The sequence below is a fragment of the Schistocerca nitens genome, chromosome 5 (genome assembly GCF_023898315.1).
Source record: "Schistocerca nitens isolate TAMUIC-IGC-003100 chromosome 5, iqSchNite1.1, whole genome shotgun sequence".
Classification (NCBI taxonomy): Eukaryota; Metazoa; Arthropoda; class Insecta; order Orthoptera; family Acrididae; genus Schistocerca; species Schistocerca nitens.
Genome location: NC_064618.1, coordinates 403,191,269 through 403,263,357, shown reverse-complemented (window position 1 = coordinate 403,263,357; position 72,089 = coordinate 403,191,269).

The window sequence follows — 72,089 nt, the reverse complement described above, 5'->3', positions numbered from 1 at the left end:
TTTTCGTTATTATGTCCCACTGCCATTCCTTTTCGCCTCACCGCCTCCTCGAGAAGTGAAAAGATTTATATTATTTCAAAAGTAATCGCCATAATCGTTAGTAACGTTTATCTTACTGTGAAACAAGACGGCCAACGCTTTCATGGAAAGTTCACAAATGGTCAAATGGTCCAAATGGCTCTGAGCGTTATGGGACTTAACATCTGAGGTCATCTGTCCCATAGAACTTAGAATAACTTAACTAACCTAAGAACATGACACACATCCATGCCCGAGGCACGATTCGAACCTGCGACCGTAGCGGTCGCTCGGTTCCAGACTGAAGCGCCTAGAACCGCTCGGCCACACCGACCGGCTCATGGGAAGTGTTTGTGGTAGTCTATGGAACCATGATTGTACCCAGGCGTGGGTCTTTTCTTCCAAAGCAAATCGACCACCACGAATCTCTTTCCTCAGGACTGTAAAAATATGTAAAATGCACGGGGAGATGTCGGGGCTATGTGGAGGTTGTGTAACGGCTTTCCAACGGAAAGTTTGCAACAAAATGACGCCGTCCGTCAATATTCCTGAGCATGTGGACTTGATGGTGAGCTTCCATTTATTCAGTGTGTCCACGTATCGTTGTGCCTTAACTGTGGCGTCTTGTTCCGGAAAGCCAGTGATAAGCGGGTTGACGGACTCTTCATTCTGTTGGAGGATAACGCCCGCCCCTGTGTTGCCAAGTTTGTTTACACTATGCTGCAGGCGTTTCGCTGCGAAGGCTGTACTCATCCTCCATGAAGTCCCGATCTCTCCACAGATTTCCATTTGTTTGGAGCCTTGGAGAAAGACATTGATGACATTGATTTCCTTCGGAAGAAGAGGTGATCGCCTGGGTACCACCATGGTTCCGTAGGCAGCCACAAACAATTAATTTTCCATGAATGCGCTGACTGCCTTGTCTCAGAGAAGATTAAATGTATTCACAATTATGGCGATTACTTTCGAAATATTAAGTAGTTTACTTACTTTTTTCCATCTGCTTCGTTTTCATTTGACTACCGCGTATAATATTGAGTGCAAACAGGCGAAGACATCTATTACTGTTCGATACCGTTGTTATTGATATTTTACGCTGTACTTTGTTAAGTACTGCTAGTTTCGTGCGTGGCTTATTCTCAAGTGCGCCTACAGCAAATGTCGTTACTTCATCCTCATCAAAAGAAGAAATCAAGTATTATGCGTAGTTGTGCATAGCACGATCATCAAAATGCATGGTTCGTTGCGCGTAGCTTCAAGGCACACATACACACAGCTATTTACAGTACCGTCTGATGCATACTATTACACTGGTCAAGAAACAAATCAATCTTTCTGCATTTACGAGGTCAACGTTTCTCGATGGTAATTCGTACCTAAATCTAGATACAATTTCAAAATGTTCTTACTGGCCTCAGTTTCGCTGTCGTAATAGTATCTGTAAATCTGTACGTATTCACTATTATACTTATGTTTCAAAGTGACCCAATCTTGCAACAAAACTTCTAAATGTAAACATTAAAAACGGTTGTCAGTACATATAGGAATCGAAGGAACGGGTAACATAAGGTTAAAGAAGAGACAAGAATCGAACATATATTCCTTCCCAATTTCATTTCGTTTGCCTAAGGCACGTCAACTCGTGGACCCGTAGTAGTTGGACATTACAGCCGCACTCTATTTACCTTGACGATGATTTTCCGTTTGAAAAAGTTTCTAACCGAACAACTCTCCATATTCATCACCAACGGTGTAAAGGACACCGGGGATGAAGTCCAAATGATCATTGTAGATACGTAGTTCCGCGATTTGTTAGATACCGTAAGCTGATATGATCTCAGTCGGTCTTGTAATATACTTATATAGTTCCTTGCCCCAAGGCTGTGTAAAAACATCTTGCATACACATGCGAAAGATGGCTTTGTTATTATTTCAATAAATCAAGGAAATGTTCGTCAGACATTAATTTCCTATTTTGCAGTCCTACAGTTATTCCTTTCTTTATTTTCCCATCACTGGTCGTTTGAAATTTCTCTTTCAATTTCATGAATCAACGTTTTGTCCACGACTTTCACAATGTTTTTGACTACGTCCATGTTGTCATACATTTTTGGGGTCAACGACAGTGGTGTTCACTAAATTCTTCTGTTTACTGCAAGCAGGATTTTTTTTCCCATAGTAGTGTTTTTTTCTGCTCCTATCGTCACATTCGCATAGAAAGCATGTATCCGAGCCCAATGTGAGAAAGAACTCTAATTACCTTGAGATCTCCAGATTGACACCATTTGTAGTTGTCATAGTGGGTAACTGAGCAGCAATTTGTTTTCATATGTTTCCTTCTGATTAACTGCATGATCAGTCGAAAGAGAAGGAAATTTACAGCCATTATGGAGAAGTTTCACTTTCACAATAACTTTCTGCAATCTATCAAGAAGTGTCACCCTTTTACACTGTAATTATGGCCAGAGTTTCCGTAACGGATTCTGTATCATTACGGAAAACCATCTCAGATTCTCTATATAATTACTCAGGAAAACAGCATAGAGGTCAGGATGAACAATCATTACTTTATTGCGAGAAAGAACATTACTTTCGTTTAGTCGTGAAGTTCAAAGGTCACTATGTTTTCTCGACAAATGTAAGTTATGAACAACATATAAGAGGTAACCTTGAAACAGAAAGTGTAGGGTCATTAGATTAACAGCAGCCTTGAAATCCTGAGTCGGCATGCATATTTCCCTCGCTGTTCTCTAAGGCTTCGTCACTATATTACTCTCCATTGCATGGGGGCTCAATTAAATTTTAATGAAAATAATTTTAATTTTTGCTTTAGTAGCTGTCTGTTCGGTTACGAAGTCTCGTAACGGTTGGCCCTGACTAGTATTATTACGCTATCTGACTGCATAGAACAATAACAAAGAATGAAATGGAAATTTTCATTAACACAATTAATTAATTAAGTCCCCAGCAACTATAAAACCTACGAAACCAAAGCACAAGTGTAACTGTTCTGTGTGTGGAAGTATGACTCAACGTACGCATCTGGCACGGTTCTTCTTCAACAACACAAGAAATTTTAAATATCATTTATACTGAATTAATTAAAGAAAATAGAAATACCATAATTACTCAAGAAAACCAGAATTGCACTCTAATCCAAGAACACAAGCCAGATGCTTTGTTGACTGAACCTGTAATGACGCATTATTTAAAACATGGAAATAATGAAAAATAAATCAAGTTTCGTACCTTCATATATTGACCAAAATCACTCTCATAATTACAATGTATCTCCACACCGACTCGCTATTACCACATCTCAACAAGAACTTTTCAGTATCACATCTCAGCAAGCACTCCCTACTAGCACATCTCAACACGAACTGACTACTACCAGTCCTCGACAAGCACTGACCACTACGACATCTCAATAATCACTGCCAGTGGAGGCGGGCGGAACAATGCTCTCTAGCGATCTCTGGCGCTGTGGCTCAGTGTAGCCACCTTTCATATGCCCTTCCTCCACGGCTAGAATGTGATGGTATTTTTGCCAGCATTGGTGGTGAAAATACCACCAAATTCGTCAAAAAAAAATACAGACAAAAATGAAAGATAATATTAATACGTAAATATCATATAACTAGATAAAATTTTGGCTTTGCACTGACCTTTCAATAACCTAATATATAAAATACAGTAAGCAATACAAATTCTTTCATACATGTGACTTTACATAACAGTTTACACAAGTATTATGTGGTTAAACAGTTCAATCAATAGCGTCAGCAATGACGAATATGTGCAGGTAACAGTCTCATAACTATCCACAAACAGTAATACACAAAAAATCAGTTTATACAAATATTCACATAAACGCTTTCCAAAGCTCAAGAATAAGCAGTTGATAGTTCCAGCAGTAGCACCCAGCAATGGTCAACAGGTGCAAAAACCAATAAGTAACATTTTTTCAATAGAAGCAGTCCATCAGTGGCACCCGCAATGTTGATCAGGTGCACACAGCAACAGGTGACTTCATTTCAGTAGAAGCAATCCATCAGTGGCACCCAGCAATGTTGAGTAGGTGCAGACACCAACAAGTAACACCATTTCAGTAGAAGCAGTCCATCAGTGGCACCCAGCAATGTTGAGTAGGTGCAGACACCAACAAGTAACACCATTTCAGTAGAAGCAGTCCATTAGTGGCACCAGCAATGTTGATCAGGTGCACACAGCAACAGGTGACTCCATTTCAGTAGAAGCAATCCATCAGTGGCACCCAGCAATGTTGAGCAGGTGCAGACATCAACAGGTGACATCTTTTCAGTAGAAGCAGTCCATCAGTGGCACCCAGCAATGTTGAGTAGGTGCAGACACCAACAAGTAACACCATTTCAGTAGAAGCAGTCCATTAGTGGCACCAGCAATGTTGAGTAGGTACACACAGCAACAAGTCACATTTCTCAGCAGAAGCAGTTCCATAAAATCTAGTATCACTGATCACACTGTTCATCAGAGTTTATAAGCAGAAATTAAACATGTCCTAGTGGCACCAATCATGTAGAGAGGGTACAAGTAACAGTCCATAATTTTTTTACAATCACTGATCACACAGTTCATCAGCAGAAATTAAACATGCCTAAATGTCACACATCATGTTGAAAAGTGCAGCACCATCACTAACCAGACAGTTCAGGCATGAACAATAGTTTGAATACACATACAATGCTTTTACACTAAACATACAAATCATAACAAACACACAAATGATATCAGATAATTGTCCTATTAACTATTACAATACACAAATACAGTTAACCTATAATATTTATGGGTGTCAGTGCAAGCCACAACAAACAAGTGAAATAATATTTAGGAGACAGGTTGGGATCGCTTCTCTGGGATTATAAAAGGAAAACACACAAAACACACTCACTCATCTTTCATCCACATTAGTGCTACTGTGTAATTGAATAGTGTTAACTGTGTAAATGCAATTCTGTCAAAATTTTATGTTCATCCTGTGTATCAAGTAGTAGTGGCAGCAATGTGTAACAGTCAATAATAGTTAAGTCAACGTCATAGTCATCATGTCAAGACCAATGTTTGCCAAGCCAGATCAAAATGTACGGTTGCTGAACAACTGTCAGTGTACCAAGATATGCAAATGCTTCCTCTCTCAAAAAAAAAAAGTATATACTGCTTAGTGATTTAACAAAGTGTGTGTATAGACAATCTTCCTTCCACTTTAGTGTTCTAGTCTGCCATCTTCATCCTCCTTGTTCCATATGGACCAACAAAAAAAATATACTCCTCATTTACTTTACCTGTTATCCACCAAAACTCCCATAAACCTCAGCATCACATAATCTCAATACTTCACTAATACCTCTTCAATACGTCGATCATCAATATCATTTACCTTACCTCTTGTCCACGAAAACTCCAATAATCATCTACTTCACATACTCTCAATACCTCCATAATACGTTGATACATATAAACCTCAGCACCAATATCATTTCACTTCCATAACAACTCTTTCCTCTAGTCAGTCTCCTCGAACAAGTACTCATAAAATCCTAATGCAACTTCAATTCATCATCCCATACAATCCGAAGACACAGTGTCCACACACAACCTCTGTGTAATCCATCTGACCCAAATTTTCTACTCATTATAAATTATAAGATACATTTTGGTTCCTTGTCCATCATTAAATAAAAGAAATGCATACATGACCTCTAACAGACTTTAGTTCGAATAACTCTCAGTAATTAAGTACGATTACGGAGTGTGAATGATCATAATATTTCACAGTGTGTACACCACTTCAAGAATCATAGCAGAAGCAAACATGTGGAGTATTTTTTGTGTCAAGTGTCACTTCCTATTTCAATTGCTCACGAAGAAGGCAGTGTAATAACTGTCAATGGTCTAAACCTAGTTTTGGTACGTCATGTCATTAGCTTCCTTCCTATTAGCATAAATTTATACAGCTTCCATAAAACCTCCAGCTCATGTGACTTCTATGAAGTTTCTCGTATTAATGTCGTTCGTCGAATTATAGCAGTTCATTTTCTTATCTTAAAAATATAAGGCACTGAGCGTAAGTAAAACATGCAATAGCGAGTAAATATACCAGTAGAGAACAGAAAGTCAACAAGTGGATGCAGCACAATTCCTACAACGAGGCTCTGCCAAGCGAACAATCTATAATTAATACCACAGTGTAACCTAAACTCTATGTTCGTACACTGTACATCAGCATTGCTATATACTAAATTGAAGAGTAGTTATGACAACAAAACAGAAATGTGTAAATATGCAATCCATACGCACAGCAGCAAACATGCCTTACACAATAAACAGGTCATTAGCATCACATCGACATAAGCAAATAAATGTTCATATGTAATCTTAATAAGTACACATGAAGGCGCAAGCAGATAAATCACAAAGTATAACTTACATATCTAACCACATCAGCACAATTAATCAGGTGACAATTATAATTTAAATAAATAAGCACAGCAGGCACATAATCAAAAAATATGACATCAGTGAAAAAGCATAGCAGCCAAGCGATGCATAATATACACAAGTAATAACACTGTTCATTAATCAATAATTGTCAAAATCAGCAAATGTACACAAGCACGTCGCTTCACTAGTAAATTCATAGAACATGAAATTAGCACAAAGTATGAATCACGTAATCGCAAGCAGCAAATTACGTCTGAAGTACGTACCTAAGTGGAATTATGTTACCTGAAAAATAAACTCAATTAACCGTTACCTTTTTTTGTTTATTACTTTCTTCTTCGAAATGACCTTCTTCCTGAAAATTTTCTCCAAAGCAAGTCGTCTTAACGTCGGACACGCACAGAATTTACCTGAAGGTCTTAAATACTTTATACAACCGTATCCTGAAAAATACTGAATGTTAATAACATAATTTATGAAGTCCTTATAGCTTTATACAGAATTTATTCGGAGAAATTAAACTGTGTATTTATTTACGTCTGTCAGTGCATTCGCACTGAGCGCTCGATCAGCTGTAGGCGCGTGACGTAGGAAGTGATTGTTTGCGGTCAACGACTGCCTCGTGCGGCGCGCAGACTGACTGTTGCTTTGAGTACGCGCCGCCGCCGGAACACGGCGCGGTATCCTTGTATTCTCCGCATGTTTACATGTAGCTGTTAGTTTCTCTAAAGTATGTCATTCCACAAAAATTTTTACGTTCGATATATGATGTATTCCTTTAGAGCGTCGTGATTTAAGAGTTTCTACTTCAACAGTGTTATCATGAATAATTTTGCGAACTCTATATGGACCGTTATAAAGCAGAAAAATTTGCGACACAAGCCTTTTCCTTTATGAGACAAACGGTGGGACTTAATTAACACCTTCTGGCCAACTGACAAAGTTTTTAAACGACCAGGACGCTTAGCTGATTTCTCTCTTCTAGCAGCTGCAGATGCAATATTTTGCAGAGCCAGGTTCACAACTTCAGAATGCCGCAGTTTCCGTGAAGGCGGAAAAGGAACGATTTCAGAAATGCGATTTGTTGGTACTTTATTTTTTAATATCAATAGAGGCGGTAAAGAAGTTGAGTCATTAGGAAGTTCATTCAGAATGTTTTGAAAAATATGAAGATACTGATCCCAAGTTCTGTGATTCTGATGACAATAAAGACGGCACAATTTATTGATTTCCTTCATCCATCTCTCTGAAGCATTAGACTGAGGGTGAAAAAGTGAAATGAAGATTGGTTTAATTTTCCGACGCCGTAGAGTACGAAGCCAAATTTTAGAGCAAAACTGTGATCCATTATCTGATATAACCTTATCAACATGACCAACTTCTTTAAGAAAATGTTTGATGAAAGCATTAGATACTGAACGAGCTGTTGCCTTGCGTAAAGGTGTAAAACACACATATTTTGATGTCAATTCCACTGCTACGAAAATGTACGCAAAACCATTAGTAGAACGAACCACTGGACCGAACAAATCGACTGCAGCCATCTCCTTTAATTTCGCTGGAATGATAGGAAACAACGGTGCTCTGTGAGAAACTGTTGGCGGCTTAGCCTGCTGACATAATTTGCATTTGGCAAGAACAGATCGAATACGATTTTCCATATTATTGAAGTAGCAATTTTCCCGTAATTTATGAAAGCATTTTCTGGGACCAAAGTGCGCATAACTGAAATGTGTGTACCAAATCAATTTATTGACCCACTCATCAGGAATACAAACTAACCAAACAGAGTTTTCGACCGATTTTCGTTTAAAAAGAATATCATTGCGAACTAAATAATGCTGTCTAATCGCTACGCTTTCCTTTCTCCTCCACTTCTCCTTAATGTCCTTCCAGATTGGATCCTTGTTTTGCTCCTTAGCGATGTCCTGGAGCGAAGACGAAATAAAGTTCTCAAACGCAACACCTTGAATATACATCAAACAATAATGGTTTCCTTTGCAGTCCTCTTCAGCTCTTTGTTTCAAACCCATAGGTGCACGTGATAAAGCATCAGCAACAATATTTGAAGATCCCTGTATGTAAACAATGCTAAAATCAAATTCCTGTAGATACAACGCCCATCGTGACAATCTGCCGTGAGTTAATTTTGTTGACATAAGAAATTCCAGAGCTCGATGATCGGTGTAAACCTTAGTATGTCTGCCAAACAAAAATGTGCGAAATTTTGTGAAAGCCCATACAACAGCCAAAGCTTCAAGTTCCGTAATCGAATAATTCTTTTCGGATTTAGAGAGAACACGACTTCCAAATGCAATAGTCTTCTGTACTACAACGCCGTTTTCTTCTATCTCTTGAAATAAATGTGCACCTAGGCCTTTGTATGATGAGTCCGTCGCCAAACAAAAATCTTTAGATAAATCCGGATGTGAAAGAAGTGGAGCAGCAACTAAAGCATCACAAAGTTGTTCAAATTCTGACTGAGCTTCCTCATCCCAACACCAATTAGAATTTTTTCCAGATAGTTCACATAAACGAGGTGTGGCCAAATTGTCCAATCTAACAAAGCGTCTAAGAAAATTACAGACACCCAGGAAACTACGAACATCACGTTTTGTGGTAGGAACAGCATAATTACGAATAGCATCTAGTTCCTCTGGATCGGGAAGAATACCTTCTGTAGAAATAATGTGACCGAGAAATTTCACCTGAGAACGACCAAATTCTGATTTTTCCAAGTTCACTGTCATGCCAACTCGTGCAAAAATACGTAATAATGAATCCAAAATTTTGTTGTGCTCACTCCAAGAACGTTTAGCAATAAGAATGTCGTCAACATAAGAAGTAATATTGTCACGAAGACAAACAGGTAAAATTTCATTTAAGCTACGAATGAATGCTGCTGAAGATACAGTAAGTCCAAACGGTAATTTCCGAAACTGGTAACAGTTACCAAAGGCTAAAAAAGCAGTATATTTTCTACAATCAGGGTGGAGTTCTATTTGCCAAAAACTTGCGCGCATATCAATCGTGGATAAAACTTTAATTCCATGGAAATGTTGAAGAAGTTCATCTAAATTTTGTGGACGGTCAGTTTCAGGAATAATAATATTATTTATCTGTCTGGAATCCAGAACCAAACGAATTGACCCATCCTTTTTAAGAACAACGTGTAATGGGCTGGTATAAGGGCTGACTGCTGGCTCAATAATGCCCTGATCTAACATGTATTGAAGTTCATTCTTAACCTTGTCTCTGTAAGCCAAAGGAATAGCGTACGTTTTCCCGCGAAATGGTGTGTGTTCTTTTACTTTAAATAAATATTGTAAGCCTTGTATAGTTCCTGTGTGATGACTAAAGACTGTAGCATGTGAAGTCAAAATATGGTGCAGCTCTTCTTTTGCAACGTCATCTGGCACTTCAGCTTTCTTAACCTTTTCTTTAATTAATTCTTCGCTACTAATTATATCCTCCATCGCGTCTCTGTATCTATTGTCATTGTCATGAATAAACACACTGTCGTCATAATGCTCAACGAAAGCATCAGAAGTAAGAAACATTAAACATTTTGTATCTGATTCAGATCTTGCTAAACACTCGAAAAATTTCAAACATTTCGGCATTCCGGCAACAGTCAAATTCACACTTCCGTCTTTAAAGTTCAAAATTGCCTTATATGTGTTAAGAAACTCCATACCTAATATAATCTGTGTACTGAGTAATGGAACAATAATAAAATTAGCAGACAATTCGTATCCTTGACAAATGAAATTTAGGTTGGTCTGTTGTTTAACTTCCACACCTTTTCCAGAAATCGCTCCTCGAATTGTAGTTTTAGAAATAGGTAACACAGGACAGGCAATAGTTCTTTCACATATACGAAAAACTGATTCACTAACGACGTTCAATGGGCTCCCAGAATCTAAAACTGCAGTGAACTTATTCTTACCCACACATACTTCAATAACAGGATGTAAAAATGCGTCTACATTATTTTCCTTTTCATCTAGCAAAATGTCTCTCATGTCTTCCAGGCGTACGTAGTGTAAAGTCGTAGTGTCATTATTTTCTGAACCGTCTATATTGCTGCCAGAAGCCGAAGCTGCTAGTCATTGTCGATTGTTTGCGACACGTCTTTGATTATTCCCGACATTTCGCGGATCAATTTCTACTATTTCCACTTGTCTCTCTGAATTTCTGTCACGCGGAGGATGCCAATTAGGTCCTTCCTGTCTGTTAGATGCAAATTCTTGGTTGTGTCTGTTATTAAAATTTATGTTTTCCTGTCTGTCTGCATAACTACTTCTTGTATAATTTCGACTGTCACTTCTGAAATTATTGTTGTATCTACTACCCTGGTTATTTCTGTAGTAAGAATTTCTATTACTGTATGAACCATTTCTGTCTTGACGATACCGATTACTGTTTCCGTATGATTGATCATTCCGGTAAGAATTACCGTTATTATAATTGTCTGTGTAATTTCTGTTAGAACGTCTGTTATTGTCATAAGGCTGGTATCTATTGTCTTGTCTGTTACGTCTGTCATTCTCAAAATTACCCATATAACGCCCGTTCCGATCACCATCCCTTTTCTCTGAAAATCTATCGTAATTACTGTTACTGAAAAAGTTACAAGAAGTCCCGTCGTCGTTGTCATACTCAAGTTCTTGCAATAAAGTCTTAAAAGTCTCGATGTCGTCTTTACATCTTCCAGCTAAAGCAATTTGTCTTATGGATTGTGGCAGCTTAGTTAAACAAATGCGAATTAATTCAGTCGGGCTATAAGGGTTGGAAAGGAACTGATTCTTTCGAATCATGTCTTCAAAATATTCCGCTGGCGTGCGGAACTCAGACTGTTTGAAATTACGCTGCATAATAAGGCTGTGTTTGACTCTGTCTTGCGTGTTTTCGGACCACTATGCCGATAGAAATGCATGATAAAAATCATTCAGATTATTACAATCTCTAATGAGTGCGCGCATCCGCGTCGCCGGTTCGTTTTCTAAATATCCACACATAAATTCCAGTTTGTGACTTAGTGGCCAATTTGGTGGGAGAGCATACATAAATTGATCTAACCATGCACATGGATGTATGTCATTCTTAGAATTGCGGAAGATCTTAAATTTCCGAACAGTCAAAAAGTGTTTATAGTCAAAGTTTTCGCCTCGTGGCGACAAAGACCTACCGCGTCTGTCCCAGTCCCAATGTCGATTATTGTCAAGTTCGCGCGCCTGGCGCTCTCTTGTTGCATCCCGTAAATGAAACAAATTACTTTCTTCAAACCCCTCTGCTACCTGCGATTCCAAATTTCTTTTGCTGTCTTTTCCTACGATTTCGCCTTCAATTTGTTTGACTTGCTTTCGTAATGCCTCAACTTCCCTTTTAACGCGTTCATTACATTTTCCCTGATTTTCAACATGCTTATTTATGTTCTGATACTCTTCGGTTTCTGCAAATGGTAATGGCGGTGTATCATCCGAATCTCTGTCCCCATGTAAACTAAGACTTGTCAATTTATCTGAAATCTCTTCAACTCTTTCCGATAAGTCACCTATTTTTTCTTTCTGTTTACCTACGTCTTCCGTAAGTGTCGCGACTCGGGTTTCAGTGTTGACACATTTGGTAGTTAACTGTTCATATTGTTGTGTTAGGTTATTTAATCTGTCATTTGGTACGTATTCCTCGATTTTCTCAAATATTTCTTCCTTATCGTGTGCACGTTGTAAATTTAACTCTGAAAATTTTTGTACTATCACGCGATCTCTTTCTTCCTGTTCTCTATCCTGTTCCTTTTGCCTAATCTCTACTGCAATTAATCTATTATTGTGAGAATTCAAAATCGGTTGTACTTCTTCTCTGATTTCTTTCTTTAACTCATCTTTCATATTTTTGAAACATGTCCCTATTCGTGAATCTAACCGTGTTTCCATTGTTCCCATCTCTGTTTTAATTGTTCCTATTTCTGTTTTCAATTCAGATCCTTGTGAGTCTAACCGTGTTGCCAAAGTTCCTATTTGTGATCCCAAATTTAATATTGCACTCATCAACTGCTCCGTATTAAATGGTTCAAAATTCTTTTCGCCCCTAACATTTCCCGCGAAACCAACTTCTTTCGTCATAGCTGTAAAGCTATCTGTGTTCGATACTATTTCAGAATCTTCTATCGTTAATCTCGTATTCTGTGAATTTTCTGATTGAGAAAAATTTTGAAATGGTTCCGGACTATTTTCCCGACTTATTAAATTGTTTTCCACTTCATTATTCAACATACTGTTCTCTTGTGTTGGCGAGTTCGCCATGTCAACAATTTCGTCATTCTGACTATCCATCATTTTTGCCTTTTTCATTGATCGCGTAATCATTTACAAAATATACAAAACTCGTCACTATATGAAAATTGCACACAATGACACTTTATCTCCAACAATACCATTCACTCGAAATGTTTCCCTCAAACACGATTAACGAACAATTGAAATAATTGCACTAAATCGTCAAACGCGTATACAAGGCAATAAAAATTAAATTTTGATAAATACCATTAGAAGAATGCTAATTACCAAATCTACACATGCAATATAGACTACAATTACTAAACTACCAATTACTACAACAATACTACTGTCTACACAATCAGAAGAATTCCAAGGGACGATCCGAAGCAACGGTCGCCACGTGCATGGGGGCTCAATTAAATTTTAATGAAAATAATTTTAATTTTTGCTTTAGTAGCTGTCTGTTCGGTTACGAAGTCTCGTAACGGTTGGCCCTGACTAGTATTATTACGCTATCTGACTGCATAGAACAATAACAAAGAATGAAATGGAAATTTTCATTAACACAATTAATTAATTAAGTCCCCAGCAACTATAAAACCTACGAAACCAAAGCACAAGTGTAACTGTTCTGTGTGTGGAAGTATGACTCAACGTACGCATCTGGCACGGTTCTTCTTCAACAACACAAGAAATTTTAAATATCATTTATACTGAATTAATTAAAGAAAATAGAAATACCATAATTACTCAAGAAAACCAGAATTGCACTCTAATCCAAGAACACAAGCCAGATGCTTTGTTGACTGAACCTGTAATGACGCATTATTTAAAACATGGAAATAATGAAAAATAAATCAAGTTTCGTACCTTCATATATTGACCAAAATCACTCTCATAATTACAATGTATCTCCACACCGACTCGCTATTACCACATCTCAACAAGAACTTTTCAGTATCACATCTCAGCAAGCACTCCCTACTAGCACATCTCAACACGAACTGACTACTACCAGTCCTCGACAAGCACTGACCACTACGACATCTCAATAATCACTGCCAGTGGAGGCGGGCGGAACAATGCTCTCTAGCGATCTCTGGCGCTGTGGCTCAGTGTAGCCACCTTTCACCATTCACTGTTACATTCTTAGGAAACACTAGTATCGGCAATTAGTTCTTCGGAGTCACATACAGACTTTACAGCACATACTACATTAGTATATTGCAGAGTTTTCCTTCTTTTCGACGTGATTCCATGTGTTTTTGTCACACAAAAACGATTCTCCGTTGTTTGGTCCCATGGTTCTGGGAGCAGCAATGAACCTGTGACGTGGTACGTTTGAGCAGCCTGTCAGGACTGTAGTACAGAATGTGTCAGGGATGCAATTTAAGTCGTGGTTGCCGAAACCGAAATGAAGTTCGGGACCCTTTTCCACGAGAGGATTTTCTAATAGTTTCTTCTCTTACTATTTCAAAGTTAACTTTCGACAGGTATAACGAAAAGAGTTTGCCTTATATACACATGCACGAGGAACGTCTTCTGAATTTATACAAAATACAAGCCGCAAACGTTCAAGAACTTACGAGGGGATCTTAAAAACGCTCTGCTCCTCGCTCTTCTTCGCAGTTCAAGCTCGGTGCCCGAACATTAATTTCCTAATGCAGAACGACGCAAAAAGACATCGAAACATTGCATTTGTACATTAGAAGTTTCCAGAGCGAAGTTAATTATGAAACAATTAGAATCCATTGACATAACATTCGGTATCTACATCTACATCTACATGACTACTCTGGAATTCACATTTAAGTGCTTGACAGAGGGTTCATCGAACCACAATCATACTATCTCTCTACCATTCCACTCCCGAACAGCGCGCGGGAAAAACGAACACCTAAACCTTTCTGTTCGAGCTCTGATTTCTCATATTTTATTTAGATGATCATTCCTACCTATGTAGGTTGGGCTCAACAAAATATTTTCGCATTCGGAAGAGAAAGTTGGTGACTGAAATTTCGTAAATAGATCTCGCCGCGACGAAAAACGTCTTTGCTGTAATGACTTCCATCCCAATTCGCGTATCATATCTGCCACACTCTCTCCCCTACTACGTGATAATACAAAACGTGCTGCCCTTTTTTGCACCCGTTCGATGTCCTCCGTCAATCCCACCTGGTAAGGATCCCACATCGCGCAGCAATATTCTAACAGAGGACGAACGAGTGTAGTGTAAGCTGTCTCTTTAGTGGACTTGTTGCATCTTCTAAGTGTCCTGCCAATGAAACGCAACCTTTGGCTCGCCTTCCCCACAATATTATCTATGTGGTCTTTCCAACTGAAGTTGTTCGTAATTTTAACACCCAGGTACTTAGTTGAATTGACAGCCTTGAGAATTGTACTATTTATCGAGTAATCGAATTCCAACGGATTTCTTTTGGAACTCATGTGAATCACCTCACACTTTTCGTTATTTAGCGTCAACTGCCACCTGCCACACCATACAGCAATCTTTTCTAAATCGCTTTGCAACTGATACTGGTCTTCGGATGATCTTACTAGACGGTAAATTACAGCATCATCTGCGAACAACCTAAGAGAACTGCTCTGATAGCGTAGCGTGGAAGTTGGGTAATTGTGAAGCTCCTAGTTCGAATCTCACTTGTAGTTACACTTTTATTTCATGTCTATATTTATTTACAGCAGAAATGATAACTGAATCTGCGATAAATAGCATATTTTACATTTAATTACTGTTGTGTGGTATGAAATATTCAGAAAAATTTGGTACGATAATGAAATACTTTTTAGTTTTGGAGACTGAATGTTCCTGGAATTAGATTTCTAAGATGAAGGTCATGTGTGATAATTCCTTGTACATATTTATATTATTATATTTCAACATTTAAATCTTAAAAATATTAAGTTAATCCACAGAAGAATAAGCAATTTGCAGAGTTTTCAAGGATTACGACAGCTGGTACTGTGTGACAGGAGTACTGAGACTGATAGCCAAAAACTGATTTCTTTTTCGAATTCAACACACATAATTTAGGAAAGGACAGTGTTCTCAGTCTTTGTAGAGTAAATGCTTTTGGACGGTGTTATTGGAAACAATAACAAGAGTAATATACGAAGAAGTAACAGTAAGATGCCAGATTGAGATTACTTAAAACAATCGTAAGGAAATCTAAATCACTCACGAGAGAAGTTGGTAACAAAACACTCCTTTCACCAATTTCTGAGTCCTGCTCATCAGTCCAGTCAATAGATTCAACGAAGAGCTACACATTTCTTTCGTTTAGTATCCAAGAGGTCATTACGGAGAAGCCTCACGAACTACAGTGACAGACTCTTCAAGAGAGGCAAATGCATTACAGAGAGGTTTACTGATGAAATTCCTAGACCGTGCGTTCCAAGAAGCATAGGGCAACGTATTAGCGTCTCCCACATACATCTTGCGCAAACACCCCAACGAGACAATCAGTGAAATTCCGCCTCGTACAGCGGCTTACCGGCAGTACGTCTTCTCGCACACTACCCTGGAATGAAAGAGGATGAAAATAATACTAGTACACCAAAAGTAACCTCCGTCACACACCGTCAAGTAATTTGCGAAGTATGTAAATTTAGATGTAAATTCTCTTTCATAATTAATTTATTTAGTTAGTTACGATTTTCTTTTGCGATTTCCAGGAAAATTAGTGGAAGTCACTTAAAGTGTCCATCACGCTTCCATATACGTAGTTGGACCTAAATGATTGCCAATGTTAGGAACGGCATTTTATTAGGGCTATCATAAATTGCAGCTCTTTTTTCATTTTTAGCTTTTCAAGTTCTGGGTGGAGCAAACCGTTTATGTCATGATCCACATAGAATCTCTGACAAATAAGAGGCGAGCTGGTGGTTACAAAGCGGGAACTACAACTAAAATCTTCTTTTTCGGGTGTTAGGCGTTCGCCTGTTACGTCCTCTTGTTCTGTGGCCTATGGTCAGTTACTATTTGGTCTCTCCATTTCTTTCTTGGTCTACCTATTGATATTCTCTCTATTAGTCGATATTTAAATACTATTTCAGTAACTATTTTCTTCATTCGTTCTTGTGACATGATCCCTCTATTTATTTCTGTACCCACTGACTTTTAGATTCATGCATTTAAGTCGAGTTCCTGTCTGAACGGTGTTCTTCTAAAATTTGGGAGGGGGTTTTCCTTTCAACTAAGGGAAAGCCCTGAAAAATTTGGACAGTATCGCATTAATGGGACTACTGCTGTTCACTTCTCGGTCAAGATGTACTACACAATGACTATGAAGGGCTAGTGTACCCAATCAGTTCAAAATGTTTCGAGACTGTATTAATAAAAATAGAAGCATACAACTCACAGAACGTTGATATAACCATGTTAGAAAAGTTCTTCTTTGGGGTCTTGTTCAACTCTCGTGTCACATTAGTTTGAATGTGGGTTATCTCAACAAAGCGATGACGCTTCATGAGAACTTCCGCACTTCGTCGTTTTGTGGTAGGCTCGTTTTGATAACACCATGTCACGTCACCAGTCATGATTTTTTCCAGAAAAGACTTGCCGGCCGCTGGTGGCCGAGCGGTTCTGGCGCTACAGTCTGGAACCGCGCGACCGCTACGGTCGCAGGTTCGAATCCTGCCTCGGGCATGGATGTGTCTGTTGTCCTTAGGTTAGTTAGGTTTAAGTAGTTCTAAGTTCTAGGGGACTTATGATCTCAGCAGTTGAGTCCCATAGTGCTCAGAGCCATTTGAACCATTTGAACCAGAAAAGACTTGTCCGCATTTTTCTGTTCGATAAAGGTGTCCAAGCGCAGTTGTTTTTATTTGAGAGTCAAGGTGTGTGGTACGAACTCTGAATAACCTTTCCTGTTCTTCGAAACGTCGTGGAGAATGTCATAAACACTTGATTTAGAGACGTTGCTCCATTATGTTTCGTACCACACGACTATCGCACGTCCACTACTTAGCACTGCCTGTACTACCTACCTAGGTTGGATCGTGTGAGTGTTAGCAAGTTCTTAACAAAATACTTTTCTTTCTCTAACACTTAAAATAGAGTGGACTATTCGACTAATTACCCAGAGTAAAGTCAAGGCTTTTCAGCCGAATACCAAACGAGCTATTAGTGGGGGGAAAGAAAGTCCAAATTTGATGTACTTTCACAAAGTGGGAAAAAAGGCCACTTTGCCCGCAGCCACTCAGTTTTGAATTTGTAATTGAGGTATGAATAACTGTTTTATCAAAGAATTAAATATTTTTTATTGTAAAACAAGATTCGAAATCAATTATTTACACTTTTCACAAATAAAACTCGAAGTGCTTTCCTGAACTCACGTACAGGGGCGGTGCGGTCAGTGTTAGCACCACTGCCACTAATTCTACTGCTCTTTTGGCTGCTCTTTAAGTTCTTCTTTTTACTGCCTTTCTTCTCTTCCGCTGCTCTCCGGTTCTCCACAGTAAATACACAAACTAACCACTTAGATAACGTCAGTATAACTAAAATCCAAAACACTGTTATAATTCTGAGTAGCGGGACAGCAAACAGGCTAGACTTCATGGAGTGACGGTGCTCTCCGGGGAGAATACGTTAAGCCATTTCCCGCGCCATGCCAGCCAGTACCTCATAGCCCTCAGGACACCAACAGCTACGAGAGTTGCCCAGAAAGTAAAGCACTGCGTTTTTTCTTCAGCAATTCTTTATTGAACATTATGAGAATTACACACAAGAAAGGATGGCGTCTTATCTACACACAATTTTTTTACATAATCTACAGCCCGTTCTAAGGCCATCTTCCAGCACGAAACAAGGGCGTGTATGCCCTGTCGGTACCAATCCTCGTCTTAGTGGCAAAGAAAGTGCTTCACTGTGTGAATAACCTCCTCGTCGTCCTCAAAAAGTCTTAAAAAATCCTTTAATGGCCCAAACAAATGGAAGGCCGAGGGGTCTAGGCCAGGTGTGACAGCGGTGGATGGTCTCCCCGACCGCTGCAAATCGTGGAGCTCAGCTGAACCGTCTTCTGATGACCTCACCCTCCGTGTCCAGCGGCTAACTGTACTTCTGCCGACAGCAGATGACGGCACGTTGCTTGTAACGTACATCACCTACAGACGAAATTTTGAAACTGTCCTGCAGCTACGCTATCTGTCGGAAGTGACGGAAATTTGGAGCGCTCGCTCGGTAGACTTCAAATAATGCCTACGTACTTTTCGCATTCGTAGCGTTGTTTTCGGCTGAGAAAAAAAGATGCGGTGCATTACTTTCTGGACAACTTTCGTACTTCGCCCACCGAGCCACATTACCCGGCTCTCCCCTACATATGCCGCTCTGTGGTTGTTTATTTATTTATCTGAACTATTCATTTCCTACCGCAAGGAGCACAGGCGGCTGTTTGAGATGCGGCCCTTAACGAGTCGTGGCACTTCCCATCCAAATGTCCCAGCAACCTTGCAGTGGGGCAGAAGGAAGCCCTACTGAGAATATTTGCGAGGGGCCTTGCAGTTCCGGCATTCGCCTAATAGCCAGGGGAAGCCTCCTGAAAACCTTAGCCGAAACCGGAGCGTTGGGTCAATTTCAATATTTTTATTAGGGAAACGTAATTACCTGTACCAGAAATGAGACGTCTGTGAGCTGTTGCCAGGTTTCGGCTCCGAACCTTACTTGTACGTAACAGAGACCGAGAGCAGTACGAGAGGGACGCGTACGGCGAGACACGCATGGGAAGCCGCAGAAGCTGACCGTGTACGCACTTTCACGTCCGTAACCGCCGCTGGCGTCGTCTCGGAATGTGTCGAGACGCTCGGGAGTGGCAATCAAGTCGCCGACTGGCGAGCATACGTGATGAGCAGGCGGTTCTTTGCCTGTCCGTCTCTTCACTTCTCTCCCATGCGTCGCAGCGGGCAGCGAAGCTGATTACGGGCAGCGACACATTTTTTCCCTCTCTTATTACATTACGAGAATGTTCAGCAAGTAACGCAACACATTTTATTCTTGGACGATTCTGGTTGAAAAAATGTGGAAGATTTTGCGGGACGTCGTGGAGTATGCACGCTTCAGCCCCAGTAGTTTCATGAAGCTCGGATAGGTGGCAGCGCTATACACAGCATTCAGTATGGCGTCTGTAACAGAGGTGCTTTCCACGTACAGAGCTATCAGTTAGAGTTTTTTTTTCTTTGGACGGAAAACCAGAGCAATATATATATATATGCTTCCAGAATGTCTACGCAGACCTGTCACTCAACAAAAGCACGGTGCGCATTTGGGCAAGGCGTCTGTCATCATTGCAACAAAATCGCAAAAAGATGTGCGATCGCCCGGGTGTTGGCCAGCCGCACACAGAGGTGACTCCTACAACGTTGGAACGTGCGAGCACCCTCATCCTTCGTGATCGACAATATCGTGATCGTCGCCACAAAAGTGCAAATGAACTTCTCCTTCTCCATGACAGCACAAGTCCCCACACAAATCTGTGCAACCAAGAGAGGTTCACAGAACTTCATTGGACTGTTCTTACTCATCCACATTGCAGCCCAGATCTCGCACCTCCAGACTACTGTCTGTTAGGCCCAATGAACGACGCTCTTTGCAGCAAGCAGTATGTGGATGATTTGGGGGTTACTGATGCAGCAAGACGTTGGCTCCGACGTCGACAAGTGAAGTTGTACCATACGGGCATACCGGCCCTCCCAGTAACGAGGCGCAAGGCCGTCGCCTTGAACAGAGATAATACTGAAAAATGGAGTTTTGTAGTGGAGAATAAAGTGGTGTATTGGCATCCTAAATTAAAACAACTTGCTTTCAGAAAAAAATATTGCATTACTTACTGAATGCCCACCATAATTCACGGACAGAAGTGGAAGCTGTTTTACCATGAACAACTGGGCCGAACGTCACCAAAATGATACTCCAGTGTGTCAACGCCTGTCGGATTTGTCGAGTAAAATTTTACGATAATGGGTGCTTATTTTCAGACAGAAAAAGACCCTTTCCTGCAGATGAGGAATGGTGTGATTACATGACGGCTACTAGGTGCTTGTAACGTTACTGGAACTTTTCAAGTGGAGATTGCTACACAGTATACCCCAAAGAAGTGCATGGGCAGCTTATTGCCGTCATTTCTTATTGTGTTACCAGCAATATTCCTATAGCATACTATCTGTGAGTATGCTTTGTTACATTTTCGTCTTGATTACTCGTTTCAATTTACTGTGAATGTACAGTTTGTTTTACATCGGAATGCGTCCTTTATGTCTATTTAATTCCGCACCAGGAACGACGTAAACTAATGCATGCTCTGAACTGTCAAAGCAAACTGTTATATAAGATTTCCAGTGTTGAGATGGCTGTATGGGACGTACAGACACTCAAGAAATTAAAACAAATGTCATACCACATCTGCTGTTTGAATACGTTATCATCTCTTACTGCCGGCCGAAGTGGCCGTGCGGTTAAAGGCGCTGCAGTCTTGAACCGCAGGACCGCTACGGTCGCAGGTTCGAATCCTGCCTCGGGCATGGATGTTTGTGATGTCCTTAGGTTAGTTAGGTTTAACTAGTTCTAAGTCCTAGGGGACTAATGACCTCAGAAGTTGAGTCCCATAGTGCTCAGAGCCATTTGAACCATTTGAACCATCATCTCTTACTGAATAGTCACGGCTAATCTACATACAGATAACGTAAAATGTTTAGTGGCGCTCATCCCATATTAGCATATGTAACATTGTGGCAATTAATTATTGTTGCCTGGACTACTTTCCAGTTAGCTTTCTGACGCTCAGCGTTTTTTTTTTTTTTTTTTTTTTTTTTTGACGTTATTGTACTGCTATGTAGCTCTTCATGTTAAACCAAGATGTAAGATGTAAGGAGTGCTTCTATCTTTGCTACATTTTGAATTGTACTGTTTCCACACCATAGTCTTGTACGCTGTTTGTCCATGAAGTTCCGAGAATGATTTTATTCCTGACGTGTAAGCAACGTCAGTACACTAACTAGGGTGGCAGTTTGAACTAACAACTGTAAACAAGGGATAATCATTCGACTAGTCCGTTGTGAGCACGATGTGTTAAGTAGTGGATGTGCAGCAATAGTGTCCCCATATGGATGAACATATTAAATAGCCTAAAACGTTAAACGCATCACAGACATGGACGTTAAGTGCTACATTTGATTGTTATTTTTAATTCGTGTTACGATGAAAAAGCGATTAACTATGTTTATGTGAGTATAATTCTAGAAGAATTTAGTTATCAAGGCAAAGAATAAACAATGTGCCACAATATCTGTGAGTAGTATATTGTGTCATAATCTCTGAGGTTTTCTTCGTGGAATGATGAACAAGGTGGTACGGTAAAGAACTTCTTCTCTGGATGTAGCCGAAAGTAGACCTTATTACTTATGCTGTTGTATACACGTCTGTAGTGTGAGAGAATAATGTATGTGTTAAGCACCATTTTTGTGGGCATTTGTGTAGTAATGGTACATTCCATGTCAAATATTTAAGCATTTTCAGATTTTATTTAAGACTGCAGCTTAGAAAAATAACATCGTTGGCGAGCAACAATTCGCCGCCAATATGCGGCAGATCCCAATTTCGTTGAATTGTGCCGTAGGCGCAAAGTTCGATGTAAAGTAAATTATGTATTCTGATTTGTAGCTTATTAATGGAAGAGAGTAACGTAATTTAATGTCAGTTTTCAGTTTCTTACTGAGTTTTTTCGCAATAGACTGTGACCTGCACTTATTTAATAATACAAATATTTTCACTAAGAATTTTAGCCATTAAACTTATTTGGGGCTCTAAAGCTTTAAACATAAGATAGCCACAATTTAAATTAGGAGATAGTGTTCTCAGTTAACAGAAGGGATAATTAAATAATTTTTCCATTTTTTGCTACTGTGTATACTTTTTTCTCACATGTACGTGCACGTATGTAACGAAAATTGATTTATTTTAAAAAGTGAAAAGAGATAAATATTTAATAGTAGAGGGACAGTACACGTTGTAGTGTCACAAATCACAATGAAGAAACATCTCGAGATCAAGTGTTCAAGGCATTCTCTAGAATATTCTGAAGAAGAAAGTGTGTGGAATGTTTTTCCTGACACCCTGATCCCTAAAAAAGCGCAACGATTCGAGGACGCCTGCCGCGACTTGACTGAAATGCAAAATGCGGACCATTCTTTTCTGGAAAAATCGTCAGGGTTGACGAGATGGATGTTACCAATACGAGCCTACCATAAAACGACACCAGAAATTCATGAGATTTTTTTAAAAATTTATTCGGCATATGTATATTTTTTGCTTAAACGGTTAAAGCACAATAATTATACTCCGTTCATCATAAGAATAAACCTGATGTAAACATTACGCCATGTATTCTTCCGCGTTTGCTTGAATTTCATTGGATTTCACTTCACGTGGAGCGCAAGACAAGCTGTGACCAGCACAGTCAAGTACGATCATAAGGATACGTTTCGTGCTGTGTTACACGACCATAGATTGAGTGATAACGCGGGATAACAGCTTTGCCGGCTCTTTAAACTTTGATAGCACTGGCCAGCCAGCGGTCCAAATAACCTGCAATGATGTGAGCAGTTGCAGTTCAGACGTAAAAAGAGGCGAGAAAAGAAACAATGTAGCTTCGAATGTCATTTAATTTTTAAAGAGAAACTTCATCACTACCGCGCTCTTCTTAGGTGACCAGAATGAAAGCATAAAATGCACTCGTTCTCTCCTGACATAGTATTCTAATTACAAACGAGAGTGATGAAAATTTCTCACTTAAACATCGGGTAGTTTTTCTGAGCGCGCTGTGTAATTCAAAAGCATACTGTAGGGATTTCACCGTACTGTTGAATACTGAAGCCGTTGAAGGTATTAATTACAGTCAGTCGTCTGGTAATTTCTTAGCTCCTTCCTTATCCGAATCCGAGAAATACATTCCTGTTCTGGAAGTGTCACCTGCTACATTGATAACTAGCCTATCAACAACAGAATCGACGAAGCCGACCAGGCGCCGCATTTTCTCAGCACTTTTATGACGAGCCGTTCTATATCCCACCAGCGTTCGGCAGTGACGTATGAAAAAGCTGCGTGCGTTAGTTCCAGTACGTCTGGCAGCTTAACAGTCTTGTTACTTTTCGGGATAAATACCGCAACTTGTCTACATATCAGTTCCGTTGGGCTCATATTGTAATGGTACAGTAGCAAATGTAAAAAATGCAGCATTTATATGATGTGGATTGACATTGTCCACATAGAGAGGATTTGGTTTCTTATTTTTGCTTTAAGAATTAACAATTTAATTTTTCTTAATTTAAGCAACTTTCATGAACAGTCTTTCATAAAACATCGATAATTAAGAATTTGTATTTGAAATGAAAACAGGAATTTGGCGTCCAATAAGTAATTAGAAACAAGAAGACGTGCATTAATCATAAAAAATTATGAGTTTTATAACTACAAGATGCAGGTATATCAAATTGAACGAGATAGAAAATGACAATGAGTAGATTTGAATCATCTGACCATTCATTGCCTGTATTCGGTTACCATTCCATTACACCACCGACTGCTCTACTCGTACTATGAACATGAACTTATCAACTGTATTATATACAGTGGCTGGGAAAACTTCAAACTGATAAACTCCGTAAATTTATGAAAAACATTAAGAACAGCCTATTTCTCTGCACTTTTTAACCGTATTCTTCACACGTGTTTCACTACGGAACAGAAAGCAGCCTCAGATGTTTTCATTTTGCGCATTAAAAACGTGACAATCAGAGCACAACGCTGTTGAGGCTGAGATTGTACACGATTTTTGAAATAAAAAGTACGTAGCTAAAGCGTGATTAAGAAAAACGTTGATGGCTGTTAACACATTTGAACATCTTAAAGTTTCATTTAACATAACTTAATAATAAGATATTTAATACATAAGTACGACCTACTTCCAAGAGAGTAACAACATCTGTGTACGTGTGCTACGGCTTCTAACCAATCATCGTGTTTGTGTTTGTTTACATCAGGTTTATTCTCACGATGAACGGATTATAATTTCGGGTGCTTTCTATAGCCGTCTACAAATTCGTAAACACACAGAGATAAAGTAACAAAAGAAAAGTTTGCACAGTGAAGTAGGATATAAAACAATTTGTAACAGTTGGACAAAAAAAGGAGAGCCAACTCCAATATTAAAAGTAAAATATAACAAATCCACTTAACAGTAGAGTATAAGTGGTGAATATGCAGAAAAACATCTAATTATCTGGAATCATGCAGTTACATATATACGTGTTGTGTATTAATAGACTATCACACCTTGTAGTTCCAAACATCACTGTGAGTGAGTAGGTTTGTAAACCTGCAGAAAGAATGTAAGACTTTTTGTGAAGACGAGGATTTTACAAGCCAAGCCGGGCCGCTCCTGTGTAAGCCAGAGTACGGGATTTCTCTCTCATCCTATGAGCGCTGATCATATAGCTTTATTTACAAAATCGCTATGTACTGTCTGGTTTGCATGTTTACAGCTGTGGAACAGCTAACAGGAATTCTAACTGTTGCACATACTGTTGTCACTGTAATACCACCTGTGCAATTGTAAATAATGAGCTTCTGATGCATTTTTTCACTAATGCAACTGGCCATTCATCTTTCTTATTACCGTCTTCTTGCAACATTATTGTGTGTAAGGGATATTTTTAGCGCTATGCTGTGCTTTGATGTTATTATCATTTGACTGTCACGTAGAATTTGTCCTTTGCTTATGGTATGTTGCCAGATAACTACGTCGGACAGCTTCCCTGTCATGGAAGTTTACCTTCATTCCCTTGTTATTGTTATTTTTACGATTTTTAAAATTAATTTGATTTAGGTACAATCTTTCTGATTTTTTACTTGAATTATTGAGAGTTGTGCAGGAACTGTCACTTACATACTGTATGTTGCCAGTCGACAATATAACACAGCCACCCAGTCTAGCAATTTTTAACTTCGTCCCCTGGTTATTTAATTTAAAATTTACTTGTATATAGGTATACTTTTTAAAAGTTTTCATATTAAAATCTTTCGGCAGGTTTACAACCTGGTTAGCTCACGGTGAAGTTTGTAGATACATAATACCATAGTCTTATTGGTCCACAATACGAAAGCATGTAATTGCATGATTACAGCTAATGATGGTAGTTTTTACTGCTTACTCGCAGCTTTTTTACGGTTGGACGGTATGTCACCTTAAGAGCAGAAACGTATTTCTTATGCAATATTGTTAAGCGGATTTATTACATGTTTGCTTTTACTATTGGAGTTAGCTTTCCTTACGCATTTTGTTCAGCTGTTATACACCGTTTTACATCCTACTTTAATGTACAAAATTATCTTAAACAAGTTTTCCTCTGTTTCTTTACAGATCTGAAAACAGTTGTAGAAAGCGACCAAAACTATTTATCGTGCTTAATATTTGTATATGCTGTCTAGGCATTAAAATTAATTCATAAATTAGCGTTAACTCCGCCGTCTACATTTTGACATTGTCGGGTTTTAGAGCAGAAATTCTCATGAAGGATCAACGCTTTGACGACCTAATCGACAGCCTGGCCAAGTTGATGCACGAGCTGAACAAAATTTCAAATGTTCTTAATCCAGTCTCGTAAATTTTTGGACTGACGGTGATGTTAATAACGTTAGTGCGACGGGTGCCTGAAAATAGTGCTATCCGATACCGGTTGTTTATTAAATAATACTTTTATCGGCGCTTACGGTGTTACATAACGTAATTTCTCATCATAGATAATAATCGGACCTAATACGGTATCCATAATTTCTGTCGTGGTCATTGAAAATGGCAACGAAGTTCGCTAGACTAGAAAAAAGGAAACTCTCTGAATGACGGCCCTATTGTTCCTGCCAACGGCCACAGAATGCCTGATTGTAACTTACATGCTCCACAGTAGAAACTGAAAGTCCGTCCGTGGATACGAGTTCTCAATGGCCTGCCGTGGGACGCGGCACGCATCCGAAACTTACCATTACGCCACGGAGGAAGCCGGCCTCACACGCGTGCGCTACACATTGCCAAGCCACGACCTGCATCCCGAGCTTCCGGCCCGGTCGCTTTTCCGCCCTGACCGGCGACTATATATGGCAGCCGCGGTCAGAGCGGGTCAACAGTCACCCACGGCGAGACACACACCAAACATGAGGACCGCCAACGTCGCCAAGGTAACTGATCACTGGGGTGCAGTGAACAGTGTCACTTGCAAATCTACAACCTTGCGTTTGTGAGAGTTCTTTCTTCTTTGTATTTTTACTCAAGTATAAAGCTCAGTGTAATGAAGAGAATGACTACCTCAGTTTTACAGCAGTTCTTGATTATTTACGATATATCATGATCTTGAATGGTCACTAATGAAATGATTTTTATGTCGAGATCAGATGTTCGTAAAGGTGAGTTAGGTAGGTTGTAGGTTAATTCTTAAGATAAAGTAAGAATTAAATTGTATTTTCACATAGTCATGGCATCACCAAGTCAATTTTTGGCAAAACACCATAAATAAGATAGAATATTCGGGATACACGTATGTTAATTAAGCTCTCTGAGCACCAAGCACAGAGCGCTTTAGTTAAATTTACTCAAAATGATTGTAAAAAGTCACTTTCCACAGTGTGTGTGTACTGAAACAGTCACTTGCGCTTCCTGAATCTTGAATTGTAAACAGGATCTTATCACTAATCCTTCTTAAGAACCAGTCTAATTACGTCGATGAATGCCGTACTTTACTCTCGTTATAACAACTCAGATCTTTAATTTGAGAGAGTCTGACATCAGCGAAATTCCTGTCCTTCAGCGTTAGATACATAACTGCAGACTTAATTACATCGGGGATATGTTCATCATAATGATGAATGCGGAAGTGGAAGTTATGTGAAAATTCATAAACTTATGTAAATTTGTCTTAGCGACTACCAAGTATGCCTGTCCACTTTACCATAGGTGTTCCGTTCATTGATTTAACGCAATACGAGTGTTCAAAATAAAAGATTGCTTTCTAGATCTAAAAAGACAATGAAGTGGGTTTCTTACTTATAGAATATCCGCATAATTTCCGTTTACATCTGAGAATGTCGTCCGCTTGAACATTTTCTAGATGCAAGTTCATATGGGATATATGGACAGAGTGGAGATGAAGAAATATGCTGTTATTACTGAAGACGTAGCTATACTGCTAGGCCTACGTTAAATCAACTCCAAGTAATGTGAAAATAGCTAGGGTACTCGTTAAGATGCCAATACACTATTTTCTGTTCTGTCAGTCCAGGTTTAAAACCATACTTTTCATAGACAAATTAAAAATGTCTGTAAATTAATGTTGATTTGTTCAATAAACATTTATTATATGATTAAAAAGAGAATCTCCCCTAACAATCAGGTGCAGTAGTTATTTACAGTAGTACTGCACGAAACAATGTCGTAAAATGAAATGTACAACTTGTGTCTCTTATTTACACTACGAATTTGTCTTCGGTTGATAAAGCCAAACACACATACATAAAGGTTCATTAGTCTGTCGAGGTGGGTAGAGAATTCGTCTTAAGATGGTAAGTGAGGCGTTCGTTTGAAACTACTTACTAATGATGTTAGAACCCTGATTGCAAAATGTCGGAGAAAGTGTCTTCTGTGATAACTCGTTATGGAAGATATATGATCGTGAGTTATCTAACCATCTTCATAAAAAATTAGGTAGACTTAGATTTTACAACGCCTTTAATTTTGTTTACCTTGAGAATTTACGACTGAATGCGCTGAACAAAGTGCGAAACAATAGATCTTTAGTTTAGTCTGTTTCTGCTAGGAGGTCACTGTACTGTGAACTGATGTAGCCTAGAGTATGCACGGCGCGTTTACCTCCAAAACTTTACTGACAATTTCAAATTCCTTACCCTACATGTTCTGCTACAAGTGTACTCATTTACTTCGGTTAGAAGTATAAATATATTATTCGCCTGATTATATCTATGAGTTAGTTTTTAAATTAGATTGCTCTCTTTATGCCTTTACCCCTAATTTTTCTTCTCGTACCGCATAGCACTGCGAACATTCAGCAAAAGAAACAAGGTAACTTAAAAATGTAGGGAGGGGCAGCCCTGGTAAATGAAAATACAGTGTTACGGTGTGGGCCAATCGTGACGAATCTCACGACGTAAGATGCGGTATTGCCGAAACAAAGGCGGCCTTCAGGAAACGTGCGTTTCGAAATGGGAAAAGCGTGATACGTATGCCTCAGTGACAAGCTTCTGGTCTGTTGCAGGTACTCCTGGTTGTGCTCCTCGGTATGCTGGCAACTGTGGGGGCCACGTTCTTCCCGAAGAAGACGAAGTGAGTATGCAAACACGGAACTTGTCACATGGCTGTTTCGAAGGACGGTTTCATCTTAAGATTTCTCAGTCGCCTTATAGTTTCCTTAACACTTCAACTTGCTGCCGTTATTGTCACTTTGTGAGCATTTCAGTGGAAACGTTACTTCTCGTCCGTCCCCGGGCTTACGTGGCGTGGCGTCAGGTGTTCTTCGCAGCCGAAGCCAGAATACACGCATTTTTTGCGCTATGCGGCGTGCTAGACAAATTACACAACGTAGAGTGCGGAGGAGCGGACAGATCTGGGGCACTCTCTTGCCCTTGGGATCGGAAACTGTTCCAAAAAGACAGAAGAATCAGCAGTGATGAACGGCATGAGAATGCAGAAGACATTGGAAATCACTGCAATAAAGACACGTAACGTGTATCCACAGAACATGTGTCCTGTAATAGAAAAAGTGTCCTGTAATAGAAAAAGTGTCCTGTAATAGAAAAAGTGTCCTGTAATAGAAAAAGTGTGATGTTGATCTCTCCACTTGCAACGGTTCCTGACTAGTCCACCATTCGCATCTCCTGGATGGCATTGCCGAGGAGGACGAAAGGGTGAAGGTGAGACTTGGCGTGGAATATCAGGAGTTTGAACGTAATAGGGAAGCTAGAAAATCTGAAAAATAAAATGCTAACACTCTGTCTAGATGTAGTGGGAGGGCCAATGAAGTGAAAGGAAAAGAAAATGAGGATTCCTCGTCAGAAAAGTATAGGATAATCTCAGAAGCAGCAGAAAATAGTATTACTCAAGTAGGATACGTTAGGGAGGTAGAGTAATTTACGGTGAACGGTTCAGCGATAGGCTTATTCCCATTAGAATCGACAGCATATCAGCACTGAAAACAATAATCCAGGTATAGATGCCGACGACGCAAATGGAAGATGAAGAGATAGAGAAAGTATATGAAGATATTGAAAGGATAATTAGGTATGTAAAGGGACCTGAAAATCTAATAGTCATGGTAGATTGGAATGAGGTTGTAGGGGAAGGAGTGGAAGAAAGGTGGATGCTACAATGTGGACCGGTAGTAGCAATGAGAGAGAAGAAAGATTAATTGAGTCCTGCAATAAATTTCAGCTAGTAATAGTGAATATTCAGTTCAAGAATCACCAGGGGAGGAAGTATAGCCGGCCGCTGGTGGCCGAGCGGTTCTAGTCGCTTCAGTCTGGAACCGCGCGACCGCTACGGTCGCAGGTTCGAATCCTGCCTCGGGCATGGATGTGTGTGATGTCCTTAGGTTAGTTAGGTTTACGTAGTTCTAAGTTCTAGGGGACTGATGACCTGATATGTTAAGTCCCATAGTGCTCAGAGCCATTTGAGGAAGTATACTCGTAAAAGGACGGGATCATGGTCAGGCAAAGATTCCGAAGTCAGATATTGGATTGTAAGGCATACCCAGGGGCAGATATAGACTCAGATCATAATTTAGTAATTATGAAGAGTAGACTGAAGTTTAAGAGACTAGCTGGAAAGAATTAATGCGCAAAGAAGTGGGATACGGAACTACTAAGAAATGAATAAATACAATTTAAGTTCTCTGAGGCTGCAGCTAATGCTATAATGAATAGCTCAGGAGGCAATTCAGTTGAAGAGGAATAGACATCCCTAAAAGGCGCAATCACAGAAGTTGGAAAGAAAAACATAGGAAGGTAACTGCGAAGATATCGTCCAGCACCAGTGGAGAGGCACAGCCCTGAGCAGTGCTGTCGTGCGACCGTGCTGCGACTCGCAGAGGTACTCAGGGGTGCCTCTCACAGAGAACATCCCAGAGTGCCCCTCATTGTGAGAGCTACAACACCATGAGTCGCCTCTTGGCTTTTGGCAAGATCAATGTGTCTACATCTACATGGATACTCTGCAAATCACATTCAAGTGCCTGGCAGAGGGTTCATCGAACCACCTTCTTAATTCTCTATTACTCCAATCTCGTATAGCGCGCGGAAAGAATGGACACCTGTATCTTTCCGTACGAACTCTGATTTCCCTTATTTTATCGTGGTGATCGTTACTCCCTATGTAGGTCGGTGTCAAAAAAATATTTTCGCATTCGGCGGTGAACGTTGGTGGTTGGAATTTCGTGAGAAGATTCCGCCGCAACGAAAAACGCCTTTGTTTTAATGATTTCCAGCTCAAATCCTGTATCATTTCTGTGACACTCTCTCCCAAATTTCGCGGTAATACAAAACGTGCTGCCTTTCTTTGAACTTTTTCGATGTACTCCGTCAGTCCTATCCGGTAAGGATCCCACACCGCGCAGCAGTATTCTAAAAGAGGACGGACAAGCGTAGTGTAGGCAGTCTCTTTAGTAGGTCTGTTACATTTTCTAAGTTGCCAATAAAACGCAGTCTTTGGTTAGCCTTCCCCACAACATTTTCTATGTGTTCCTTCCAATTTAAGTTGTTCGTAATTGTAGTACCTAGGTATTTAGTTGAATTTACGGCTTTTAGATTAGACTGATTTATAGTGTAACCGAAGTTTAACGAGTTCCTTTTAGCACTCATGTGGATGACCTCACACTTTTCGTTATTTAGGGTCAATTGCCACTTTTCGCATGTGCACTTTACTGTGTGCCCCGAAACACTTAACCTGCACCACCATTGTATTCTGTCGTCAGATTCGTCGCAGATCCCCGCTCGTGCTGTTTTAGAGAGCTGCTAGCTAGTGGATACATGTTCTTCCGCGCAGCTTCTTTCTGTATATTACGCGTAAACCCACGAAACTGCAGCACTCACCCAGAAAAACCAGCAAATGGTCATGCCTGTTCCCTTCCCGTGCACCTTAATACACTTGCGAACTCGTCCGAAGCGAAGCTTCCCGTACGGGTAGAGCAACTTGATGGATCACTGAGAATCGCTTACTAATGACTGCGGAAATATGCTCCGGAAGACCACCACCACCTTACAGCGCTCAAATCCCGCGTTCTGCACTCCACACGGCCGCAGGTTAATTTGTCCCATCGCGAGCTGCAGAAACCATCCCACGGAATTATTTTAACAATACAGGTATTGTACTGAGAAAGCATTGCGAAAGATTGGCTGGACACTGGGAGAACAAAGAAGTAACTCAAAGCGTGCAGAAATTCGGCAATAATAATTTTCCCACGATGGAAAGTTGCGAGGATAGCTTGGCTGCTGTGTAACTGGGGAATGAGAATGAAAGCAGTTCCTTTATTTCTTTCATTCTTTCTTTCATCTTACTCTACTTCTCCACATAATAGTGAACGCTCGTGTCTACTGCCGTATCCACTGCTTTCTTGATTTACTCAGACTTACTTACTGCAATAAGTCGGAAACACAAATTTATGTTGTACTTAATCATAATCACTGCCGTTACTTTTTTCTTTACAACAACTTTGTTGAAATGCAATTTCTGCAATCCAGTTTTCGTCGAGATATTTTTTATATCAATCTCCACAATTCTAAGGGGGGAAAGAAGTTAAAGATAAACTTGTTACCGATAGCTGAGTAATTACAGACGGAATACAGTCTCAGATTGTACTAAGATATGAAATGCATGGTCTATTTCGTCGATCAACAAGAAACCAGCGTTTGGCTGATGTGATTTATCAGAAGTGAGCATAAATGACCGGAAGATGTGTTGGTCCAGTCCTCCCTAATTATACATTCGTCGTTATTTAAGAAAATATTTTTTGTTCTATCTTATCGTCAGATCGAGAAGGAAACGATGCATGAATTTAGGATTCATTGATACCGTGACGTCTGGTTAAGCTCAAATTTCTCATTGACAGCATACGAGGAAGGCGTGCACTCAAGAAAAAACTTTGATTATCTTTTTGTCATCGACAGCACGAAATATAATTTTCTCCTGTCATAAGTAACACAAAAATAACACAACACTTCACACCTTCCTACCATAATCAACAACTATGGACTGTCATAATTACAGTTCGCGAGGGATAATGGAAGGAGTAAGCAAACTTCTAAAATATTACCCTATATTGATTCGTGGCTTGTTCCTTACTGAACGCATATGTTAGTATGCTGCTTGCTTGAAAGTATTTAAGTATTAGCGATTACGTATCTCTGCTTTAAGATGCAGTAGACACATTTTTTTTTTTTTTTTTTTTTTTTGCGGACTTGGCCAGTTCCGACTCCCTCGGCTGGTCTTTCTGCTGTTTTTCCTTAACGTTCTGCTACCCGTCGAACTGCCCCGTTTCTTGAGTTGCCTATACACAAACGTTCTAACAGTTTCGATAATCGACGTTAATTTTCTCCTTGTAACAGTAGTTTTGTCCTTTCAGTCTCCGTTGTTAAATATATCCACGTACGTGTTTTCTCTTTATAATAATAGTTCCATATTTTGAGTCACAATCGTTAAATGAATCCATGTATGTGTTATGTATCGGCAACGAAGAACACACCTTAAAACTGCCACGGAATATACTCGTATTTATAATTTATTGTGATTCAGTGAATGGGATCAATTTATCACTGTTTTAAAGCGGAAAATATGATTTTTTACTTTTACAAAGTATTTTTAGAAAATGTGCACATCTCCATTATGCTGCCATGACAGACCGTCATAAAGACACAGTTCTAATCAATATATCATTTGGAGGAGGGTTCAGATCCATTAAGCTTTTATAAGATTCTTCGTATTCTTCGTTCTGAATAACTGCACTGAATCTATCAAAGAACAAATTCGTATTTCCTTTCTGTTGACAGATTAATGAACACGGAGACTGTGAAAAATTATTTCCGAAATAACGTAATGTACTCTAATCACTGTTTGTACATGTTTAGTTATCAAAAATATTCCGTGTCAACAATGCTCTGTATACTTCCATTGTTCTTTCTGATTCCGTGGGGTCTTCCATCATACCGCCTAACCGTTCGCATTTTTAGTAATTACAAACCCGTGAGTATTTAAAAAGTATTTTGACGAAAAATTACAAAAGCTAAAATATTTATATATTGTTCTGCAAGGGCTCCAGTGAAACTCTCTTTCCGTAACTTCCTGTAAGGGTTGGTCTGGAATGGAATCATATCTAGGAGCGGCATAGTCAATTACAATTACATTCCTTTCATAAAAGCAGCTTTGAATTTCGGTGGTTGACCAGTCACGTTTATTCTCACTCTTACTTGATTTATAACCATCCAATAACTGTCATTGTCTCACTGAGACTGCATAACTGAAGGGATCTCTGAGTTCAGCATGCCTCTCCCTGTTTACTGACCATATACACTCCTGGAAATTGAAATAAGAACACCGTGAATTCATTGTCCCAGGAAGGGGAAACTTTATTGACACATTCCTGGGGTCAGATACATCACATGATCACACTGACAGAACCACAGGCACATAGACACAGGCAACAGAGCATGCACAATGTCGGCACTAGTACAGTGTATATCCACCTTTCGCAGCAATGCAGGCTGCTATTCTCCCATGGAGACGATCGTAGAGATGCTGGATGTAGTCCTGTGGAACGGCTTGCCATGCCATTTCCACCTAGCGCCTCAGTTGGACCAGCGTTCGTGCTGGACGTGCAGACCGCGTGAGACGACGCTTCATCCAGTCCCAAACATGCTCAATGGGGGACAGATCCGGAGATCTTGCTGGCCAGGGTAGTTGACTTACACCTTCTAGAGCACGTTGGGTGGCACGGGATACATGCGGACGTGCATTGTCCTGTTGGAACAGCAAGTTCCCTTGCCGGTCTAGGAATGGTAGAACGATGGGTTCGATGACGGTTTGGATGTAGCGTGCACTATTCAGTGTCCCCTCGACGATCACCAGTGGTGTACGGCCAGTGTAGGAGATCGCTCCCCACACCATGATGCCGGGTGTTGGCCCTGTGTGCCTCGGTCGTATGCAGTCCTGATTGTGGCGCTCACCTGCACGGCGCCAAACACGCATACGACCATCATTGGCACCAAGGCAGAAGCGACTCTCATCGCTGAAGACGACACGTCTCCATTCGTCCCTCCATTCACGCCTGTCGCGACACCACTGGAGGCGGGCTGCACGATGTTGGAGCGTGAGCGGAAGACGGCCTAACGGTGTGCGGGACCGTAGCCCAGCTTCATGGAGACGGTTGCGAATGGTCCTCGCCGATACCCCAGGAGCAACAGTGTCCCTAATTTGCTGGGAAGTGGCGGTGCGGTCCCCTACGGCACTGCGTAGGATCCTACGGTCTTGGCGTGCATCCGTGCGTCGCTGCGGTCCGGTCCCAGGTCGACGGGCACGTGCACCTTCCGCCGACCACTGGCGACAACATCGATGTACTGTGGAGACCTCACGCCCCACGTGTTGAGCAATTCGGCGGTACGTCCACCCGGCCTCCCGCATGCCCACTATACGCCCTCGCTCAAAGTCCGTCAACTGCACATACGGTTCACGTCCACGCTGTCGCGGCATGCTACCAGTGTTAAAGACTGCGATGGAGCTCCGTATGCCACGGCAAACTGGCTGACACTGACGGCGGCGGTGCACAAATGCTGCGCAGCTAGCGCCATTCGACGGCCAACACCGCGGTTCCTGGTGTGTCCGCTGTGCCGTGCGTGTGATCATTGCTTGTACAGCCCTCTCGCAGTGTCCGGAGCAAGTATGGTGGGTCTGACACACCGGTGTCAATGTGTTCTTTTTTCCATTTCCAGGAGTGTATTAAAATATATAGATGACAAAGTTTCATCTATTTTTTATGTTATCAGTCTAAAAAAGTCCACTATGAAATCACATTACTTTGGATACTATTAAAGTTTATGACTGAAGGTACCAAGAATTTGTGCATCACTTAATAACAATTAATAGGAAGCAGCGTATCATGTTAGAGAGGTCAGATAGTGTTAATGATTCATCTTCTTCTACGTACCTGAAAATTATAGTTGGTGTTCCGATTCACTTGTCCACCGATAAAGACGAAATTGTGACATTTACTGTTGTTTCACGCATCGTAATCAAGCCCAATGTTCGTGAAAAAAACAGAACGAACAATAAATTTCATATCAACCAATTCTCAGTAATTGGTCGATCTTTAAGCAGTTACGAGTAGGCTACTTAGGTGTTTTGTCACGCATTATTTTACAGTCTTATTAACGCGTCAGATTATTACAACAATAAAACGCAATCAACATTTATAAATGCGGAGGCTATAATTACCCGCACATCCTTTTGTCAAAAACTATCATAAATAAGGATTGAGTGTACACAGGAATAGTACGAAACCTACGTGTCACTTGCTCTTAGAAACTGATGATAGTTCTTGAACTCATACTCGGGAGGGCGGATATTCAAATCCGCACCCGGGCATTCCGATTTGACTTCTCCCTGATATCGCTGAATCGCATGAGGCAAATGTCAACTTGGCTCTTAGGAAAAGGCACGGCCCGTTTCCTTCCCAATCATTCCCAAATCTGAGGCTGTTCTCCGTCTCTAATGACCACGTCCTCGACGAGTCGGTACAGCCTAAGGTTCCTTTTCTTTTCTAAGTGCGCGAGAAGATTTTAACATTCTTTTTGCGACCAACTTCGTGTGCTCGTTTCACTGCAACTGACAGTCAACATTCGTCTTTGAAACTTTCCATTTGTTACATATTCTACGGAAATATCTTTTACATTCAGTCTGACAATTTCATTTTCCCTGTTAAAACTGAAAATCATGCCTTTTTGTTTTGTTAATAGTGTACGGTATTTTATTGATCATTCAACAACTGCAAACATCCCTGGGGGTTTCATTTGCTTTCTGTACCAGAAGTAGCTGTGTTTCGTCTATAACTGCAATGCTGCTATCATCGGGAAAAGAAAATAATTCCACGTGCTTAAGGTCGTTTGGGAAGTAGTTTATCTATTTCAAGAATAACAGTAATCCTAAAATCCTGTATTAATCTGTTTTCAATCTGATAAATGTAAATACATTTTGCTTCTTTCATTCCAGTACTATCTCACACCCATCAGTCCGTTTTCTACAAATTTTTGAAATAATCCTTTTGCTACTCTTATTCCTAATGATCCACCTTGTCCCATCGATTTCTATGGTCAGTAGCATCAGAGTGCTTAGACTGATCTAAAAATAAGCCTGTTATGCACTTGTAACTGTCTACTGTAAATTTCATTGGGGGTGACTGTACACTACTAGTCAAAAGTTTTCGATCTCACATGATAAAAACTATATATATTATTTCCATGTGTGAACTTATTATAGATACTAAAGAGACCAAGAAAAATATTTTCTTTTTCCTATCATTAAGTACAATATAATATGGCCAGATTTGACCCTCTTCAGAGTATTCTCACTTTTTCCTCAGAGCAATTGCAAGAATTTTTGTCCTTCTGGAGATACCATCTTACATTATTTGTACAGATATTGCATTCCAGCATGCTGTAGACAACCTCAGTTTCCTGACGACCCTGTCAAGTTCAAAACGTAACAGTTCAATGGGATTTAAGTCAAGCTACTATGTTGGCCAAATCATTTTCGGTTGCCCACATTTCTCTAGTCTACTGACATACTCTTTGCACAATTTAGAATCACTGATCTGCTGCAGAACAAACCTACGACCAGCAAGTTTCTTTCCAGTTGGTACTGCATGGTCTATCGGTATCCTGTGATATCCCGTTCCATTAATTCTCACTAGATCACCGACTTTATCGCCTGCAAATCGTTCCCAAATGATGAACGACCATCCCGTTCGCCGCCGGTGGCATCACCCACTGACTTTTCATACGTTCTTCACGAAGTGGACGAGCAAACATTCGATGATTGCTTTCAAATACTTCAAACCTAGATTCATCCCTGAATAACACTTTGGACTATTGCTGCACGCTCCAGTTTTTATGTTGTTTTGCCCACTGCAATATTTTCAGTTTATTTTGTTTGTATAATAACGGTTTTTTTGGCCTTTCAACTTGGCCTTGTTCACGATGGCAGCGTTGGACTGTTAAGATAGAGACTGTAGAAGCTTGCATACCATTTACTTCCTCGCGAATTTCAGGAGCAGTACGAGTCCTCTGGCGTTTACTTTGTACACACACGAACTAATCTTCCCTGTGTGATGTTACTGGAGGGGAGGGGTTTTCCTGATCTCGAAACACTTGCGTTAGGACCAGTTTTCATTAACCGTTGTAATGTATATTCCAAATTTTGCTGCAATTGGCCGCGTGGTTTAAGGCGCAATGTCACGGATTGCGTGGCCCCTCCCGCTGGAGGTTCGAGTCCTCCCTCGGCCATGGGTGTGTGTGTTGTTCTTATTATAAGTTAGTTTAAGTAGTGTGTAAGTCTAGGGAACGATGACCTCAGCAGTTTGGTCCCTTATGAATTCACACACATTTGAACATTTTTTTGTTTCTATTGTCCTATTAGGAAAGCTTTCCTGGTACCCAACTATAGGTGCAGTTGTCGTGTACACTCATCAGCCAACTGTGTGCGAACAACCAGTCAAATACACAACAGAGGTGCTTAGTCTATAAATATTTATTTTTTATCAGTAGGGGTGAAATGACGGAATATTCAGAACGAAATACCGGAATACAAGGACAAATTCATAGTTGTGATAAATGATCAAACACTTTTGACCGTTAATGCACTTCTACCACTTTAGAAAGCAAACTGTACTTAGGTGCGAAAGTTCTACATACTTCTTTGGGTCGTTCAATCTATCAGTTTAGAGAAGAAATTGCCCATTCAATGCTGCACTAGGCAGGATATATAAACGACAATAACAACAGAGTATGGGGGAAAATAAGCGAAAATTGACTGTTCATATTCCTTGATGAACATACTTCTAAGGTCTTAAATTGTTAATCACATATTACAGTTGAGGAACGCTGGCTCTTCGTATTATTGCTGATGAAAGATTCAGAAGGCCAGCTTGATTTTTATACTACCATATGTTATGTCATTATGGAGTAATTTTACGGCGCCATTCAATACATGCAACCAAATTAGTCATTGCCAGAAACTTGCTAGGATAAGATCGTATCTGTTGTCCAGGCTCGGACCTCAGGTAGCCAACCGTATAGAAAAATAGGCTTTCTAAAAATAAGGAATATGTTTACTATGTAGTTTGTAATTATAACACAAGGAACAAAAACAGCGTCCGTTATCCGCAACAAAATCGAACTATGGCATACAAACGAGTAACTACGCAGCCATAAAATATTTGGCCTCCTCCCTTGTGAATTACGGGTGCTGCCAGACAATGAAAATAATTTTAAAACGAACTTTGAACTACACTCCTGGAAATGGAAAAAAGAACACATTGACACCGGTGTGTCAGACCCACCATACTTGCTCGGACACTGCGAGAGGGCTGTACAAGCAATGATCACACGCACGGCACAGCGGACACACCAGGAACCGCGGTGTTGGCCGTCGAATGGCGCTAGCTGCGCAGCATTTGTGCACCGCCGCCGTCAGTGTCAGCCAGTTTGCCGTGGCATACGGAGCTCCATCGCAGTCTTTAACACTGGTAGCATGCCGCGACAGCGTGGACTTGAACCGTATGTGCAGTTGACGGACTTTGAGCGAGGGCGTATAGTGGGCATGCGGGAGGCCGGGTGGACGTACCACCGAATTGCTCAACACGTGGGGCGTGAGGTCTCCACAGTACATCGATGTTGTCGCCAGTGGTCGGCGGAAGGTGCACGTGCCCGTCGACCTGGGACCGGACCACAGCGACGCACGGATGCACGCCAAGACCGTAGGATCCTACGCAGTGCCGTAGGGGACCGCACCGCCACTTCCCAGCAAATTAGGGACACTGTTGGTCCTGGGGTATCGGCGAGGACCATTCGCAACCGTCTCCATGAAGCTGGGCTACGGTCCCGCACACCGTTAGGCCGTCTTCCGCTCACGCCCCGACATCGTGCAGCCCGCCTCCAGTGGTGTCGCGACAGGCGTGAATGGAGGGACGAATGGAGACGTGTCGTCTTCAGCGATGAGAGTCGCTTCTGCCTTGGTGCCAATGATGGTCGTATGCGTGTTTGGCGCCGTGCAGGTGAGCGCCACAATCAGGACTGCATACGACCGAGGCACACAGGGCCAACACCCGGCATCATGGTGTGGGGAGCGATCTCCTACACTGGCCGTACACCACTGGTGATCGTCGAGAGGACACTGAATAGTGCACGGTACATCCAAACCGTCATCGAATCCATCGTTCTACCATTCCTAGACCGGCAAGGGAACTTGCTGTTCCAACAGGACAATGCACGTCCGCATGTATCCCGTGCCACCCAACGTGCTCTAGAAGGTGTAAGTCAACTACTCTGGCCAGCAAGATCTCCGGATCTGTCCCCCATTGAGCATGTTTGGGACTGGATGAAGCGTCGTCTCACGCGGTCTGCACGTCCAGCACGAACGCTGGTCCAACTGAGGCGCCAGTTGGAAATGGCATGGCAAGCCGTTCCACAGGACTACATCCAGCATCTCTACGATCGTCTCCATGGGAGAATAGCAGCCTGCATTGCTGCGAAAGGTGGATATACACTGTACTAGTGCCGACATTGTGCATGCTCTGTTGCCTGTGTCTATGAGCCTGTGGTTCTGTCAGTGTGATCATGTGATGTATCTGACCCCAGGAATGTGTCAATAAAGTTTCCCCTTCCTGGGACAATGAATTCACGGTGTTCTTATTTCAATTTCCAGGAGTGTATTTCTGTTTGGCAACTCCTAATCCTTACGTAAAGTTCTGAATAGATAATGTAAGGATGTAGTTACATTACATTCTTATTAAGTTTGTGTGTAGAATAAGAAAGTAAAAATAAAATTGTGTAAACTGTATAGCCAAACCTATCCCGAAGGGTTTTGCTCTTTAACGACGTATGGTGTATGACACCAATATGTTCATGCTAGGTTTAGTGAATGGCGTGAGTGTAGACACCATATTTGAGCAATCTGTTACAGACAGGTGTGTAGTAAACGGGGCGGCACGTCACAGTTTTTACCTGTAAGTGACTTTGAACGTGGGATGATAATCCGTGCAACACGCGTGGGCTACAGCACATCAGAGATTACGAGATAATTTGGATTTCTGTGTTCAATTAAGTCTGCGGTGTATTGTAGAGAAAGTGGTTCCACTCGTCTAAACAGCCGCACAAAAGGATGCGAACCGTCGGGCCTAATGAAGCAAACTCGGCGCGGGTGTAACTGTGGGTCGCTAGAAAACTATCTGTAGTGGGTCTGTACGGAGACTGCATAGGCTTCAATAGCCGACTATCGACATCACATCTGTTGCCTTAATACGAATTTTGGCCACTTCGTGTAAACCAGTAAATCGCCGATTCTCTAAAGAATCTAATTCCCATGTATAAAACAGCCTCAGGCGTCTGGTTACTTTACAAATGGGTAATGTGTTAAATATTTGACGTTAAGCATGTAAGCGAGGAAAAGTAAAAAAAAAATTTTAATTATGCTTAAAGTAGCATTGGATTAATATAGTCTGGGTAATTTGCGCTTAATTTTAAGCAAGAGCAAGTTTTTCAAGACTCTCAATGTTTATGACGCCATGTTCCCTGTACTAGGTGTGAAACGTCCCCTTAGAACAACTGTCCTTAATCTGACACAATATTTTTAGCGCAACGCAATCTGACTTTCAAAATTCCCTACAAAAGAATGGCCCTGACTAACATTAAACTATACGTTTCACAAATCACTTACCTCACAAAAAATCTTGGTTACTCGAACTACTGATAGGCATAGTTAGCAAATGAAAGATTTTAATAGAGAACAAACAATGTATTTACCTTAATAATGTTGAAAACTCATAATATACATATCAGTTCATGACATCCAGTTTTAAAAATTTCAAAACTCCGCCATCTCTCTCCCCACATCCACCACTGCTGGCGGCTCACCTCCAACCGCGCAACGCTACGCGCTGTTAACATCCAGCTGCCGCTGCCCAACACTACAATGGCAGACAACAATGCAAACTAGCCACAGACTGCACACAGCACAGCCAGTGATTTTCATACAGAGCGCTAAGTAACGTTGCCAATAAGAAAACATAAGCAGCCTACTTACATAGCCCCCATGCTCCCCACAAAAAATTTTACAAATTGTTTTGGGCAGTGGCCAATAATGATTTGAAAAAATTTTTCATAATTACAGTAAGAAAGATATCAAATGCACACACTTATCAATACAATGTTGGTCAAAAGCTAAAATTTTCTCACAGTCCATAAAGACAGTCCTGATCAATCATCACAGTAAAATTGCAGTGTTCTTTTTTTTAAAGTCTGAGGAGTAAAAGAAAATGCACGCGGAAGTAGTGGATTTCCATACAATCTTGAAGAAGTAGTGTTGTCCTTCCAACGGAAAGACAGTGCTGACTCTTGACATGCAGACAGGTATTGGTCCACAACAGAGCAAACCCACAGCAGAGTCAGTCGAAATTTTGAAGAGTATTGGTAGGTAGGCCATCACAGAGCAGACCCACTGTAGTCCTGGTAGAGATTACGGTACTGGTGGGCCACCAGAGTTGCAGACCCACTGCAGTCCTTGTAGAAATAATGGTACTGGTGAGTCAGCAAAGGTGTAGACCCACTGTAGTCCTTGTAGAAATAATGGTATTGGTGGGCCATCGAAGATGCAGACCCCCTGTAGTCCTTGTAGAGATGGCTAGCAGCCATCTGTTGCGACTGTGCAGGTGCACAAACCATCGAAGAGTCTTGCGGAGAATATAGCAAGTCCATAAACCACCACTTGTGCACTCACAAAAAAGTTTTTTGAAATGTTTTGAGAACCAGCAATGCTGTTATCCAGTCCCTTGCTGAATTATCAACACACGTGCAAGCACTAACAGTCCCAACTTCTCACATACTGTGCGTATATTATGACCAACAGAAACATGTGCAATGAAATATATACTTACAAGTTACTTAATTTGATGAACTGGCGTCAATTACAATTTTATAACATAAGAATACAATAACAAAGGTACAAAATACATCATTAAAGAACATAACAATACACATAAATTTGTAGTAGTACAGGCTTTACAAAAGAATCGAAATAACATATACATCAGTGTTACAGGAATTATGACCTAAGTAAATATATAAAATAATGAGAATAGTTTCGAAACATTAATTCACACATGAGCATTAAAACAGAATAGAATAAATAATGTCTAACATCTTTACAAAGTAAATAACATATTATTAATGCAAATTATATTTGAGGATAACAGTATTCCTCATTATAGTGAATGTAGCTTAGTATTAGAAGAGAAAAAAATTCTATGAAACAGTACACAGAGACAGGATGAAAACAAATACACAAGGGTACACGAACACATAGGGGGATAACACAAAAGGAAAGGACAGGGTTTGTTTTCAGTGTAACATTTGGTACTGCAGTCCAACCTAAAACTTCATTCCATAGATTTTTCGTCTTATTTCAACATTTGTTTCCACCAAAAAAATCCTATCCAAGCATGCTTTCTGTATTTATATGTTCACATATTTCTTACCTCATTATTTATTTTCCATTATCTTACCTCATCATTTATTTCCAAGAAAATCCTACCTAAACCTGTTGTCCCTGACAAGGGAAATGTATATTCACATCTTAATGTCCTTGTAATTAAAGTGGTGCACCACAAAACTAATTCTACAAAAAATTACGAAGTACTTGAAAAGAAAATTATATATGCAGTTACTGTTATTAGTCCCTTCTTATTGTTATTTCCATTCCAAGAGCTCCTTTTTCGAAGAATGTGGATCAGAAAATAATTATTTAATAGATCTGTTGACAGAAAGTGTTCACATTAGCAGATGCATTTAAGTTTATTTTATAAAACCAATGCTGCAACACAGCTGGAAAACATATATCAAATGAAATAAGCAATTACGCAAACTAAAGCATAAAAATATCATTCAATAGTCATGTGACATTTCATAAGTTAGTAGAAATTCTCTCAACTCTCGTAGGAAGACGCTTGTCATAATCAGGTGTACAGATGTAAGTATCTTTCCAAGTAATGAGCGTGTCATATTTACGATGCTTTCTACAAAGGAATGTAAATAGCGAGGATAATGGCCCTTTTTTTTTTCTCTCCACCTAATGGCTTTCTTTTGTCAGGCGACTACCTCTCAGCTGCACGCTCAAAACGCATTACATCAAGGTCACTTACCTTTCTTTCTGAAATATTTACGACAGCAGCTTCCGCTACAGTGACAGTCTCATATAAAAATATTTTCACAGGTTGAGAATTTGCGTTACAAATGTGTAGAAACAAAATCCTATGAATATAACAGTGTCCAAAAAATTTTCAGTGGCATTGTGATACATTCACACATGTACACACATTTCATAATTCTTAAAATACGATTCTTGGTTTCCAACAACCTTTTTCACAAACCAGAGTCCCTAACCACTACTCATTATTCCTTACCTTATTCGACGACACTTTTTCAATATTTCATCATAACAGATACGTAGCATACTCAAATAACTTATATAGCATCAGCTTATTGATCATAAACATACCGCAACAGCATAATACACATAGTCATCGTAACAATAACATCATAACACCTCAGTCAACTCTGAAAATCGTCGTAGCTTCCTCCAATAATTTCAAAACCTAAAAAAAATTCTCTGCTCATTTCAATAGTGTCATCTACCTCTAACGTACTTTAAAAATCATGATCTCATACCAAATACATCATTCAAAGCTCTCATAGTATCACAATGGTTCCAAAAAAATATGAAGAGTTCACAAAGTACTGACAAAGTACAATTTCATAAGTGTGAAGTTATCCAACTGTGTAATTGCGTAAACATGTGTCACTGACAAAAAAATTTTTTTGTTTCTCTGTTAAATAATCAGACAGATGTGTAATTCTGCGTTGGAGAAATATGGTACCGATGTGTAAAGTTGTATAAGCAAATACCATATTAGCTAGGGCTCCTTGTGCTTGCCACACACATGGTACACAAAGTAGGCGTGTACCCCCTGAGGATTAATGTAATTATACCCTCAGGTGTTACAGATGACAGCAATGGAATGAAATGTATCACGGAATATCTTTGTATCATTGTACTTCAAATATCTTTAAAAATAAATGATTTAAGTACAAAATTAATCACTCAAATACGTGTCCTGTAGCGCTAAATGTGCGTCTTGTTGCAACATAATCTCTGTGGAAGTGTCGCAGTTATTTTCCTCCGAAAGCTAAGATCTGCAGAAGTCAATGTACTTACCACATGATAAACAAAAGTGAAATGCTTTGCGTATAGATATCGCAGTTATTATGCTTATTGGCGTGATGAAGAAAGTATTGTTGTGCCACGAAAAAGGCTGTCTCATTGTTGCTATACCACAAAAGTTACTACTAAAACATGTTTTACTTTCCAGAAGAATTCAGAAAACTGTGCAGATATAAAACAAAAGCAACATTGTAAATTGTCACTCATTAGTAGCGTCGTGATAAAATCTTGTAGCTGTCACATAAACTAACCACTGTGTCATAAAATATATTTTTGCAAGAACATTCAGTGGTATATGCAGATGCCGTCTGCAAGTTGTGTTGTGAATAGAATTGGAGGTGATTCTGAAATTCTACTGCATGAACAGAGAAAATATAGTAAGCGATAAACTTTTCCCCTTTCAACATTTTGTAGACGGAGTCAGCAAGAAAACGTTTCGTAACGGTTTGAAAGTACTGGAATAACAAATGTCGGGTATTTGCGAGCCAACAGTTACGCTCCCTTCAGAAAAAACAGTTTCTAACAGTAGTTTTACTGTGTTACACTATTAAAATCAGATACCTCTTAATGAATTGATTACGATAACATCTGAGATATTTAAATTTACTCAAGAATCGTCGAAATACTGAAACTAATTTTTTGCCCCAGAAATCGTTAGATAGGCAACCAAACCTAGTAATTGGTTCCAGGGTAGTCAGTAATATAGATGTCCATCATATAGACATAACCTACTCAAAAATGTGTAATTGTTATATAATTACTATCACTAGGAGGAGTGTGATGAGATAACGTGTTGTGTTGCAGGGTGGTGGTGAAAGAAGTGTTCCTACCGCCGCCCCCACCTGCGTGGCCACCGAAGATCATCGAGATTATAGAGGTGCCGGCGCCCGTGAAGGCTCTGCCCTGGTGGTGAACATCAGAACTGCACAGGCCGTGCACCCCTTGTTATGTATACAGACTGTTGTTAATAAAATGCTTTAAAAACTTATTTCATGCCTCAGTCTTACCTACAATATATCTTTCCTTCCATAAATTACGAATTGACACCTTGAGCCTACAGTGACTGAAATCCCTGAACACAGGGACAAGGAAAGCATGAAAGGGCGAACCCAGAATAGCAGTGTCATTTGTTGTTTGAATGTTTGCATTTATTTAACCCCAACGTAGTAGCATGAATAAGTAAATACAATAATCACAAATAATTGTGAGGGACAGGGTAAGGCTACAGCAGTACTCGTCTTTAACAAATGGTTTTACCTCAACAAGCCATGAAACACAGTACTATAATAAATATAAAACACTAACTTTTTAGTCACACAGGCCCTTAACACACAAAAGGGCAAACACACTGCTAAAATCAGTATAAAATCTACTACAAATTATTAAGTACGAAAATGGGAGAAGCCTATGGCTGAGTTGTGAAATATTTTTCTTCGTTAAATGATTATTCTATTAACTAGGAGATACTTGTAGATAGATACTTGTAGTTTATCTGCCAGATGACGTATATGAATGAATACGTAAATTTTGTGTAAAAAGTAGTCTTTAACTTACAATAACACAATTGTAGGAGCTTCTTTAATTTCACCATGAACTTCTAGCGACAGAGTAAGTAACAAACAACAACCATTCTTTAGTTCTCCTGGAAATAGCATGGGAACTGACTCCATTTACGACTACGAAGCAGGCAGTTTCTCTAAGTGCAGATGTCAAATTTATGAACATTAAGACGTTGACGTGGATGGTTGATTTGAAGAGCACAGTAATACTTGACGGGTTTTTACATTTCTGTAAGCCTTAAACGAGGAATACGATGAAATCCGAGTGTTTTCGATATACTTATAATATTGTTGGTTTGAAGATTACCCTCATTTAAAAGAAAGCTGTCCTCATTATGGAGTCAGTTCATATAAATAGCTGAAGCACTGGGGACCTGTAAATCATAAAACCATGAACCACTTCGGTTTTGATATAGGTTTCACAGACAATAATATCGATGTCATTGCTATTCTGACAATTTTTTTACAGCCCGTAAAATCATTAGCTGAAAGATATTCATTATCAAATATAGTACCGGGTTTTATTTTGTTACAAATCCAGTCACGGACAATAAATATATATAACCCACGTTTGTGACCAGTAACTGGATTTATAATAAAATAAACTTCCTGGATCGCTGGAATACCTTCATGTGTTCTGATTATATGTAAAATCTGACGAGCTCCCAGCTTGCCTGGTTTTTTCCATGAACATTATCTTTCGGTAGATAATGGGATAACATTAACTGTGGCTATGCAGGGAACACAACGGTAGGGAAAGTTGTTACGTAGAACATTTTTTACAAATATGTTTGTAAACTGAATCAAAATTTAAGTAAGGGTTTGCAGTACCTAATATTCATTGTACCCGTGGAAAGACGCGTACTGTTGATAAGTGCACTGAACACCACGAAACGAAAGATACGAAAATCTTATTGTCACAAGAAAGGAAAAAAATAATGGAACGGCAAAGATTATCAGTTGAACTACACAGCTTGACAAAAAAAGTGAAGCACCTAGAAGATGTGGTCGGCTGCAAAGTAACTTCGCAGACGTACACATCATCGGCGAGTGTGTAAATCATGAGAGTCGCAATTCTCTGTGACATATCGAATGGCCTCAGGGTGCCCTAGTGTTGCACGTGTTCAGGCTTCGTAGAGCATAGAAGGAACGTAAACAGCATCAGATGTTGAGTGATCACTAAAGGACACGGAGATAATGCCTACTAGTGTGAGACAGCATTATCAGCATCTCACGTGGTTTCAAAGGGGCCTCATTGTGGGTCTCCGTCTGGCAGCTGGGCGAATCGTACAACATCGAGATTTCTGGTACATTCTGATGAGACAGTGGTCTGATATTGGACTGCATGGGAATTTGAAGACAGCCATACTCTTCATCAAAGTTCCAGTCGCCATGTCTGACCTTTACCAGAAAGGATCGTCGTACCGTGCACCAAGTACGCATCGTAGTTCCTTCACATCTGCGCCTGCTATCCGTGAACAAGTAAAAGACTCCCTGCGACATAAATAAGGGTTTTTAGTACCTAACATTTATTGTAACGGTGGAAAGAGACTAGTACGTTGATTCCAGTCCATGAGGACATCTTAGCACACACCGCCGTTGCTCTCAGGTAGCCTCCTATGGTCGGATGCAAGTCGATGTGCGGTGGTCACCATTGATCGGAGGCCAGCAGTAGCAGGACCAAATTACAATCCTATGCTTAGGTCTCTTATCACTACGATACAAACGGCTGGGTTTGGAGTGGTGCCGTAACCGAGAAGCATAGACTGCTGATAAATGGCGTCGCATTCTGTTTTGCGATGAATCGTGGTTCTCCGCTATCCCGGATGACTATCGTCGGTGACTGTGGTGTCGACATGGGAAAGATCCCATTCATGCACTTATGCAGAGGCATAGCGGTGTTACTCCTAACTTCATGGTGTGGGGAGCTATCGAATACGAATTCAGGTCAAGGCTGGTGGTGACTCTGAAAACTCTGACGGCACAATGGAACGTCATATACATCCTGCGTCCTCATGTGTTACCTCCTATGCAACTGTTTTCAACAGGATCATGTTTGTCTACACATGACACGTGCTTCTATGAACTGGCTGCTTAATACTGTGGAATTCCCGTGGCTCAAGATCCTCATGTATGTCCCCTATTGAACACGTGTGTAACCAGCACGGAGGTCAACTCCGTCCCAGTCCCAGTGGCTAGGATATCAAAGACCTACAGTTTCGGGGAAGGACGAGATACAACGATTTCATGACACCATTCCCAGCCGAATAGTTGCAAGCATTCAGGCCAGAGGGAGTGCAACGTCGTGTTGACAAGTCTGCTCATACTACTAGGCAAATTACAAATTTGAATATTTTTTATCCACTGAAATAACATCACGTACCTTCTCAACCTGAGACGTTCAGTTGTAAATTACTTTATTTTCACATGACAGGTTTCGGGTTGTTATAAGCCCATCCTCGGGTGTCGTACTGGAAATAACAAAAGACGGGAGATAATTTTCACACGCCGCAACACACATAAGAAACAAAAAACAATTTTATTCTAAAAAGTTTTAAAAACTTTTAAAAAACATTTCGAAACCGCCGCCAGGGCTAGACGCTGTGAAACCTGTGTCAATGCGCAAGTGGCACCAGACAGTATTACGGACGACTGCCTGGGTAGGGAACATATACAACTGATATGACGACACTTACCGCTGTGCTGTGGTGTGGCCCCCGAGCGCCGCGCGTACAAGGCGCGGTGTGCTGCCTGTTAGCGCAGAACAGGGAGCAGCGGCTGTGAACGAGGAGGCAATTTGGTAAACTGCGCTTAAGCACGCAGTCCTGCTGAGTAACTTTTGTTTTCTGAAGCAACGTCCAGCCTCATTTCCTTCTCTTTCTGGTCCCTGATTACTGTACGCCATACATGTATACTACACTCCTGGAAATTGAAATAAGAACACCGTGAATTCATTGTCCCAGGAAGGGGAAACTTTATTGACACATTCCTGGGGTCAGATACATCACATGATCACACTGACAGAACCACAGGCACATAGACACAGGCAACAGAGCATGCACAATGTCGGCACTAGTACAGTGTATATCCACCTTTCGCAGCAATGCAGGCTGCTGTTCTCCCATGGAGACGATCGTAGAGATGCTGGATGTAGTCCTGTGGAACGGCTTGCCATGCCATTTCCACCTGGCGCCTCAGTTGGAACAGCGTTCGTGCTGGACGTGCAGACCGCGTGAGACGACGCTTCATCCAGTCCCAAACATGCTCAATGGGGGACAGATCCGGAGATCTTGCTGGCCAGGGTAGTTGACTTACACCTTCTAGAGCACGTTGGGTGGCACGGGATACATGCGGACGTGCATTGTCCTGTTGGAACAGCAAGTTCCCTTGCCGGTCTAGGAATGGTAGAACGATGGGTTCGATGACGGTTTGGATGTAGCGTGCACTATTCAGTGTCCCCTCGACGATCACCAGTGGTATACGGCCAGTGTAGGAGATCGCTCCCCACACCATGATGCCGGGTGTTGGCCCTGTGTGCCTCGGTCGTATGCAGTCCTGATTGTGGCGCTCACCTGCACGGCGCCAAACACGCATACGACCATCATTGGCACCAAGGCAGAAGCGACTCTCATCGCTGAAGACGACACGTCTCCATTCGTCCCTCCATTCACGCCTGTCGCGACACCACTGGAGGCGGGCTGCACGATGTTGGGGCGTGAGCGGAAGACGGCCTAACGGTGTGCGGGACCGTAGCCCAGCTTCATGGAGACGGTTGCGAATGGTCCTCGCCGATACCCCAGGAGCAACAGTGTCCCTAATTTGCTGGGAAGTGGCGGTGCGGTCCCCTACGGCACTGCGTAGGATCCTACGGTCTTGGCGTGCATCCGTGCGTAGCTGCGGTCCGGTCCCAGGTCGACGGGCACGTGCACCTTCCGCCGACCACTGGCGACAACATCGATGTACTGTGGAGACCTCACGCCCCACGTGTTGAGCAATTCGGCGGTACGTCCACCCGGCCTCCCGCATGCCCACTATACGCCCTCGCTCAAAGTCCGTCAACTGCACATACGGTTCAAGTCCACGCTGTCGCGGCATGCTACCAGTGTTAAAGACTGCGATGGAGCTCCGTATGCCACGGCAAACTGGCTGACACTGACGGCGGCGGTGCACAAATGCTGCGCAGCTAGCGCCATTCGACGGCCAACACCGCGGTTCCTGGTGTGTCCGCTGTGCCGTGCGTGTGATCATTGCTTGTACAGCCCTCTCGCAGTGTCCGGAGCAAGTATGGTGGGTCTGACACGCAGATGTCAATGTGTTCTTTTTTCCATTTCCAGGAGTGTATTTTTTATCGGGTCAGTGTTTTTGTGGCCTTCAATAGGCTCAACAAATGTACGGAATATGCCTGTTTCCTATAGTGAGGGTCCGCAAGGTCCTCCCAGTTCATTTTACATAGTAGTAAAATTGTCCTCTCTTAACCAATGTTGCATGCTTTCATTTTATCCTACGACTATGGCGCATTATAGTACTGAGGCATTATCTGTGCCCGTCAATAATTAAAAATTTACCTGTCTTTCATGATGTAAAGTGCGTCTCAGGTCTTATCTAATGTAAGCCTCGATTAGTTTTCGATTGTTGGTTAGCAGTTTTGAATTGACCCAACTTTTAGCGTGTCTTTTGATGCTATTGCTGCTAGCTATCAATTGGCATATTACTTTCTAACAGTATAGACTGTAAAGTTTCGCTACTTTCCTTGTTGATCAGTAACGAGAGCTTGTAAATAGGAGAGGCACATGTGCATGTTCTTTTAACTGATGACTGTGGCGCGTTGTTCCAAGTTGCCGCCAGTTATATGTTCCCACTAAATTTATAAAACGTGTTTGCCACTCATGTAAAAGGAAAGTTTCTTTGCGCTTTACGGTTTATATAATAATTTTGTACCGCACCTTCCACTCAGTTTTACCACAGTTCTGGACCGACCTGTTCAATGCACTCCTTTACTACGCATAAAGCACTTTTAACTTATATCGAGATTTTTTATGTAATTGTTTCGTTTTTTCTTCATTGTAAATGTAAACCACTAAATTCAAATTGTAAACGGCCGGGCTAGTGGCCCCATGTTCCTCCCTCCGTCAGTAGATGGCAGCACTTTTGGCACTCTGGTCTACCAATTTGCCTCCTCGTTCATACCGCTGCTCCCTGTTCTGCGCTCATAGGTAGCACATAGCACCTGGTACACAAGGCGCTCGGAGACCACAGCACAGTATGTGTCGTGATGTCATTTGTATATATTCCCTACCCAAGCAGTCGTCCTTATTACTGTCTGGTGCCACTTGCGCGCTGACATAGATTTCACAGCACCTAGCCCGACCGGCGGTTTTGAAATGTTTTTTTAAATGTTTTTAAAACTTTTTACAAAAATATTTTTTTTGTTTCTTATGTGTGTTGGGGCGTGTGAAAATTATCTCCCGTCTTTTGCTGTTTCCAGTACGACACCTGAGGAATGGGCTTACAACAGTCCCAAACCGGTCGTGTGAAAATAAAGTAATTTACAACTGAAGCGGTATTTTCAACCTCTGCTAAAATGCTCAGTTGATGATGTTCTTCCAACAGAACTGTTTTCTGAGACGTTAATTTAATTCCCTCCTCCCCTTGCGTGCTTAATATTCTTGTCAGGCGGTGTATATCGTTCGGACTGCAACAGGTATGAAGGCATCGACATTAAATGAACTCGCTCTGCGTAGGAAGGCGTAGGAGTCACTTCACAGCCATAAAAATTTGTCCTTTTCTGTAGTACAAGGACACTCATTTCTGTGATGCACGCGATTGTAGCGCCCGCTACTTCCAGTCACTGAGACTTGTGGTAGGACTATCTAATTAAGGAACGGTGAAGTAGGCTTCAAAGTAAATACTTTGCTTTAAAATGAGGAGAACAGTGAATTACTGTACCTCCTGAGACAATGGTGTGATAGTCAGGTCAAAATTGTTTCAGATTCCTGATAGTAGCTTGTATCTGAAGAACGCCGGCGGAAGGAGCAATTAAGGCTCCTGTTTTTAACTTGGCAACACAATGGCACACCTTGGAGACACAGGTAGTTACTTTGCGTGCCGTTGTGTTTACCGCCGCACATCGACTTACATCCGACCGGATGAGGCTACATAAGGGCGACGGAGGTATCTGCGGAGAGGTCCTTACGGACTGGAAACAAGTGAGAAGTTGCCTCAAAATACATCACCTCGTCTGAGAGTCATTAACAAAAATACACGAGAAGATTTCAAGGTAAATACACTAGTCGTGAAAATAAACCTTCGACAAATTAACTAGCAAAGGGTACATGCGAGAAATAGGGAGGATCCTCCACAACTGCAGAATTATTTTCGTCCTGATGCAACTGATACTTCTCATCTGTCGCAAATACTGCGTCTCGGAGATACACAGTGCTCTTCCTTTTGTCAAAGTGTTTGCTTACCTTACGAGCATATTACCGCATGTCGTCCATTCGTAATACTTCCTTCCCTTAACAAAATCCTCTAAAAACATTGCCTTTCGCGTAATCCCGTTTCAAGGAAGGTTTCGCTATACTTAACTACTAATTCCTTTACGCTCCCGAGTCCCTACATCAATATTTCACTCTCTGTGCATTCACGGACAGGTCATCCACTCCTTAACGCTGAGAATGAAACTCAAAGTGGCGCAGTTGCAAGACGTTGGACCTATATCGGGGAGGCAGCATTCAAATCCCTTTCCGGATATCCATAATTTAGTTTTACCGCTTTCAATTTAACGCCTAATGCGAATGCTAAGAAGGTTCATTAATAAGAGTACAGCCGATTATCCTACCCATCCGTGTCAAATCTGAGATAATGCACCGTCTCATGTAACATTAAGCAATTTGTTTACCATTAGTAAAAATTTTTATCAGAATTATTTTCTTGGCGTAGATACTATCAAGTACATAGAAAATTCATATAAGGACAAGCATTTTCAAAATGAAAGTTTTACAGTATTCTGATTGCGATTGGTTTCAATGCGAAAACAACTGATAAGCCAGAGATTATTCACTTTGTGGTGCCGAGAAAAGTACACTCCTGGAAATGGAAAAAAGAACACATTGACACCGGTGTGTCAGACCCACCATACTTGCTCCGGACACTGCGAGAGGGCTGTACAAGCAATGATCACACGCACGGCACAGCGGACACACCAGGAACCGCGGTGTTGGCCGTCGAATGGCGCTAGCTGCGCAGCATTTGTGCACCGCCGCCGTCAGTGTCAGCCAGTTTGCCGTGGCATACGGAGCTCCATCGCAAACACTGGTAGCATGCCGCGACAGCGTGGACGTGAACCGTATGTGCAGTTGACGGACTTTGAGCGAGGGCGTATAGTGGGCATGCGGGAGGCCGGGTGGACGTACCGCCGAATTGCTCAACACGTGGGGCGTGAGGTCTCCACAGTACATCGATGTTGTCGCCAGTGGTCGCCTCCAGTGGTGTCGCGACAGGCGTGAATGGAGGGACGAATGGAGACGTGTCGTCTTCAGCGATGAGAGTCGCTTCTGCCTTGGTGCAACTGATGGTCGTATGCGTGTTTGGCGCCGTGCAGGTGAGCGCCACAATCAGGACTGCATACGACCGAGGCACACAGGGCCAACACCCGGCATCATGGTGTGGGGAGCGATCTCCTACACTGGCCGTACACCACTGGTGATCGTCGAGGGGACACTGAATAGTGCACGCTACATCCAAACCGTCATCGAACCCATCGTTCTACCATTCTTAGACATGCAAGGGAACTTGCTGTTCCAACAGGACAATGCACGTCCGCATGTATCCCGTGCCACCCAACGTGCTCTAGAAGGTGTAAGTCAACTACCCTGGCCAGCAAGATCTCCGGATCTGTCCCCCATTGAGCATGTTTGGGACTGGATGAAGCGTCGTCTCACGCGGTCTGCACGTCCAGCACGAACGCTGTTCCAACTGAGGCGCCAGGTGGAAATGGCATGGCAAGCCGTTCCACAGGACTACATCCAGCATCTCTACGATCGTCTCCATGGGAGAATAGCAGCCTGCATTGCTGCGAAAGGTGGATATACACTGTACTAGTGCCGACATTGTGCATGCTCTGTTGCCTGTGTCTATGTGCCTGTGGTTCTGTCAGTGTGATCATGTGATGTATCTGACCCCAGGAATGTGTCAATAAAGTTTCCCCTTCCTGGGACAATGAATTCACGGTGTTCTTATTTCAATTTCCAGGAGTGTAAAAATCTCACAAACCACATGAAATGTTACAAATCCCAAAAATTCAAGTGCAACACAAGCAAAAATACGCTCCAAGCGAAAAAATGCCCATTACTAAGGAATTATCTGAATGGGACGGAACTCACTCGGTAGTTGTGATGTACAGTTGAGACATATAAATGATTACAATTTCAGAAAGTGGCTGACTTACTCAAGAGAGAGAGCTTCACAAATTAAAGTCAATAACGCTTCGGTCCAGCTCTGGAGCTTGTGCAAGCAGTTGTTCGGCTTGGCACTGATGTCCTGAGGGATATAGTACCATATTCTGTCCAGCTGGCGCTTTAGATCTTAAAAATCCCATCGGTTTGGTGGGGCCCTGCCCATAACGCCCCAAACGTTGTCATCCGATGGCCTTGCTTTTCAAGGTAGGATTTGGAAAGCACGAAGACAACCAGCATAATATCTCGTGTGCAGGCGGGTATTATCTTGCTGAAGTGTAAGTCCAGACACGTAGAATTATCTTAAGTGAGTTCGGCTTCCAAATGAGCCCCGATCAACAGCGAGGACGTGTGGCGAACGACACGGAGATAGAATACCAACCTGACTATTGATAGCAATACGGGCTGACAACCAGGAGTGACAGGTGCCATTTCATTTGATAACAGGATCTGTTTGGATGTCATCCGCAGTACCCTTATAGCACAGTAGTACGTCGACGATATTCTACGCCCCGTTTGGTTGCCCTTAATGGTAAACCAAGGTGGGCTTGCATTTCAGCAAGATGATGCCCGCCCCAACACTGCTTGAGTGTCTAATGCTCATCGTCCTACTTGCCACTCTCTCCACAACTGAGAACCTTGGAGCACTGTGGGCAGGGCCCCCCTAACAGCTCGGGATTTTGTGCATCTAACCCGCCCCTTGGACAGAATTTGGAATGATATACCTCAAGAGGACATCCAACAGTTGTCAATGTCAAGCACACCAACTGCTTGCGCTAGGGCCAGGGTGAACCAATGCTTTTTTTACTCGCTCAATTTGTGAAGCTACTCTTTAATAAATCATCCAATTTTTCTGAAATTGTTATCATTTGTTGGTCTTTACGTGCCCAATATATCTACAGATTTCCATCTCATTTGGCTAATTACTTCATTGTGTGTTGTATTTTTAGTTTTAGAGTGTATATTTAAAAGTAATACACAATAATGAAAACAATTTTGTACAAGGTAAAAGTAACTTACTAAGTCTATGCGAAGTGTTTGGAAGTTGCAGCTATTTTTAATCACATTTGATGTTTATGTTCCTGGTAGGAGTCATTAAGGAGTTTAAGGTGTCTAACAGGATTCAGACATCCTTTCAAACAAATTTACTAACCAAGAATTCTTAATTATTAGGAAACGTATTGTCCAGCGCCCTTTTATGTTAAAGGGTATCCAATACAAGGGTTACTCTTCATATTTATACTCATCCAACATTAACAGTAAAATACCGGTGATACTGTGGCGCCAAACATGAGCTCAAAACAGTAGCATCAATTAAAAGTTTCTGCTCAAATTCGATAGCTGTCATGAAAAATTTAAAATACCCAAGGTATTTAAAATGCATGTAGTAATTTATAGTAAACCGACAGCAATTCAAACCTAAAAACAGTATTCAGATAAATCCAATTTAACAAAGCACTTGAAATATACAGCAAATTAGAACGGGACCCCCTTATCACAAGTTTTGTAAGTCCCACAATTTAAAATTTGCTCATTTACTGTACAGGAGTACCGAACAAATTCAAACAAGTTTAGGTGCAAACTTCTGCAGATGAACGAGATATTAAGAGGCGTTAATAGTGAAATTACAAAAGGTAATTACTTAAGAACAAATCTGTAGCATTAGAATTCATCCGCTGCTGCCTCAGTGGGTTGGCAGAGCCACAACCTTGCCATGTTATTTTATTTCAGATATCAACCTTGCGCACACTTCCTGGCAATGCATTACAGACATCATTAAACTGGTGTGATCAGACTTGAAACATAAATCAGTTAGCATTGGTCCCACACATGCACGCAAATAATGGGCGCTACCAGAGCAAACTCTATGGTAACCTTGTAACATGAACAGTTAAAACAAATGAACAGTCATTAAATAGTGAAACTAATGGCGTCCCACAACAGCAAACTCAATTACAATTTTGCAAGATGAACAATTAAAACACGCATACGGGCAAGTACTCAATAATATGGTTACCCAGCTTCAAGTGGAGTTGTCCAGTACTTGTGTGTCAATGCAACCAGGGCGCAGCGACGATGTAACGTCGGCTGTACAGATCAACCATTGCTTTAACCACCGATCTCCTTCGTGCAACGCCAGTATTCTGTATCCGAAACGCTCTTGCATGTACAAGGGACGTTCCTTTCCAAACTACAGCTTCTGAAACAACGGCTCTGATCTACAACTAGGCCGTGCTATCACTTCAGATGCGGCCAAGTCGTTTTTCGGCTCGTTCATGGACTGCTCCGATTTTTCCTTATAGTCTCCGGACTACCATCCATGGGCAATACGTCGCTGATCGACCAGACATAAGAAACCGGTCAATTAACAGGGAAGGCAAACATCAGCAGGTTTAACCTGTTGAGCATCAGGGTCTGCAGTATTCAACGCAAAGGTCAGCCTAACTATTGACTAGACCCACTTGGTCTGAGCCTTCTAAAGAAAACTAATAAGGCCAAATTTCAAGTTGCGATTCACGCGCTCTACGAATGACGGTTGCGGGTGGCAAGGAGTAATAGGTATAAGGCGGACAGCTTTACCAAAACAAAACTCCCCTTGACAAGAAGGTTTCAGCATCATCACTTACCAGCAACCTAGGTGCCACAAAGAGGGAGAAAACCTTAGATGTTGAATAGTGGCCCCAGCTGTACTCACCCCACGCGGAAACAACCAGACATAGCGAGATAACGCATCTACTGCAACCGATAAATATTTGTTTCCCTGTTGAGTGCGCAGGAGAAGATCTACATAGTCAATAAACAGTTTTTCCATGGGGTGTTCTACCCTTTCAGAAATTTATTCTCCTTTCTTGGAATGCCGATTAGGCTTAGCTCTAAGACATTTACCACAGACTAACCAACCGCCTCATCTTATTTAGGTTCGCCCATGTTCAGTTCTCTTTAATTTTCTTCAAGGTCTTTAAGATACCTAAGTGAACCCCGCAAGGGGATAAATACATGAAAATACTTTAATGTGGCTGGTAGCCGGCTGCTGTGGCCGAGCGGCTCTAGGCGCTTCAGTCCGGAACCGCGGTGCTGCTACGGTCGCAGGTTCGAATGCTGCCTCGGGCGTGGATGTGTGTGATGTCCTTAGGTTAGTTAGGATTAAGTAGTTCTTTTTTAACGTGGCTGGAACGAATTCCTGGGGCAGGCAAATCTTAGGCTTTCCATCCTGACGGGTGGTATGACACAAAATCCCCTTATTCAACCGGTACCCCAGAATCTCCTTCCCCGCTTTTAATCGGCCCTTAGTCGCCCCTAGCTGTGCGTCATTGTCTTGCTTAGCATCCAGATCACGAAATAGTTCAGGTACTTCCGAAAGTATAGTACAAACACGTTTCATTAATTTCTTCAGTCCCCAACGCCGCCGTTTCCTCCTCAGATTGAAACATCCGGCTCATGTCGTTAGAAACTTGGTTATCAGTTCCCCTAATGTGTCTGACTTTAAAGCTAAACGCCAATATCCGCACCGCCCACCTACAAAGTCTTCCTGACTTACGCGGACGAGCCAAATGTGGTTAAAGTTTTAAAGTTCTGTACCATGTCAAACGTTTTTACAAAGATTTTAGGGAGAGGGTCTTAATTTGCTCACTGTGTGACAAGCTCGCCCATATTTTATGTAAGTGGCCAGCCAATGACAATTTCCTGTGGCATTCTTGCTGCTACATTTTCCCTTTCCTTACGTTTTAGTTTCTTATGTAGTATTTTCCTTCTTTTCCTACTTTCTTTGCCTGCGTGCTTCCGTTTTATTAGGTCTGTCCAAATTCGTTCCTATTAATGTGAGTCACGGCGCTGATGACCTAGACGTTGAGCGCCCAAAAGCTCCAACACACACACACACACACACACACACACACACACACACGACAACGCTTAGTTATCGGTTTCCAACAAAACAACCGCCTATCTTCAAGACCGAATTTGAAGTCCAACAACACATCCAAAAATTCCAGTTCATAAACAAAATATTACTTTTCTGCCTCAGTTAATACCCAGAGGCGTAGTATTCTGTAGACTTCCTTTGTCTACTAATATCCTGAAACAAGACGGCAGCAATACCATCATTCGAAGCATCAGTCTGCGTGATAAATTGCCTATTAAAATCAGGTACCCAAAAAAGGGGCGTTGGCTAACGCAGTTTTTATAGCATCAAAAGATGCCTGATGGGATGGTCCCCAAACAAAAGGTTCTTCCTTGCACCTTTTCTTAATGGGTTGAGGGCTGCGTCTAATTTTGCAAAATGCGCCACAAACTTGCGAAAAAAATTCGCCATCCCGACAAACCTAGCGATGTCATCCTTTATTCTTCGTACGGATATTTGAGTGCATCTAAAGGACGTTGCTGCTCAATACGCACACCATCGACGGAAAGTATATGCCCCAAAAATGAGATTTCCATACGCACTAAATTGACTTTGGAAGGTTTAACTGAGACCAGGTTCAAGCAGCCTTTCCAGGACCTGAACAATATGCAACGAAGGATCGTCAAAGGTACGGCTGTAAATCACTACGTCATCAAGATAGTTGTAAACACATCCATATTGAAGTTCTCTCAAAGCAAACGAGATAACACCGACCTCCTGCGACAAGACCAAAAGGCACCCGACCATACTCAAATTGTAGTCGGTGATAAATTCAGTCACCGCTTTAGATTCTTCAGCCAAAGAAATTTGATGATAGGCCTGGTTTAAGTCCAAGATAGACAATACTTAATCCCAGAAAACCAAGCAATACAATTATGCAAATAGGGCCACAGGACATTCCAAGCCACTTTTTTATTGAGCGCTCTGTAATCTATTCCGGCCGGTAACCTCCCCATCGCGGCTTAGCCACTAAGAACATAGGCGAAGCGTAGGGAGATATATATGGTCTGTTCCCAACGCCAGCATTTTATGCACCAACTGCCGCAACTCCATCTTAGTAGGGGGTAAACGATAGAGGGACTGGCGAACAGGTATCTTGTCAACTGTATAGTGTACTCAGTTTTGTGACACCCGAGCCGTCCGTCAGCACACAGGCAATCGCCTGAACACCCGACAAGGCCTCCCTCTGTTCTGTACTGAAATGTGATGCATCAAATTTGAAAACACTAGACTGGATGGTACATACATTAATTCGACACTGATGCTGACACCTACGGTATTTTACAACCGGCCTAAATTTAAACTGAATCCGGAATCCACATAATCTGAAACAACAGTTTTTTTTTAGAAAATCCCAATGTAACACTTTGCAAGTTGCTTAACAGTAAACTGAATAAGCCAAATCAGTTCCTGAATTTTATCATACAAGAAAACAATGCCTATTACAGGACGATACTCTAAATTGACACTGCGGCAACGTAAATCCAACTACTGTACCTGTGGACCCTTGGAAAGGCGCACAATATGCCGATACCACCGTTCGTCACAAAAATGGTTCAAATGGCTCTGAGCACTATGGGACTTAACATCTGAGGTCATCAGTCCCCTAGACTTAGAACTACTTAAACCTAACTAACCTTAGGACATCACACACATCCATGCCCGAGGCATGATTCGAACCTGCGACCGTAGCAGCACCGCGGTTCCGGGCTGAAGCGCCTAGAACCGCCACAGCGGCCGGCCCCACAGTTCGTCAATGAGGGAAAAATTACTGCCCTTGTTTAGTAGCGGACACACAGGTTCATGAGCAGTTGCGCCTATAAAGGCGAGGTTGCTATGCGTAAATACTTTCGCTTTACTCGTTTTCATAATCAATACATTATTATTATTATAAATTATTATTATTACATCGTCCCCTGTGACGTCTACTAGTTTTACCTCTTGTTCGATTTTTATTGTAGTCACGCGCAAAGTCACATTGTTCATTACAACAGAAACCTGTATCTGTTCTCGAAAAGACTTGTTTCTTCGTTTGACCCTCAGCACAATCTCGTGCAAGATGTCCTTGTTACATCTGAAACACACTATCATTTCTAGGATGAGTGTTCACTTGCGGGAGCTTATACTCTGTTACAGTGATTTATTTCGCCGTTCTTGCGTTGCATGTAACTAAACCTAAACTGCTCAATGTTCAAGATTGATCTACACAACAAGTGTCTGGTTTAGTGCACGATATCGCCCTTGATCTGTCTTCCATCGGCATCACTCAGATTTCTGCACAGTGCCGACAGCAGTACTCTGATTTCCGCAATATATTCCAATTTTTCCAAATTCCTTTGTACACGATATACATGAGAATTTAAGTTCATATCGTGCTCGTTCTGAGAGTATTTTGCTAAACTCTTCTAAAATACAGATTTTTCATTAATGGCTTCAGTAATCACTTTCCCTACAGCACGAGGACACATCCGTAACCCTACTATGTCTGGCACTTGCAAAGATCCACTAAAATTTTGTAGCCGCACTGAACCATATCAATTGCACAATTTGTTCATTAGTATCCATTACAAACCCTGATGCAGCAGCAACCAGATCGAAAAAAGGATTGGGTAGTTTGTATATTTCCCAACCCCTTTACCAATGCCTACTCTATTACAATCACTGACCGTTTCACTCGCGTGACCAGAAATATGCGTGCATTCCTTCCCCTCACTTCGTTGCCAGGTTTGCAAACTACTTTATTTTTTATTCTACTGTACTTTATTTTGCTGTACTTTGAGTAAATTATGCGTTTGTATGGGAAAACTCGCGCTCTGCTAAGAACACTAGCCAGCAATGACACTGCACTAGACTGCACAGTTTCTAGGGGGGTATTACAACACAAAGGCGTCACTCAACTGGCCCACTATTTCCGTGTTGACAACATGGCAGCGTCCCAGCGCAGCCGTAGCGCTAATGTCGTTACGCTTGCATTAATTTTCCTTTACCAATTGCGAGCTCATAATCAAGTAGACTGTTTGTTAAATATATCCCCAGCTCGTTTCTGGCTTCCGTAGTACGTCTAGTGTAGCCTGCGACGTAAGAACGATTATATTAAGGCAATCGCAACTGTGGCCAAGGTGTACATAAAATGGAAAAGTCCTACCACACGACAGGCTCAGAACCGCGCCACTTTCTTATTGCGCTCTGCTACCAATGGTATGCTATGAACTATAAAGGAAGGTGCCGGGCTAACATGAATTCAGCCATCTTTGAAATAAATTTATTAACGAACAAATCTTACTCAAAAGTTTTTAGGAAACATATTGCCCGACCCTTTTTTTTGTTATAGGGTAATTACAAGGCTTACTCTTCGTATTTACTCTCAAACAACATTAACGGTAAAATAGCGCTGATGCAGCAGTGCCAAACTGCAGCTCAAAGCAATAACATCAATTAAAAGTTTCAACTCCAGTTCGACAGCTGTCATAAAAAGTTTAGAATGCCCAAGGCTATTACAAAAATGCATTTACCAACGTTTAATCAAATTTATTATAAACCGACAGCAGTTCAAACCTAAAACCAGTATTCATATAAATCCAATTCAACAAAACACTTGAAATACACAACAAATTAAGCGGGACCCTTCTTAACACATGTTCTGTACATGCCAGTTTTCCTCCTGCCACAATTTAAAATTTGCTCATTTACTGTACAGGAGTACCGAGAAATTTTAAACAAGTTTACGTGGAAACTTCTTCGGATAAACGCGGAAGCGTGAATAGTTAAATTAAAAAAGGTAATTACTTAGGAACAAATATCTGAAACATTAGAATTCATCCGCTGCTACCTCAGTGGTGGGATTACAAGGCCGTAACCTTGCCATCTTATATTATTTCGCACATCAGCCTTGCGCACACATCCTAGCAATAAATTACATACATCATTAAACTGGCTTGATGAGACCTGAAGCCGCGGGAAGGGGAGGGGGGGGGGTGAATAGCAGCGCGGTCTCGGGCGCCTTGCCACGGTTCGCGCGGCTGCCGCCGTCGGAGGTTCCAGTCCTCCCTCGCGCGTGGGTGTGTGTATTGTCCTTGGCGAAAGTTAGTTTAAGTTAAATTAAATAGTGTGTAAGCCGAGGGACCGATGACCTCAGCAGTTTGGTCCCATAGGAACAAAATTCCAAATTTCAGATCTGAAAAATCACTCACCACTGGCCCAAAATATGCACACGAATAATGGGGCCTGCCAGAGCAAACTCAATGACAACCTTGTGACATGGACAGTTAAAACAAATGAACAGTCACTGAATGGTGGAACTAATGTCGTTTACAAATTTGCAAGACGAACAACTAAAACACACAGATGGGCAAGAACTCAATAATAAGGTTACTCAGCGCCACGTGGAGTTGTCCAGTACTCGTGTGTCAATGCTATCAGGGAGCAGCGACAGTTTAGTGACTGCTGTACAGACCTCCAAGCGTTGCTTTAACCACCCATCTCCTTCGGGTAACACCAGTATTGTACAACCGAAACGCTCTTGCATGCAGAAGGGCTTTCCTTACCAAACAACAGCTTGCGAAACAACGGCTCTAACTACAACTAGGCCGCCCTATCACTCCAGGTTTGCCGGCACGTTCATGGACTGATCCCAGCACAGTGCCCCGCTAACCACCTTCCTCATGCCACTGCTAACTCCAGAGCAACGCTGCCTCGCGGACCACATTTCCAACATAAACCTCTCTGGCAAAGGGATTCTACACAACCAGGTATTCCACCAGAGACACACAAAGGCGGAAAATACGAAACTTTGCGGAAGGTTTCGACGCACGGCAGTTGCACTGAAAACTGTAACGATGAAGTCTAACTACTGAAACTCATCTCATTTGACTTACTGCAGTAGTGCACTATCTGCAAAAAATTCTGACAGTTGGCGCATTATCACCAAGTAACTTGAATATGATTTTGAAGAATCATTACACGGTCATTATTTTGTGGGACTGCTTGAAGCTGAAGGTAAAACGTAAAGGAAAGGGGAAACCAGACTTCGTTCCCTGAAAGCTGCATCTCTGGTTAGATACGATTTCTACTTGTACGATATGTGGATCTTTTATTAGTTCATAATTTAAGGCTTTTTAACGTTTCAATTATGAGCACATTTAGTTGGCGACATGTTTCTGATTTTCTGTATAGGATGAAGTAGCTAAGACAGGCCATACTATATACAATATATAAGGGGCGTTCAAAAAGAATCGAGCCGGAGGCATAATTACATAAGCCATTACCTGTATGTCAGAAGCACTGACCCTGGCTGTGACCAAGGCGGTGAATGGCTGGCTCATAAAATTGCCGCACGTACAGGTCAACGTCGACGTCCGGTGTGAATCGTTTGCCCCTCAGAGCCTTTTTAAGGAAGCAAAAATGGCGTAATCAGTGGGAGAGAGGTCCGGACTGTATGGAGAGTGGCCCAGAACCTCCCCTTTGAATTCCTGCAGGAGTGCCGCGATTTCGTTGGCCGTATGAGGCTTTGTATCGTCGTGCAGCAGAATGACCATACGGGTGAGATTGCCTGGTCGTTTTGATTTGATCGCTTCGCGAAGGGTGGTCAGGGTTTGCGAGTAACGCTGGGCATTCACTATTGTTCTGTGCTGCAGGAAGTGAATTAGAAGGGGGCCATTTTTGGTCCCCTTAAAAAGGCTCTGAGGGGCAAACGATTCACCTCGGACGACGACGTCCAGCTGTACGTGTGGAACTAGTTAACATCGCAGCCGCTTGAATTTTACGAGACAGCCATTGGTTCAAATGGCTCTGAGCACTATGGGACTTAACATCTATGGTCATCAGTCCCCTAGAACTCAGAACTACTTAAACCTAACTAACCTAAGGACAACACACAACACCCAGTCATCACGAGGCAGAGAAGAGACAGCCATTCACCGCCTTGTGTTACAGTGGGACAAATGTCTCAACAGCAAGGGTCAATGCTTCTAACATACAGGTAATGGTTTCTGTAATTATGCCTCCAGCTCGTTTCTTCTTGAAGGCCCCTTATATCTTAAGTCATTAACTGTATCTAGAATTTTTTTTTATATATAGAAGAAATTTTAATCGTAGCAGCCGAATTATGAACCGGCATTTATCTGTGGCATGGGAAGAATCATTTACGTTGAAATTCGTCAAATAGTAACAAGAGAACTTCGCCACAAACTGTTGTCCCACCTTCAGAGGAAGTGTTCCACTAGGGTTTGCCCTACTGTACCAAACCAAAACAATATGACCACTTCCCACTGCGAGACTCAATGCCGCCTGGTGGCTTTGGAGGCATGTGACGAGATAAGAATAGTATATCAACGGTGTAGACACGATTGGGGAATCATTCTAGTGCCGCGCGGGATTAGCCGAGTGGGCTATGGTGCTGCAGTCATGGACTGTGCGGCTGATCTGGGCGGAGGTTCGAGTCCTCCCTCGAGCATGGGTGTGTGTGTTTGTGCTTAGGATAATTTAGGTCAATTAGTGTGTAAGCTTAGGGACTGATGACCTTAGCAGTTAAGTCCCACAAGATTACACACACATTTGAACATTTCTGAACAATCATTCTAGTGACAACACACCGCAAATGGAGAAATCCACTGACTTACGCGAGTCTGAATAAGGGCGAATTCTTACGGCTTGATGCATGAGAACTAGCATCTCGGAAACGGGTATGCTGTTAAGGACGATGAAACTACGAGTAGGCGGCAACGTGTTGGACGTCATCAGCTCATCACAGAACTTGGAGACTGGAGGTGTCGGACGTCCAAGTCACAGAATTTGGAGACTGAAGGCTTGCCTGCTCTGTAGATCCAGATAGGCAGCGATCTGTGGAAAACCTGTTGACACAGTACAAGACTGGAACTGGCAAATTTGTTTCGGAGCACGCTCTTCAGCGCAAATTGTTAAACGTTGGGCTGCACACGAGACGACCCTAATGTGTTAATACGCTGACCCAATTAAATTGTCAGTTACTACTGCAGCGGAAACGAGATCGTCGAGATTGGTCTATGAATCAACGGAAACGTGTTGACTGGTCGGATGAGTCACTGTGTCTGTCACACTAACTCGATGGTCATGTCAGGACACGCTGCCATCCAAGTGACCTCAAAACATCCACCGCATCAAGGGCGCAGTCCAGTGTTACGCTATGGGAGATATTCACATGGTCTTCCATGGGACCGATGGTAATAAGCGAAGGCACAGTAACAGTAATGAGCTATGTGGTGTCACAGCCAGACACCACACGTGCTAGGTGGTAGCTTAAATCGGCCGCGGTCCTGTAGTACATGTCGGACCCGCGTGTCGCCACTGTGTGATCGCAAACCTAGCGCCACCACAAGGCAGGTCTCGAGAGACTGACTCGAACTCAGCCCAGTTGTACGGACGACAGAGCTAGCGACTAGACGAACGAAGCCTTTCTCTCTCATTAGCCGAGAGACAGAATAGCCTTCAGCTAAGTTAATGGCTACGAACTAGCAAGGCGCCATTAGCCTTACAGTGATTGTAATTAGAGTCTCACTTGTGTTCACCATAGAGATGTACAAGAAGACATTAAAGATAAGTATATGAGAAGCTCCGTTCTTTTCTTCATAGCATTAATTACGTATCCTGTTCCAGTACTTCACGCCCGTCTGCGTTAGTCTCGCGTGCCTTTTAAGCCACCTCTATCTACAAGGTGTTGGCCCAGCTGCCGACACATCACATGGCGACGAGTCTACAAAGGATCTTGTGTTTTACTTTGCCCTAATTTCTTTGTGTCATGGCTTCGCCACAATCTCCAGATGTACTGTCCGAATTTTATCGCTTGCAGAATCAGCAGACGCAGGCGTTATTGGATGCTCTTGGACAGCTCGTCCAGGGTCAACGTGCGCTGCACACCGATGCGGCCGCCGCCGCTTCATCGCTACCGCCGCCACAACATGCTGTTGCACCTCAATTCAGACCCTTTGACGCAACCCAAGAGTCCTGGCAGGAGTGGTCCCGCCAGTTCAGCTTTCATCTAGCCGCCTACAGAATTCAAGGTAATGAGCGGCAGCCGTTTTTGCTTTCTTGTGTCGGTGTGTCCACCTACCGAGTGATAGTGAAGTTGTTTCCCCGGCGCGACGTAGCAACTCTGTCCTACGAAGAACTTTTGTCTGCTTTAGATGCCTATTTCAAGGAAACAGTAAATGTCGTTGCAAAAAGGTATACGTTCTTTCGTACAAAACGTACGGCCGGTCAGACTAATAGGGAGTGGGTTGCGACATTGCAAGGACTTACTAGGGAGTGTGCGTTTGAATGCGAATGTGGACTTCCTTATTCAGATACTATGGTGCGTGATGCAATAGCACAGAACATTTCTGATGTTCGCATACGGGAACAGATTTTGAAACTAGTTAATCCCTCCCTTCCACAAGTGATAGACATATCGGACAGGCAAGACACACTTGACTTTGCTCAGGACTCATTTGCAACTTCGCCGGCAGTGTGTCACATTAACCGGCCCGCCGGGCCCGCTGCACGGGACGCTAGGCGGCCCTCGCGCCCGTCAGCGCAGCGGCAGCCTAGCTCGCAAACACGTGCGCCGCGTAAGCAAGCTAATGCAGTGAAATCATGCCCGCGGTGTGCAACATTTGCGTGAAAATTGCCCGTCACGAGAAGCTATTTGCTTTTACTGTCATAAGAAAGGAAATGTCCAAAGTGTTTGCCAGAAAAAGCTCGGATCAGACACTCACACCAATTCCAGGCCCTTTGCTTCGCGCCGGAATCACACCAAGGAACCTTCGCCCATGGATATTCATGTAGTTCATTCCACCCCGTCCGGTGACAGTGTTCATTCCACAAACAGTGTGCGTCGCCGTCGACGGAAGTCCCGTCACGTCGCACGTGATTCTGTCCCAGTGTCTGTTCCAGTTGCACAAAACAGTCGCTTTTGTCGTCAACAGGACAATAAACTTTTTGTAGACTTAGACTTTGCAGGCGAAGTGATACCATTCCAGCTCGATACCGGAGCTGCAGTTTCATTGCTCAATCACGACACGTACAAACAATTGGGCAAACCTCCGTTGCGTACCGCAAATGTTCAGCTCAATAGTTACTCAGGCCAGAAAATACCAGTGTTAGGACAGTGCAGCCTTCTTGCAACATACAAGGGACAACCAAAACTTGTGTCATTTTACGTTCTTCGTTCTTCTACGGCAGTGAACTTGTTTTGTTTAGATTTATTTCAGTTGTTTAATTTGTCTATAGTAAATCAGGTCCTCTCAGTGATTCAGACTGTGCCTTCCGCCAGTGTTTCTAGTCTATGTGAAGAATTTGCGGACATTTTTGCACCGGGCCTTGGTTGCGCTAAGAACTATGAAGCACATTTGGAACTGAAGGAAAACGCGCAACCGAAGTTTTTCAGAGCGCGCAATGTTCCCCACGCATTGCGTGATGAGGTCGCAAGAACATTAAACGATTTAGAATCTCAAGGTGTAATTGAACGTGTGCAGGCTTCTCTCTGGGCCTCACCCTTAGTCATTTTGCCAAAACCTTCCGGAAAATTGAGACTTTGTGTGGACTTCAAGGCAACTGTGAATCCACAACTTGTGACTGCAACTTTTCCTTTGCCCCCCCCCCCCACCCCCCCCGGAAGATCTTTTTGACAAACTGTGCCCGGGAAAATATTTTTCAAAGTTGGACCTAGCAGATGCGTACTTGCAAATACCTGTGGACGAAGAATCCCAGCGCGTCTTGGTGGTAAACACGCATCTTGGTTTGTATCGCTTCAAAAGACTGCCTTTCGGGTGTGCGTCCGCACCTGCATTGTTTCAGCAATATTTACAAACTGTTTGTGCGTCGGTCCCTACTGCTGCGAACTATCTGGACGATATTGTGATCTCCGGAAAGACAGAAGCCGAACATTTGCAAAATCTCCGAACATTATTTCAGGTCTTGCGACAAAATGGTCTTCGCTTGAGGAAGGACAAATGTGTGTTTTTTGCTCGGGATTTACCCTACCTGGGCCATGTCCTCAATGCCCAAGGAATACATCCGAGTCCCGAGCACCTCCGTGCCATACAGGATTTGCCGTCACCGCAGAACTTGAAACAGCTGCAGAGTGTGCTGGGTAAAATAAATTATTATCATAAATTTCTGCGCAATGCTTCTTCCATTTCAGCTCCGCTTCATCGCTTACGCCGTACAGGTGTTCCGTTCGTCAGGACGACGGAATGCGCACGCGCCTTTCGCCAGTTGAAATCGGCGTTACTTTCAAATACTTGCCTTACGCCATTCGATCCCCAAAAACCCCTTTTGTTGATGGTAGATGCATCGGATTTCGGGATCGGTGCTGTGCTTGCGAACAAAGATGGATTGCATGATCGCCCTATTGCCTTTGCGTCAAAATTGCTCTCATCTGCGCAAAGAAATTATTCACAGATAGAGAAAGAGGCTTTAGCTCTCGTGTTTGGTGTTACTAAGTTTCACGATTTCTTGTATGGTCGTCACTTTACCATCATCACGGACCACAAACCTTTGACTTCGCTTTTTCATCCGAACAAGCCGGTACCTCCGCGTACAGCGCAGAAATTCATTTGCTGGTCTCTTTTCCTCTCGCAGTACCGCTACGATATCTTGTATCGGTCCACTGCTAAGCACAGAAACGCTGATACATTGTCCCGTTTGCCTGTTGCCAAGGATAAAGCATTCGATTCTTCCGAACTTGCTTGCATGTTCATTGATGCGGAAACCGATGACGTGGTCGAATCGTTTCCGATTGATTTTCGTCGTGTAGCTACAGCCACAGTTGCTGACCCTGTCCTTGCTACTGTTTTGCGTTTTGTTGCTACGCAAGGGCCCTTGTCCAAGTCACGGATCGAGGATCCACTGGTTCGCCGATTTTTTGCTCACAAGGAGAGACTTTTTGTACGGCGTGGTGTTTTGTTGTTGCGTTCTGATAATGATCAGTCCCGAGTCGTGGTCCCACGTTCGTTACAGTCCTCTGTCTTACGGCTTCTTCACCACGGACATTGGGGTATAGTGCGTACGGAACAACTTGCTCGTCAGCACTGTACTTGGTTCGGAATCGATGCTGCGATTACGAATATGTGCTCCTCTTGCGTGGCGTGTGCCGAACAACAATCCGCACCGCTGCGGAAATTCTTTGCATGGCCGAAAGCCACTTCCCCTTGGCAAAGCTTGCACATCGATTTTGCTGGTCCATTCTGGAATGCTCGTTGGTTGGTTGTGGTCGATGCTTTCAGTAATTTTCCTTTTGTTGTCTGGATGTCTTCCACGACGTCTTCTGCCACAATCCAAGCCTTGTCTGCTATCTTTTGCATTGAAGGTCTTCCGCAGACTATTGTTTCCGACAATGGCCCACAATTCATGTCCGCAGAATTTCAGTCCTTCTGCAAGGCCAATGGTATTCAACATCTGACGTCCGCGCCGTTTTCGCCTCAGTCCAACGGTGCCGCGGAACGATTGGTCCGGACTTTCAAGTCACAGATGTTGAAATTGAAAGAGTCGCATTCTCGGGAGGACGCATTATTGCTCTTTTTGTCCTCGTATCGCTCTCAGCCCCGCGATGGTCGCTCGCCGGCTGAGTTGCTCCATGGTCGTTCTCATCGAACCTTGATGTCTTTGCTGCATCCGCCGCATCAGGTTCCTGTGCAGCGGCAGACTCCTGCTTTTGCTCCTGGCGACGTTGTCTTCTATCGCACCTATCGCGGTTCACAGCGTTGGCTCACAGGGCGCATTCTTCGCTGCCTCGGCCGTGCGATGTATTTGGTTTTGGGGGCCTCTGGTGAGGTGCGTCGGCATCTCAATCAGCTGCGCCTCTGTCGTCGCCCGGGTTCTGCCGCTCCCCGTCTGCTTTCAGCGACGGAGCCGTCAGGTCAGCGCCCTGGGGACCCATCTACTGGCTCGCCTCATCCCCAGGTGTTACCGACGCTGCCTTCAATTTTGCCTCATGGCGTCGCGCCGCAGCCGCAGCCGCCGCAGCCGCCGCAGCCGCCTCCAGCGCCGCCCGCAGTGGACGCTTCGCTGCAGCCGCCAAGCGCCTCCCTGGGTCACGCGCCGCCGATCGCTTCCCGTGACCAGCTGTCCTCCGCCATGGACCTCTTGCCCGCTCCGGACCAGATGTCGTCATCGCGCGTCGGATTCTCCGACCACATGGAGGTCGACCCTTCGGCCCCTCCTGTCTCTTTATGGGCGCATACACCGCATGTTGACGTGCACCCTGGACTAGGTTTTCAGGCGTTTCCTAGCTGCCCTCGGATCGAATGGCCGGGTGCGGGTGGCACGGCCTCGCCTGTTGTTAGGCTCCCCACCTCATCGCATACGTCAACATGGGGTCCTCCCCACGGCGGGCGGAAGCCTTATCTCACGACCGTTCGCCGATTTGCGGGGGAGTAATGTGGTGTCACAGCCAGACACCACACGTGCTAGGTGGTAGCTTAAATCGGCCGCGGTCCTGTAGTACATGTCGGACCCACGTGTCGCCACTGTGTGATCGCAAACCTAGCGCCACCACAAGGCAGGTCTCGAGAGACTGACTCGAACTCAGCCCAGTTGTACGGACGACAGAGCTAGCGACTAGACGAACGAAGCCTTTCTCTCTCATTAGCCGAGAGACAGGATAGCCTTCAGCTAAGTTAATGGCTACGAACTAGCAAGGCGCCATTAGCCTTACAGTGATTGTAATTAGAGTCTCACTTGTGTTCACCATAGAGATGTACAAGAAGACATTAAAGATAAGTATATGAGAAGCTCCGTTCTTTTCTTCATAGCATTAATTACGTATCCTGTTCCAGTACTTCACG